A 71,537-nucleotide genomic window follows, 5' to 3' on the forward strand; every position below is an offset into this window, starting at 1 on the left:
TCTTCAACAAGAGACACATGTGGGATGCCAGAACTCTTAAAATAATAAACTCAAACAAAGTGTCAAACGCAAGCAACACAAGGAATGAAATGATTGTAAATTGGGTCCCTCGAGATCATTTGGGCAGGAAAACAATCGGCTGAGGCCGCGAATGAGGGCATCAATTTTGCCCCGATTTACAAGCGAACTTAACGCGAAGCCACAAAATGTAAATCACGAGGAAGTCGAAGGTAGCCTTGCTCAGAGCGCACGGCTTAGTACGTCTGCGTTCGCGTTTAACTTGCCTTTCTTGTAACGAACGACAAGATTGTGCTGTTGGAGTATCATACTCCACCTCAGCAACCGGCCACTCTTAGATGACATATTACTTAACCAAGTTAGTGGGCAGTGGTCGGTTTCGACTACGAACTTGGAACCAGCGACGTAGCAGGCGAGCTTCTGAACTGCCCACACCAGGCAGGCGCATTCTTTTTCAGAAGTGCTGTACGCCTCTTCACGGCAAGTCAACGTACGGCTTAGGTACAAAACTGGCCTTTCATTGCCCTCATCATCCTCTTGGCATAGCACAGCTCCCATGCCCCGATCACTGGCATCACACTGAATTATGAAGCCTTTTGAAAAATCAGGCGCCATTAGTACTGGCTCCTCACTCAAGGCTTGTTTCAGCATTTGAAACGCGTTCTCTTTTTTTTGGTCCCATGTCACTTTCACGGGTTCCGACTTTCGAAGCGCGTCTGTGAGAGGACTGGCAAGCGTCGAGTAGTCTTTTACATAATGCTGGTAATATCCAGCCAAGCCTAAAAAGGCCCTTATCTCGGTCTTAGTGGTTGGCCGGGGGTAGTTTACGACAGCGGCTACTTTGATTTCTGACGGTCTATGCCGGCCGCGCCCCACCACATGCCCTAGGTAAGTCACTTCGGCGCAATCTAGCTGGCATTTAGCAGGTTTGACTGTGAGGCCGGCATCCTTCAGCCTGCTCAGCACGACCCGTAAGTGATCTACATGTTCTTCCCATGTGTTAGAAAAGATGGCGACATCGTCCAGGTACGGGAGCGCGTACTCGGACAGACCATGGAGCACGTGGTCCATTAGATTCGAGAAGCAATATGGCGCGTTTTTGAGTCCGAAACTCAACATGACTGGGCGGAACGTTCCGAATGGGGAAACGAACGCGGCGTAGCGGCTGGCGCGCTCTGTAAGGGGGACTTGCCAATAGCCTCGCACGAGGTCTAGCGTGGATACGTAATTCGACCTTGACACTGTCTCCACCCTTTCCTCAAGGTTTGGTATTGGATAGGTCTGATCCCGGGTTATCGCGTTTAGTCGCCGGTAATCAATACACGGTCTGGGATTTTTTCCCGGTACTTGCACTAGTATCAAGGGCGATGTGTAATCGCTCTCACCCGGTACTATGACTCCCAGGTCGCACATTCGCTTGATCTCACCTGCCATGATTTCTTTCTGCACGGGAGAACAGCGATACGGCTTACTACGGAGCGGTTCTTCACACGTTAGCTCGATATCGTTTTCAATTAGCGTCGTCTTTCCGGGACGATCCGAAAACACTTTTTCGAACTCAGAAACAATCGTTCTCAAGTCTTCCTTCTGGGCTTGGCTTAGACGTGGTTCTAAGTAGTTCGGACGGCGCGAAAACAACAAAGACAAAGGAGACACGAACACAACAGGACGGGCGCCATTGTCGTTGTGTTCGTGTCTCCTTTGTCTTTGCTGTTTTCGCGCCGTCCGAACTACTTTCAAAATATGAACCAACTAGCCCAAATCAAAGTACTACGTGGTTCTAAGTTAACCTGTTCTAACAATGCAGCCGAACCGCATTCCTTCATGTCCGCAGAGGTCAGGATTTCTGCACCTTCCTCGTCCGAACCATTCAAAATCACATTCACGACAGCGTGACGCTGAATGTACGGTTTCATCAGGTTACTATGATATATTTTGTTGGGCCTTCTACCTAGTTTAACTTCGTAGTTGGTATCAGAAAGTTTCGATACCACGTTCGCTGGTCCCTCCCACTGGACCTCAAGCTTATTTTTCTTAGACGGTCGCAGGATCATTACTTGGCTGCCCACTTCGAAAGTACGCTTCATTGCTGACTTGTCGTAGTACTCTTTTGACAATTGTTGCACTGCCTTCATGTGGCTCTCGACAAGATCTTTCGTTTTTCCGATCCTTTGAAGCAGGTTAAGGACGTACGTGACAACGTTTGGGTCTTCCTCCTCGCCTTCGCACGACTCTCGCAGCATTCGCAGCGGTGTTCTTAAGCTTCGGCCGTACACAAGCTCCGCAGGGCTGAAGCCTGTGCTCTCGTGGGGAGCGGATCGTAAAGCGAACATAGCTGCAGGCACGCAGGCTTCCCAATCGCGTTTGCGCTCAAAGCAAAGAGCTCGCAATATTCTTTTGAGCACCGAGTGCATACGCTCTACTGGGTTCGACTGCGGGTGATGGATCGAGCTGTGTACGACCTTGATACCGCACCTTTCGAAAAAGGTAGAGGTTAGGCAGCTGGTAAAGACACTGCCATTGTCACACTGAATTTCCGAGGGAAATCCGACACGAGCGAAAATTGAGAGAAGGGCGTCTACAACCTGACGAGAATTGAGCTCCTTGAGAGGTATCGCTTCAGGAAACTTTGTCGCGACACACAGAGCAGTCAGAATATACCGACAACCGTTCTTGGACTCGGGCAGTGGCCCTACAATGTCAATTACCAACCGGCGGAAGGGTTCGGTTATGATTGGCACCAGTTTCATGGGCGCCTTCCACTTGTCGGTAGACTTGCCTACTCTCTGGCAAGTGTCGCAAGAGCGCACAAAGCCTTCAATGTCCTTCCAGCAATGAGGCCAGTAATACTCTTGGGCGAGCCTAGCTTTGGTCTTTTTCACGCCGAGGTGCCCTGCCCACGCGTTTTCGTGCGCCAGGTTCAATAGCTGACGGCGATACTTTTGTCGGATCAAAAGCTGTTCGTACTTGCGACCACGGGGGTCAGCGTAATTTCGGTACCACAAGCCGGATTTCTAATGAAATGAAAGATTCTTTTTCTTTGTTCCTCCTTTAGTTTTATCCAGCAAAGCTATTATCGAGCTATCTTCCTGCTGTTCCCGAACGAGCGTCGCTCTGTCAACCTGAGTTAGCTCGTGCCAAGTGTCGGAAACTGGGCTCAATGTGGAATTCGCCTCGCTCAGTAGCGTCGCCGTTACCTTCTCGTTGCCACTATCGTTGAAACTGTTTTCAGTTTCGTTAGCAGCGAGTTCTCCGCTTCCCGGAGAGTCCTCGATCTGAGGTTCCACCGACACCGTATCTAGGCTACAATGCTCATCTGCTTCCCTAAGCGGTGTTTCCCTCTCCGGTGCAAGGTCAAGTTTCTGCGAAAGCTTCCGCGCTTGAGATCGCGTAAGGGCCATGCATGCCACGCCGCAAAGAACGATTTGCCTTCATCCCTCAGAAGCTGCTCTGAGCTGTTCGAAAAGAGGTAAGGAAAATGCTCAGGGAGGGCGGCAGACACGGCCGCCTCGGTGTTAAGCTGACCAAAAGGACCCTGAATGATCACTGTAGCGATCGGTAAGCAAGCACATTGCTCCTCGGCTACTTGCCTTATCCACGCGCATTCTCCTGTAAAATCATTCGGAGAAACTAAGGACGGGTGGACAACGTCCATAGTTGCCGCCGAGTCACGAAGGGCTTTGCATCTCTTACCGTTCACACTTATCTCCTGCATATATGGTTCCAACAACCGCATATTCTTGTCTGTCTCCCGAATCGTTGCGAAAGCAACCTTTTGTCTACAGTTTGCCGCGATATGCCCTTCCTTTTTGCAGTGGTAGCATGTCAAAGGCCTCCTTGACTCAAACGCACGTGCGGCATCAGCGCGCTGCTTAGGAGCATCGTCAGATTTCCTTAACTCCTTTTGTTCTTCGCCTACAGCCTCCTTTAAAGCGGACGCATCTTTTCGAAAATCGCGACGCGCGAACGGTTTCCTTCCATCAGGCTTCCTTAGAGAAGCATCCTTTGTTTCCGCCTTTTCGATGCGTAATGCCCTGCTGTGCAAGTTTCGGCGAGTGTAGTATTCCTCAGCCAGCTCTGCTGCCTTGTTGAGCTTAACCTCAGTAAGCCTATCCTGCAGCCAGAGCCTTACATCGTCCTGGATGCAGCGGTAGAATTGCTCCAGCGCAATGCACTCTACCACCTTATCACGATCGTCATAAACTTCCTCGCCCTTGAGCCATTCAACTAGGTCGGCTTTCAGCTTAAACGCGAAGTCGATGTGCGACTCACTGCCTTTTTTTGCGTACCGGAACCTTTGCCGGAATGCCTCAGGTGACAGCTTATATTTCCTCAACAGGGCCTCTTTGACCTCATCGTAACTCTCGAACGCCTCCTTCGACAAACACGTTATCACGTCAGATGCTTCCCCGGGAAGCAGATCTAGCAAATTCTGTGCCCACAGTTCTCGCTCAATGACATTCCTCTCACAGACATGCTCAAATTTCACGAGATACTTTGCCATGTCCTCGCCTATTACGAACGGCGGCAGTTGGTCTCGGATTCTTTGGCCGTTAGCCTGCACTGTCATTGAAGCTACACTAGGCGCCGGCGAGCTTCGCAGCAACTCCAACTCTTTTAATTTTCTAATCTCTCGGCGTTCCTGTCGCTCTGCCTCTTGGAGGCGTTCTTGTCGCTCTCGCTCTTCCCGCTCAAGGCGTTCCTGTCGCTCTGCCTCTCGGAGGCGTTCTTGTCGCTCTCGCTCTTCCCGCTCAAGGCGTTCCTGTCGCTCTCGCTCTGCGTCTTCGCGCTCACGCTGCTTCTGTTTTTCTGCCTCTTTGAGCTCACAGCGTCTTTTGGCCTCCTCGCGCTCACGTTCTGCCCGTTCGCGCTCAAGCTGCTTCTGTTTTTCAGCCTCTTCGTGCTCACGGCGCCTTTTGGCCTCCTCGCGCTCACGGCGTTCTGTGATCTCTTCCCAGGCCTCATTGGCTTCCTCAGCCGTTACATTCTCCTTCCGCATGATCTCAAGAATCGCATGCTTTCGTTTTGCGGGGCCCAAATCAATGCCCAACTCTTCACAAATTTCGATGAGTTCCTTCACTTTGAAGTTCTCCATCGCTCACAATAGCCTCTTGTAGTTTGCCCTTTTCTTAGAATTCCCTTGCCGTTCACTACTATAGCGACTACTAGTATGACACGCGCAAGTAATTCTTTCCAAAACGCCTCGTTTACTCCCTCTGCACCAGCTTTCGTTTCAAAGCGCTCCGACTTGGCTCGAAACAACAAAGCTCTCTCCAGTGCAACACACAGCCCTACTCTAAACTACAATCACGTGTGCTAGAGCAGTCTGGCGAATTGAGGGGAAAACATCAGGCACTCACCGCGCCGAGGTAGCTGACGCCGGTCGATCCCGCAGCTGCCATCCACTGTTGGGACTGGGAGTCCGAGCCAGGAAACGGTCGAGGCGACGGTGAGTAAAAGGACGTTTATGTACAGTATGTACAAGGGCTTTTACATGATACAAGGGTCAAGAGCACCACGGGCAGGCACACAGAAGAAGGGCGGCCCCGGCGGCGAGCGTAGCTCCGGCGTGATGGCTCTTCTGCTGCCCGTCTGCTGCTCGGGTTCAGCGCGGCTCCGTTTTTATAGCCGCTGGTAACGGTTACGGCAGCCAGCCGTTCAAATCCTCCAATCACTGGTCACCGTTCAAATTAGACCAATGGTCGAGAGCCGGCGAGCGTCGGAGGAGTTCGCACCGACGGAGAGGAGGAGAGGAGGAAGGGTCCGTGTCGGCGCCGCGGCGACGGGATGAGTCACGCTGCATGTCGCGACTTGTTCGAGAAAGTCTGGGCCTGCTTTGAGCGCCGGCGGGCGCGCAGCGCTGGTTTAGACAGGCCCGCCAGCGAAATGTGGGCTCCGGCACTACAACGTCGAGTCGTCGTTCTGCTATGTTCTGTACCGTGAAACCCCAGTGGGTCCGGATTCTCCTGATAATGGAAAGTAATCTGAACTTCTGAAGCCAAATTTACGAATGTCGTATAGAGAAATTCGAATAACATCATCAGTTCCCGCTTTTCTTCATGGCTACTGTGGTGGGGCGAAGGCCCCGAAGGAACGGAGACGAGGCTCATTGCTCGAGTGGAAGACAAAAGACTCTTTCTTTGACGAGGACGCCGATAATTGTCATTTTTGGCCACATAACAGTCAAAATCATCATCATCAGCCTGTCTACGCCCACTGCAGGACAAAGGCCTTCATCATGCCTCTCCAATTAACGCTGTCTTGTGACAGCTGCGGCCACCCTATCCTAGCAAACTTATTAATCTCACCCGCCCACCTAACTTTCTGCCGACCCCTGCTACGCTTCTGTACGCCTGGAGTCCACTTCGCTACCCTTAAAGACCAGCGGTTAATCTTGCCTTCGCATTACATGCCCTGCTCAAGCCCATTTCTTCCTCTTGATTTCGACTACGATGTCCTTAACTCGTGTTAAGGACACATCTACACTGATCTACAGAGAGAAGTCACAAAAGAATACACTAAACTGAAACCAAAACCACATATAAAACAACTACCATGTCTCGGCTTTCCCTACCCATTGCCAGTAATGGGCTAGGCTTCGCGCGGTTGCCGCTAAAATAGTGCGTAGCGCTCTTAACAATTGAACGTCGGCATGATTTGCCTTCTGCGCAGCCCAACGTGCCTCGTCTTTCGGCCCACCCTCTGACAGAGTGGGTCGTGGATGGAACTGTTCCGGGGCAAAGTGCTGTTGACGAAGGACGGCACCGGCATCTCGGCCGACGCGGCCCTGCGCAACAAGCGGATCGTCTGCCTCTACTTCTCGGCCCAGTGGTGTCCGCCGTGCTGCTCCTTCACGCCCCTGCTGGCCCAGGCATACCGGGAAGCCAAGCAACTCGGACTCCCTGTCGAGGTACGTGTATGCGCGCCCGAAAGCTTAACTGCGCCGCACGTCTTGGGCTCAGGTTGGTAACTTGGTGACAATCAGAGAAAACGACGCAACTAAAGACGAAGATTAGTAAGGTGTGGGTTTGGGCTAGTTTGTAATCCAATCCGAGGCACAAAATGCGCATAAAACGCAAGGACGAGTATAGCGTTATTGGTAAATCACCAGGCCATATGACAAGCGCAGTTATGGTGGCGGCAGAAGTGGTACTCCAGGGGAACAAGTGCTTGAACGCTTCCTCAGAGTCCCGGTCCAATTCGTCTCAAGCGGTCACGATGCATTTGGGTTAGGTCTACATTGCATGTGAACATATAGGCTGCCCTTTTGTGCCTGGACTTGCCGTTCCTCCCCAGTGAATTGTTGTATTAGCAGCGCCACCTGAAGGGTTAGTTTTTGTATCCCTCGTTCAATCTGCAACGAAAGGCAGCTAGGATTGGAGCACCACATACCGCCAAGTTCCTTTCGGCCTGGTAGGCATTCGATGCAAAATCGGCATGGCTTCCATTCAGCGGGTAGCTATACTGGTGCGGGCAAGGACCCGTGAAGATTGAAGGCCAAGTGAATGATCGCTATTGAAACTAGTTAGCTAGTAGCTTGCGCTGATACCCGCCATGTTGCTGGAGCAAAGAGCAATGCACAAGATTGCGCTTATTATCGAGCCGTGCACCACCGTGGTTAGCAATAGTTCAGTGGTTAGCAAGGCGTTAAGAGCAACACCGGTGTAAAAGACACGTGGCTGCTCGGTGGGAATTGGCGTGGTTTCGACGCGGCAGGCAGCCAACGGTAGACTGTTCTCACCAACGCAGGTCGTGTTCCTCTCGCAGAACCGAACTGCGGAGGAAATGCGGGACGACCTGAAGAACCACCACGCAGAATGGCTTTCGCTTCCCTTCGGCGATAATCTGCAGTTGTGAGTGACGCGCTGCTCAATGTTTTTTAATGTAAAATACATCGTTGGTCATGAAACTCGCCCATTGACTGGAGGAAAGTGACGTCACCAGACCGGAAGTTCCGTCACTTCCGGTAAAGGCATAAACAGTTTCTAATGCTATCGTATTACCAACATAACATGTTAGGTTTTTTTCGCACTCATTATTTGTGACTCCGAATATGCACGGGCTAATTAATTAGTGACTGAAGAATGACCATTTTGGCTTACGGACCCGTCGCGGTGACTCAGTGACTAGAGCTCTCGACTACCGATCCATAGGACCCGTTCGACCCCGGCAGCGTCGTCTGCGTTTCGATGGCGGCGAAACGCAAGAGGCGCCCGTGTGCCGTGCGATGCCAGTGCACGTTCAAGATCCCCAGGCGGTCGAAATTATAAGTTTCGTTATCAGGAAATGAGTGGTGCAGTGACTGTCTCACATATCTCGGTGGACACCTCAACCGTGCCGTGAGAAAAAGAAGGAAGATGGGAGTGAAAGATGTGTCGCAGTTAGAATGCTCCGGAATAATCTTGAAAACAGGGACCCCCCCCCCCCCCCCTTAGTTTTTGTGAGGGCCTGCCCTTAAGAGTCGGACCAGTCATAGCTCTCTGTACCAATAAGATCCTTTTATCATCATCATCGGGGACCCATAACGATTGTTTTTTGCCTGTCTGTGTCTGTTCCTTCTGGCCGGCATGCCAGGAGTTTGTTTTCTATGAGGCTACCCTTATTGTTTTGGATGGCTCGACTGGCTGCTTGTGAGTCTGATACTACCCAGTAACTGTCTCGTCTTCTGTTGACTTCCGAGATTGCTAGGGCTATCGCCACCTCGCCTCTCTGCCCTTATACCTCAATGCATTCACGTACCCGCCGCGGTGGGACAGTGGTTACGGCGCTCGGCTGTTGATCCGAAAGACGCGGGCTCGATCCCGGCCGCGGCGGCTGAATTTCGATGAAGGCGAAATTCCAGAGGCCCGTGTACTGCGCGATGTCAGTGCACGTTAAAGAACCCCAGGTGGTCGAAATTTCCAGAGCCCTTTACTACGGCGTCCCTCATAGCCTGAGTCGCTTTGGGACGTTAAACCCCCATAAACCAAACCAAACCAAACCAAAACATCCACGTACATCACAAACTGGGCCTTTTTTAGATGTTCGTCCAAGATTTTAGCTCTGTGGCATTACTTCAGCCCTCGTGGTTGGCCGGGTCGATACTCCTGAGCAGCGGTCTAACCACGAAGGTGTCTGATTTCTGGAGCGATGTTTGTGGTTTGATCGCTATGGTATTCTATAGGTTGAGAAGTCTGAGTTTAGTGAGGAGAGTGCGGCCCGTCCTGATCCGTTTAAGTCTCCTGATCTGGGAGTCGAGCAGATAGATTTTTTACGTTCTTCGAAAGCCCAGTAGAATCCCAGACCGTCCAAGTACTTCCTCTCTGAGACGCATGGGGTTAATCTTAACACGATGTTATGAAGCACTTGTGGTAATCTTAACGCCAGTCTAGAGGCCTTTCTAATTAGCGCGTTTATTTTTCCGTTCCGTCATGATTGATATCTGTTACGGGTGGTGGTGGTGTGACACTTTTATTAGAAAATCCTTTCTATTGGGCGTTCAATAGGTCCTGAGCCAAGGCGACGAGGACACGTTGCTGCTTCAGATCTAGGGAGGCGAGCCAGATGAGCCACGGTTGTGGGGGGGGGGGGGAGGGGGGGGGGAAGGATAGGCGGGGGACTGGAAGGCTGCGTGGCACTGAGTAAGGCAGTGCTCTATGGCCGCATATGTGTGTGGACAGTTTGGGAACTGAGTTGTGGAAGTGCGCCGGTATAGATGAAGTTTGGCTGGTGTACGTAGAAGATTAAACTGTATTCGGCGAAGAATGCGAGCCACACGGATCGATAAGGATTGGTGTGCTGGCGGTAAATCAGCTAAGTCCAATTTTCGCTGTGTGTAGTATTCGTCGACAGTGTGTTTGTAAGCCCTGACCGCCTGCTCCGTCGGTGGACTCGTCCATGGGATCCCCGGCGCCCGGTGTATAGTATCGCAGGCAAGCTGGTGAGCCAGGTCATTGTTACGGGAGAGGGTAGTTGAGGTGCGGTATGATGGACGCTGTCATTATCCGAATAGCCTCTTTCCTTATCATTATCCGCCTTATTAACGCGGCCGCCACGGTCGGGTTCGAACTCAGTAGGCGAGCGATAGGAAGGAGTTTGTGCATAAAGGTACAAATGTAGCCAGGATATGTGCATCTTATACACGTGTATAAAAACTGTCTCGGGACAGAGTAATGGACGCGAAGTTACTTTGTTCGCAGGACGCTGAAGACTCGCTACAAGGTGGCGGGCATACCAACGCTGGTGGTTCTGAAGGCGGACGGGGCGCTCATCTGCGCCAACGGAAGGCCCGACGTCCAGACCAAAGGCAGCCAGGCCTTCAAGGACTGGCTCACTTGCATATGAACAAACTCGTCAAACAAATGCAACAATTAGCGCGCTTACTTGGGACCAACGCGTTCAACGTGCCCGCGAACATTGCGTAAGGTGTAATGAAATGCGTTGTGTCACCTGTATATCAACAGAGCAGATGTACATGCAATGACGCAACTGGGTGACGCGTTATGTACACCTTGTATTTGGCAAGTATAGTAAACAGCATAAAAACAGCACTTTTTCCTGTACGTCATCCGGGTTTTAACGTACAAAACTCGCGAAGCCTGCATAGTGGTAGAACTTTTCCTAGGTTTCTGCGAAAGCTTACAGTCGCAATCTTTGTACCCAGTACTATCGAATGTGCTTGTGTACGCATTTTTCATATCCATTTGCACAGCTCGACACTGGCTTTTGTATACCTATAATATATTGCCACGCGCCTAACGCGCCGCGCGGCCTCCGCGCTGAGTCGAAGACGACGACGAAGCGGCGGTGGGCTCTCGAGGCGCGCTTGTTCTGTTCGGTGTCCTGGAACCTGGCGCTGTAATTAAAAGAAGGCTCCCAGTCTTGGCTTCTTCCCGACGCCTATCTCCACGGCCCCTCTGGTCGTGACACTGGTGGAGGTGCGGCCGATGCTCCCTACTCCTGAGGACGACTCGACACGCCCGCCTCTTGTGACCACCCCTGTCCATCGTGCCAGCCGGAGGATCCGAGGCTTGTCCCCCGAGGCCCTCCCTTTTGTCGGTGAGCCCTCGAGTACCCCTCCACTCATGGCGACGCCAATACCCGCCCTGCCTCCGACTGTCCCTGCAGCCAGCCCCACCTATCTCACTCTTCAGACCCCACGAACGCCTAAGCCCTTTCGCGGTGACCTGTTTGAAGATGCCGAAGATTGGTTGGCGCACTACGAACGGGTTGCGACCTTCAACTGCTGGGACGCCGCTACAAAGCTGCGTAACGTGTACTTTAGCCTTGAGGACTCTGCGCGCACATGGTTCGAAAACCGTGAGGCTACTTTCTCGACGTGGCAGGACTTTCGACGTCAGCTCCTGAGTACGTACGCCAACAGCGACCGCCGGGAGAGCGCGGAGCGCACCCTGTCCTCTAGAATTCAGCTCCCCAATGAGGGTGTTGCCATGTACGTCGAGGATGTGACGCGTCTTTGTCATCGCGCCGATCCGGCAATGCCTGAAGAAAAAAAGCTGAGGCACCTCATGCGCGGCGTGAAAGACCAGCTCTTTTCCGGCCTCGTGCGGAACCCGCCCAACACCGTCGCGGAGTTTCTGGCCGAGGCCGTCCACATGGAGATATTGCTGCAGCAGAGATCCCAACAGCACGCCCGGCAACTGCGTCCGTCGTCGACACTGGCAACGTTGGACCGATTCGACCATGATCCCAGGACGAATCCGGACTCCCTTCGTGAACTCATCCGTTCAGTGGTCCGCGAGGAGCTGCAGCACCTTCAAGGAACCTTTGCCCCTCGCGTCGATTCCGTCACCAGCGTCATCCGCGAGGAAGTCCGGCAGGCCCTCAGAGCACCAGACGCTGCAGTTCTGCCGGCGCCGCCACCGACTCCATACGATCCCGCGCCGTACCCGACTCCGGTCGAGCCAGTCACGTACGCGGACGTCGTGCGCCTCGCGGCCCCATCTCCTGGGCCTTTGCCTTACACCGCACCATTGGTCGCGGTGCACTCTGCTCAGCCTACTCCTTATGCAACACGGCCGCGCGACAAATGTCCAGCCGAAACACGTGGCGTCTCTTTCGAGCCCTAATCGACCCAACACAAACACGAACCGAAACACAAAAACATTTGCACCGAGCCCTGCACGCTTTTTCTGGCAACACGACTCAACTGGCACAGAAACTTCGGGACCAGTATCTGTGTACAGCCCAAGACCCCCGTGGATCTGCGTACTCTTATGCAGGCAGAGAGAACACGGAGCTGGATCAACCTTTCCAGCTCCATGATCTGCGGGCGGCTCTCGCCAAAATGAAACGGGGCACTGCGCCAGGACGGGATAAGGTCACCGTCAAACTTTTGACGAACCTGCCCGACTTGGCATACCAGTCCCTCCTGGAATACGTTAATGCGATTTGGCGCGGGGACACCCCTCTGCCAATCGAATGGAAAACGGCTTTGGTCACTTTTATTCCTAAAGCTGGCAAACCAATTGACACAGATAACCTCCGCCCCATCTCTCTCGCCTCATGTGTGGGCAAACTAATGGAGACGATGGTGCGGGATCGGTTATCTACATATCTTGAAAACAAACAAGTCTTTGCGAGCACCATGTTCGGATTCCGCCCACACAGATCCGCACAGGATGTCCTCCTGCAACTCAATCGGGAAGTCCTTGACCCCCTCGAATGCCCCCATAATGGCCGGGTAGTACTCGCCTTGGATCTTAAAGGGGCATTTGACAATGTAACACATGAGATCATACTCACTAACCTAAGTCACACCGACTGTGGCCTCAATACATTCCAATACATAAGCCAATTTTTAATAGATCGTCAATCCTACATTCGAATTCAAGATAGAGACCATGGTCCTTACCTACTCGGCACGCGGGGAACCCCTCAAGGCGCGGTACTTTCCCCGCTGCTCTTCAATCTGGCCATGATGCACCCGCCGGCCCAGCTGAGTGGTGTCGCCGGCGTGCAGCACGCCCTGTACGCCGATGACATCACCCTGTGGGCCACGCAGGGCAGCACAGGAGACATTGAAACCAGCCTGCAAACAGCGGCGACGATAGTAGACCGCTACGCCCGCCGCTGCGGTCTTCTATGTTCCCCTCAAAAATCGGAATTTGTGCACCTCCGCCCCTCACAGAAGTGCACAACTAAAATATCTCTCTCTTGAGAGTGGTCCCATACGCGAAAGTGATGAGATACGGGTACTCGGACTCTACATCCACAAACACAGGCGGCCAGACACTACATTGGCCAAACTCCGTAAGGTGGGGGACCAGGTGGGCCGCATGGTCCGCCGGGTTTCCAACAAACGCGGAGGGTTACGAAGTAAGGATGCCTTGCGGCTGGCAAACGCCTTCGTAACCAGTCGAATTCTCTATTCGACTCCTTATCTCCACCTACGGAAACAAGAAGAGGACGCCCTTGAGGTCATCCTTCGCAAAATTGTTAAACGTGCCCTTGACCTCCCCATCACTACTTCAAACAGCCGGCTTATGGCTCTTGGGGTGGTGAATACTTTCCGGGAACTCCGGGAGGCGCACCTTACAAACCAGTACACGCGCTTGTCGCTAACGGAGTCGGGTCGCCGCCTTCTTGCTCGACTCCATATCCAACACACCCCTCCAATGGAAGACAGGTTTCGCATCCCGGAACTGTGCAGACGTGCCCTCCACGTGCGGCCTCTTCCAGCAAACATGTCACATGAAGACCATAATGGTCGGCGCCTGGCACGAGCGGAAGCGCTAGCCCGATATTATGGCAACAAAACAGGTGTATACTACGTGGACGCCTCCGGCCCTCACCACGGGGGATGGTACACGGCCGCGGTAGTTCACAACAGCAACACAGTTAACGGCCTAACTTTCAGAGCCCGCAGTGCAACACAAGCAGAAGAGGTCGCGATTGCTCTCGCGGCCTCACATTCCAATTAAAAATACATAATCACCGACTCGCGAGGGGCCTGTCGGAACGTCGAACAAGGCTGCACTCCCTTCCTAGCCTATCGAATATACCAAAATTGCATACGGGATACGGACCCCGCACACCGTTACCTCATATGGGCCCCTGCTCATCAGGGGTTGGCAGGAAACGAGGCAGCAGACGCAGCCGCCCGCGCGCTCTCTCACCGGGCAGTTTTCTCCTCCCCGTCCGATCAGGAACCCGATTTTAATCCGGTCTATACATTCAAAGATATTACAACATATTATCAAAATTGTCATCGCCTTTACCCTAGCCCATGTAAAGGCCTGAAGAAGGCGGATGAGCGGCTCCTTCTCCGCCTTCTCACCAATACATTGCTGTGCCCGGCAGCGCTAAAACATTTTGACCCCTCCTTTAGCGGCAGCTGCCCACACTGTAGTGCAGTGTCTTCTGACACTTATCACATGGTGTGGGCCTGCCCCTCCAACCCCGCTATTCCCCCTATCCCCAACCCAACCCGGGAGGACTGGGAGGCGACCCTGCTCGGCTGCCACGACTTACAGGCCCAACAAGCCTTAGTCGGGCGCGCCCGGGCGGCGGCAACCGCCACTGGGGTCCCATACTAGGGACCTCCACCTAGTGTTTGTAAGGATCGGTCCCTTACGGGCTGATCCAAACATACCTCCTGCTCATTCGTAATAAATGTTTTCACCACCACCTACTCCTTACTGGGCGGATCGGCGCCAGGCACCGCGGAAGACTGACCTCTTGCGCACCCCGGATCAATGACCGCTCTGCTATCACTGTGGTGAGGCCGGCCATCTCTACCGGCGGTGCCCCTATCGCGAAATGGGACTACGCGGATTTTCTATCGACAGCCCCCGTCCACGGCCTGGAGAGCACCCTCAAGACATCGCCGAGTATGTCACCCGCCAGCGCAGTTCGCCGTCTCCTCCGCGCCGCGAGTCGCGATCGCCTTCTCCACGCCGGTCTTCCCCCTCTGGGCTCCGTTTTGCCTCAGGACAACGCGGTTCCTCGAGCCCTCGTCGGGAAAACTAGCTCCGGCGGCCTTTGGAGGCGAGGCCGCCGAACGCCGATCCGCCGCAAAGCTTGCACCGCCGCAGCAACCGAACAGCACCGATGTCGGATGCCGCAACGCTGCGCAGTTTTCCCCGACGCGCCTTTCGACTCGCCGCGATGCCCTAACCCCAATCGCCGACCCGCTTCCGCCGCCGCACCGACCCAATCGCCCCGACGCCGAACGCCGCATCGCCGAAGAGTTTCCCTCTACCCGCCGCTTGAATCGCCCCGACGACGCAACCCCAGTCGCCGACCAGTTTCCGCCGCCGCACCGACTGAGTCATCCACAACAGCCATCGACGGGCCGCGCTGAACGAAGGGTCTCTTTGGATATCCCTGTTCTCGTCGACACAAAGGAGGTTAGCGCGTTGGTCGATACGGGCGCAGATTACTCTATCCTTAGCGGACGGATTGCGACGGCCCTGAAAAAAGTGACGACACCCTGGGCCGGCCCCGACATACGTACGGCCGGCGGACATCTTGTCGCACCACTCGGTATGTGTGCGGCCCGGGTTACGGTCCGAGGCTGCACATTCGCTGCCACTTTTCTCGTTATGCGCGAATGTTCTCGCGATGTCATCCTTGGCATCGACTTTCTTCGCGAGCACGGTGCTATCATAGACCTCCAGAATCGCTTGGTGACATTTTCGACCGCAATGGCCACAGAAGAACCTGCGCACCCGGGTTCTCGATCCGCCCTGCGAGTTGCCGACGATACCGTTACGGTGCCACTACGTGCCAGCATTCTCGCAAGAGTTACCTGTGACGAGCCACATAGGGGACTGCGGGTTGTCGAGCCTAATGTCTCCCTCGTACTCACTAAGGGAGTTGCGGTGGCACGAGGCCTTGGATCCCTTCATGACGGTTGTACAGAGGTCCTTGTCACCAACTTCTGCAAGGAGCATCGACATCTTTTTCGTGGCACAGCCATCGCTTACGTCGACTATGTTCAGGAAGTGGCCGAATGCTTTGCTTGCGAGGAGGGCACACCTGGAGCTGACACCGAAGCGGTCACCAACGTAGACATCAATCCAGGCCTTCCACCCGCTGAAAAGAGGCAACTCCAGGACCTCTTGCGGGAGTTTGGTGCGTGTTTCACGTCGTCGTCTAAAGTGCGACAAACGTCGATAGTTAAACACCGCATTATCACGCATGGAGGAGCACGACCCATCCATCAGCAGCCCTATCGCGTGTCCCCTCGTCAGCGAGATGCTATCCAAACACAGGTAGAAGAGATGCTCACAGACGGCGTCATCCAACCGTCAAGCAGTCCGTGGTCGTCTCCTGTCGTGCTCGTGAAAAAGAAGGACGGGACACTACGATTCTGTGTCGACTACAGGAATCTGAACAGTGTGACCAAGAAAGACGTGTATCCGCTCCCGCGTATCGACGACTCCCTCGACCGACTTCGTCAAGCCAAGTACTTCTCTTCGGTCGACCTCAGAAGTGGTTATTGGCAGATAGAAGTTGATGAGAGGGACCTTGAGAAAACCGCCTTCATCACACCGGACGGGCTGTATGAATTTCGCGTCCTCCCATTCGGGCTCTGCTGTGCTCCTGCCACGTTCCAAAGAATGATGGACACCGTGCTAACAGGTTTGAAGTGGCAGACCTGCCTTGTTTATCTTGATGATGTCATCATTTTTTCCGCAACGTTCACGGAACATCTGCACCGTCTCAGGACTGTCCTCGAAGCCGTTCGATCCGCCAACCTCTCCCTCAAACCAGAAAAATGCCACTTTGGGTTCACCGAGTTGAAGTTCCTCGGGCACGTCATTAGTGCTGACGGAATCCGAGCTGACCCAGAGAAGCTTGCTGCCGTTGCTGCCTTTCCGGTCCCCGTCCACAAAAAAGCAGTCCGACGCTTTCTGGGCCTGTGCTCCTATTATCGCCGCTTCATTAGAAATTTCGCCCAGCTCGCCAGCCCTCTGACGCTCCTAACCCGTGATGACACGTCATTTTCCTGGGGCAACGAACAGCAGGCTGCCTTCAACGAGTTACGACGCCGACTCCAATCACCGCCCATCTTGGCACATTTCGACGAAGATGCCGACACAGAGGTGCACACGGATGCGAGCAACGTCGGACTTGGCGCTGTTCTAGTTCAGCGGCAAAGCGGTGTCGACAAAGTAATTGCCTACGCCAGCCGCGCACTGTCGCGCGCTGAGTTGAACTACTCTACCACGGAAAAAGAATGTTTAGCGGTAGTCTGGGCCACCGCTAAGTTCCGCCCATACCTGTATGGCAGACCGTTTTGTATCGTCACCGACCACCACTCGCTGTGCTGGCTGAAAAATTTAAAGGACCCTTGCGGCCGCCTCGCACGTTGGGCATTACGCCTGCAGGAATTCGATTTCACCGTCACCTACAAGTCAGGCCGGAAACACACCGACGCTGACAGCTTGTCCCGCGCTCCCGTCGAACCTCCCCCACAAGACACCACCGACGATGATAGCTTCCTTGGAGCGGTCAACACGTCTGAGCTCGTTTCCAGACAGCGTGCCGACGCCGAGCTGCGTCTGCTCATCGATCATCTCGAAGGTGGGTGCCCTGAAATACCACGATACCTCGCTCGTGGACTGTCGTCGTTCTGCCTGCGGAGAGGAGTGCTTTATAAAAAGAACTCTGCCTCAAATCCGACAACTTACCTGCTCGTCATACCGTCTTATCTACGGGATGAAGTCCTCCTTGCCTGCCATGATGAACCAACTTCCGGCCACCTTGGAGTTACACGCACCTTGTCCCGAATCCGGCAGAACTATTACTGGCCCAACCTTACTTCAAGTGTAAAGCATTATGTCCGGACATGCCGGCAATGCCAGCGCCGGAAAAAACCCGCGCTCAAGCCTCCTGGACTGCTTCAGTTCATCGAGCCGCCACAAGTACCATTCGACAAAGTTGGCATGGACCTTCTGGGGCCATTTCCTCTCTCGTCGACCGGCCACAAGTGGATCGTAGTCGCCACAGACTACTTGACCCGCTACGCTGAAACGAAGGCCCTGGCGCGAGGTACTGCCGCCGAAGTTTCCCACTTCTTTATGCACGACATCGTGCTTAGACACGGCGCCCCATCGGCCATCATTACTGACCGAGGCAAGGCGTTTTCAGCCCGACTCCTACGTGACATCTTAGCGCTTAGCCATACTGCTCATCGACCAACAACAGCGTATCATCCCCAAACCAATGGTCTAACAGAACGGCTCAACAAAACATTGGCGGACATGATCTCGATGTACGTCGACGTTGAACACAAAACCTGGGATGAGGTCTTGCCTTACGTCACCTTCGCATATAATACTGCGACGCAGGAAACCACCCAGTTCACCCCGTTCCGTCTCGTGTATGGCAGAGAGGTACGCATGATGCTAGACGCCATGCTGCCGTACGGCGACGCAGAGCTCCCCCCTGAAGCAGGCCACTTCGTGGAACAAGCAGAGCAGGCCCGTCAGCTGGCCCGCTTGCACATCAAGGACCAGCAATCCGCCGATGCCCGACACTATAACCTTCGGCACAGGGACGTGCACTACGAACCGGGAGACCACGTGTGGGTGTGGACACCAGTGCGCCGGAAGGGATTGTGCGAAAAGCTTATAAATAGGTATTTTGGCCCGTACAGAGTCCTGCGCCGCCTGAACGGCGTCAACTACGAAGTTGTCCCCCATGGAACTGTGATCGTCGGCCCTCAGCGTCAACGGCCTGAAATTGTGCATGTAGTGCGCTTAAAGCCGTACTTTTCGCGTGACTGAGCGCTGTGTTCACGCTGTGTTTCTTACCTTTTTCCCCTTACCCCACGTGTGACCTTGACTCTCGCCGCATCTCATCTAGCGCACATTGTGTAGTTCACCTCACCCATATTCTTCTTGTTTTTGCTCCTCCTCCTCTCACTGTACATACCCCATTCCACATCGAGACGATGTTTGCTTTCGCGGGGGGGAATAATGCCACGCGCCTAACGCGCCGCGCGGCCTCCGCGCTGAGTCGAAGACGACGACGAAGCGGCGGTGGGCTCTCGAGGCGCGCTTGTTCTGTTCGGTGTCCTGGAACCTGGCGCTGTAATTAAAAGAAGGCTCCCAGTCTTGGCTTCTTCCCGACGCCTATCTCCACGGCCCCTCTGGTCGTGACAATATTTTAGATGTTTTGCGATAAAATGTCTGCGTGTCGGTCTTTTATCTCTATGTACATAGCTGATAAATGTGTTTAAAATGTGCCCATAATGTTGAATAAACAAACGTTGCCGCATAAATTCAGCAGTCTGAAACTTCGTCACAGCGCATTTTTAATGTTCGGAAGGCGTACGAGGCTAGCAGACGTTAAAAATAAAAAAAAGTCTTGGGTTCAACGTGGCTTGATCCTAGTTACAGCTCTATTAAGCATGGCCTCCATTGTCTGAAACCAAATTTCATGGTCAAAGGTCAAGACCAGGTACCAAGTGGTCAGTCATGTGATCACGTGGTCATACTACCGTAGCTTGGGCCATACCACCATGCAGTCAAGTTCGGTTTGACCTTGTGACGCATTGAAGGTCGTTGTTTTATCCGCATTGAAATCGGAAGCTGCACCCCAAGGAGCAGAGTTCCCACTCTAAAACGCAGTGTGTGTGTGTGGTTCCTTGTGCGTGTTTGCTACACTAATTTATCCACCTTCTTAGAGCGAAGACAGCGTAGATGAAACAAAAAAAAATGACGCGCGATGATCAAACATCTAATGCGACAATTCTGGTGGGTGATGTTGCCTAAGCTGATGCTTCGGCCACCCGGGCCGGCTGTTTCGCAGAGACAGTAGCACTGCATCCGCTGCAATAAATTACTACAACGGCTTATCAACTAACACGAACAATTCAGTGAACAGCTACCCCCGCTGCTACGTTCCGGCAGATGTTTGGCTTTGCGAGCACGGCGTTCACCCGCTAGCACACGTTTAGCAGGCGGCGGCTCCGTATACGGACCGGCCACGGCCAAGGTAGCTAGCTGGTACGGATGCTTCTCTCTTACTCTTGCGATCATCATCATCATCAGCCTGACTACGCCCACAGCAGGGCGAAGGTCTCTCCAATTAACCCTGTTCTTTGCAAGCTGCGGCCACTGTGTCCCCGCAAACTACTTCATCTCATCCGCCCACCTAACTCTGCCGCCCCCTGCTACGCTTGCCTTCCATTGGAATCAACTCCGTTGCCCTTAAAGGGCAACTGCACCACTTTGAGAATTTCGCAATGTTCAAGAATTCAAATCTGTATGGGCTGTAGGCAAATCATACCAACTTTTGTTGCACTAGTATTTCAAAACGATGACGCAATCAATTTTGCGCTTCTCCAGAAAGCACTACAGGAATGCGGGGAAATTCAGTGGGGTGTCACGGAAGGTATGATTTCAAATTACTGCTGCCGTCAGCCAAACCCTGCCGTGCCTCGTTGGATGCTGCCAAACAACGTTCGGCGGACTGTGCCTTCGATTGCGTCGGTTTTTGCTTCAAAGCAGGCGTTTGTGCGTTGTAAATGTAGTGATACCTTCGATGGCGTCATCATGCCCCCCCCCCCTTTCCCCTCCCCCATTTGGCGTTGTGCGCTGCGGAGAAGCTTTAAGGCTGTCGCTGTTTGAATCGTCGATGACGAAACCACTTCAAATGCTACCCCCAAAAGGACTTCGCATGCTTTACCTGCAAGTTTCGCACATTCGACCCTCTTAATCTCGTCGATTTCCAAAACCTCTGTAGTTGCCCTTTAAGGACCAGCGGTTATCTCGCCTACGTGGACGACCCCCACGAGCACACCGAATCTCGGCTCCTTACTGCTGCTGAGACAATTTGTCTCGCATCTGCCATGGCGAAGGAGCTTCACGCCACCCACCGCGCAACCTCTGCTCTGAACCGCAAAGACGAAGCAGCCACGTACTCGTGAGGAGTGTATCGTCCTTGAGTGGGACAAGAATGAACAGCCAGGTTGCCAAAAAACAGTGAACCCCCTCATTTATTGTTCGGTGTTATTTATACCCGAAGGTGGAAGGCGGTTAGTGCACGCAGAGGGCGAGGAAAACACGTGGCACTGCACAGTACTGTAATGATCGGAGGCCCAGCCAGCGGAGAATGGCGAGCCAGTCAGGCGCCGTCAGGTAAACGGCCGAAAGCGCTGCTGTTCGGAGGAGACGAAAGAGACACTGCCTGGGGCGGCTTCTGGCGACGGTGTTGGCGTGGACAAAGGCTCTAATCCCCTTCGCCGGCGATGCTGAATGCGGCTCTGGTGCCGGACTGCGCTCCTGGGGACTGGCAGCGGAAACAGGCGAGCCAATCGGGCGCCATCAGGCCACTTTGGCCGAAGCGCTGCTGCTCGGGGAAGACAAAAGAGACACTGCTTGGGGCAGCTACTGGCAACGGCGTCGGCGTACACAAAGGCGTCTAATCCCCTTCGCCGGGGAGGCTGAGTGCGGCGCTTCTCCCGGACTGCCGTGGACCGACGGACGAGACCCAGTGGAGACAACGGCGGGGCGACGGCGCCGCCAACTCAGTGCCCGCGTGCGCCCTGAGGAGCCGACAAAGCGGAGAGGCGACACGGCTGATTTGTCCCTCCCACCGAACTGAAGAGGTCACCGGTGAGCGGTCAGCGCTCGCGTCCCCATCAATCAAGGTCATCACACAGCAGCAACGACCTTTGGGCCTGGTCGGCCCGCGGAAAACCAACAGTTCGCGACTGAGACGCCAAGTTCCTCCTTGCCTGTGTGTGTGTGTGTCTGTGCGGTGTGCGCGGCCACGTGAGGAGGGCGGAGCCTAGGAAGACGCTGGCGGCCCATTGGACGCTCAACCAGACATCAGATTCCCTAGCCGGGTGCCTGGGGAATGTGAACTGCATTTAAGTAGCAATCTGTGGGGTGCCAGGGATCCTCCCTCATTTTCTGACTTTGGTCTCCTTGCTACTGTACATGATGTAAAATAAACCTTCAAGCTTGCTATTCCTCCCGAAGGCTTCTCTCCGTAGTCAGCTTGCTTCGCCCTAATGCGGTGAAGACCCTGGTCCCGATCCCCGAGCACATCAGTACCCAGATAACTTGCAGACCACGATCTGGTATGATACATCCTCCGGCTCAACTGTTCAGCACCAAACTCGACATCGTTGGCTTGTCTGCCGGAATCGCTGGTAGTAACGCAGACGCTCCGGTGGCCGCATTTGTTGTGTCGTCCTTCGCGGTGGTTGGACCGATGGCCGCTGAGTTATTTAAGCCGGATTGCCCGTTGCCAATGCCTCTTTATGCTGCAACGAGAGCGTCGGTGTTGTCGGTGTAGGCGCAGTGACTGTTGTCTCCAGCCCTTGTGACGAACTGATATTACACCGTTCCCTCGTTGCCAAAAGGTGCCGCCGGTTGCGCCGAAGAGCAGCACCGTTTTCTGTGCGCACATAAAAGGCTCGTGGCCGGACCGGTCCAATCACGTTTTCTTTCCGTGCCCAGGACTTTCCATTCAAACGCACCAAGTCGTTGCTGAGGCGAGGTACAGCGCACTCCTTGCGACTTATCCGGCTGCGTGTCTTCACCTGTATCACCGGCATGGGATTGAAGTCCGGCACTGGTGTGCGCAGCCGCCTCCCTTGCAGCAGCTCGCCTGGAGACCGGCCATCTTCGGTGGGACTGGCCCTGTAATTCAACACGTCCATCCAGAAACACTCATTTGCCGCTTTCGATTTCATCAGAATCCGCTTCACGATTTGCACACCCTTTTCTGCAAGCCCGTTAGGTTGGGAATATTCCTGGCTAAATTTAACATGCTTGCAATCATAAAGCCGTGCAAAAAGAAAAAACTCGTCAATGCTGAACTGTGGGAAAAATTAACATGCAGAAAACGAAAGTAATGTTCAACAGTCTAGCAAGAGAGCAGCAGTTCGCAATGGGTGGCGTGGTGCTAGAAGTAGTAAGGGATTATGCCTATGTAGGGCAGGTAGTGACAGCTGCTCTGGATCATGAGAGGGAAATAATTAGAAAAATAAGAATAGGGCGGAGAGCATATGGCAGGTTCTCTCAGATCATGGATGGCAGTTTACCCATATCCCCCAAGAGAAAAGTTTACAACCGCTGTATCTTACCGGTATTCACCTATGGGCCAGAAACGGGGACGCTAACAAAGAGGGTTCAGCTTAAGCTAAGGACAACGCAGCGAGCTAATAAAGGAAAATGATTGGTGTAACGTTAAGAGATCGGAAGCGGGCGGAGTGGATGAGGGAACAAACGCGGGTTAATGACATCCTATATGAAATCAAGAGGAAGAAGTGGGCTTGGGCAAGGCATGTAATGCGAAGGGAAGATAACCGCTGGTAGCTAATATATCTGTGGCATTCGGTTTGCAGCCTTCGGGCTGCGGCCGTGTATCTGTATTTTTCAGCCAGCGTCCGTTCCGGCGGACGCGGTTGTTGCGACGCGCGTCTTTGCTCTGTCCTCTAATCTTTCAACTCTCTTCTATCTGCACGTGGCAGCGGTGGTGGCTCGGCTTGAGCCAGTTGGCAGGCCCGTGCACTTTCCTTTTCATCCTTCTCTCAGTCGCAACCAACTAACCAACCCTAAGGGTAACTGAGTGGATACCAAGAGAAGGCAAGCATAGCAGGGGGCGGCAGAAAGTTAGGTGGGCGGATAAGATCAAGAAGGTGCCGGGGATACGGTGGCCGCAACTGGCGAAGGGCAGGGTTAATTGGAGAGGCCTTTGCCCTGCAGTGGGCGTAGTCAGGCTGATGATGAATCTCTCGATCACCGAACTGGCTGTCATGTCGGGCAGCAACTTAACACTTCTAACTTTGAAATCACGGTAGCGCAGTCTTCCTCGCTTTCTTCTCGTGTGAACACGAAGTTGTTGAAAACGTCCAAGCCTTCCTCACCCGCAACGCTGAGCAGCAGGACCGTCTTTGACGCCTCTGATCTTGGTTTGTCATCGCATGCCATGGCTCGAAGAAAAAATTCGTACTTCCGACGAAATAGCTTCCAATTCCGTCCTCCGTCCGTTGTCAAACGCAGGGGTTCCGACTGCCTTACTTGCTCCATTGCATCCCACTTCTGGCGCCATGTATCGTCCTTGAGTGGAACGACAAAAGTGAACAGCCAGGTTGTCAAGAAACAGTGAACGCCCTGATCTATTGATCGGAGTTATTTATACCCGAAGGTGGAAAGGGGTCAGTGCACGCAGATGGCATGGGAAAAGCACGTGGCAATGCATAGCACCCAGATGATTTGCAGGCCACGATTTACGATCTGATATGATACAAGGAGTGCTCCAGCTGGTGCTATGACGGTAAGCTAAATTAAGTCCATAGCGGGTAATCTCAATGTAACGGCTTTTCGTGTAATGTGATCTTTCTGACGGTGTCAGTCCGACTATATCAAGTCGACGAGGGGTGCGTCACCGCCGGAAGCGGTCTTGCTGGAGCCAGGGTGAAAAAAAAAATGCCCGTGGACCTATTTACCTATTACATTTACCTATTATTATTAACCAATTTACATGGTTAGCAATGCGATAGCATTAAAAGCTTGTGGCGTGTTTACTGAAAGTGACGTAACTTCTGGCTGGGGATGTCACTTCTGTCCAGTGGAAATGTTCCCGTCTTGTGAAGTCAGTTTCCTCCAGCCAATAGGAATGCTGCTGTAGAAGCAGCACTGGTCTCGCGCAGCACCGGTGGCAGCGGCCGTCCATGAAGACAACACCTAGCAGCATCCTGCCTGGGCTCCCTCCTCGCGCTGGACCCTCGCGTATGTTCCTGCTGGCTCAAGGCAGCGCATTGAACCGCGACACTACTGCCACTAAATCAGTCCATGTTTTCCTCATCACGGCCTCATACTTGTTGACGCGACTCTCCCCTATGGTGACGTCAGTTCCTTCCAGCCAATTGGAATGCTGCCGTCTGGTGAAGTCGGTTCCCTCCAGCCAATGGGAATGCTCCCGTCTGGTGACGCCACTTCCCTCCAGCCAATGGAAACGCTATGGTCTTGTGAAGTCACTTCTCTGCAGCCAGTGAGAATCTTCATCATCATCAACCTTAATACGTCTACTGCAGGGCAAAGGCCTCTCCAATGTCAGTGGAAATGCTCCCGTCTTGTCACGTCGGTTCCCTGTAGCCAATGGAATTGCTCCCTTCTGACGACTTCACTTACCTCCAGCCAATGGGCATGATCCCGTCTTGTGACGTCACCTCCTTCCAGCCAATAGCAATGTTCCGGTCAGGTGATTTCAGTTCGATCTCAAAATAGGAGAATTTTTTTACCAGCGAAGCATTTTAAAACTCGCGGGCGATCATACGATGTGACGCTGAAAATGGGCGTTCGCAGTATTGTTTGTACATTTCATTTTTACATTGCCGCCTTCACATTGCGTCTTTGAACTTGACTTCGCCTCCGTTTTCGTTCCGCTTCTGCGTGAGCTTCTGGTGGGTGAAGGTTTTTCTGACCGCTCACCCACCGGCGGATGTTGGTGAGCTCCATTTACTTTTAACGCTAACGGTCCTGTTTTGTAGAAAATCCGGCTTCGTCGTTGGTGTCCTCGTCGGCACCACTTTTTCGCCCAGGCCCACGCCGTTGGGTGGGTGGGTGGCGCTTCTGGAAGGTGGCGATTTCTCACCCCGAGGCTTCAGCCCACCACCGTTTCGCAGGGAATGTCGCAAAGCAGTGGCGTCCCTTCCGGCCGAAGAGTTCTTCATAAACGTCTTCATGGACAACATACATACAGTATTTCTCAAAAATATGCAGCCCATCACCGCGAAGCGGCTGCTTGAGCAGATGGTGGCGCCCGTCTCCCACGCGCACTTGGCACCTAGGTATGGAGCGTGAGGGTGAAAGACTTCCGCGCTCTTGGGCGGGCGAGGAAGTCTGAGTCGCGCTGGCTGGACGACAGTAAGTGCGGCGTTCGCGTTATTACTTCGTTCGCAGCGCCTGTGCGGGGGCGCTTGCATTGGTGCACAGTGGAGACTGACCTTCGGGCCGCGCTTCCAAGCGGGCGCGCGCGGTGCGAGTGGCGAATCTGTTCCGGGCGCTCAAAGATAAGCCGTGGCTTCGACCTCGTGCTAGTGCCGACTATGCCTGAAGAAACTACGAAGATCGAGAATATTCCACGCGTGCTTCGCCAGCGAAAAAAACGAACCAGGGTTCAAGCCCACTTAGCAAATGTCAGCCGTCCATGCGCTGCACTCGATTTCTTTCAGGCTCCTTTTCTGTGGTTTGCGTCAGTTGTCGTGAACTTTTCATATCTTAGCTTCCCGCAGTAATCCTTTCCAACTTACTCTGGTGCATGCCCATGTGCACTGCACGCAATACAATCAGTTACTGCCGGCAGCCCGCTGAAACCAATGAGTGCGAAACTCCTTATTTTCACATATCGAATAAACAGTGCCCACACTCCGTTAACGTAGTTGGGAACTCTCGTGCCATTTTTGCCGCGAAGATGAATGAGAACCTTGGAAGGAAAAGCGTGGGCGTAAGGCACAAGCGGAGACTGGTTGCCACGGGAACCGCCTGGAAGGCAGTTACTCCGGAAGAAGGGGGAGAAGGATGGTTACCGTAGAAGGAGAGAGGGTAGTGTGGCGAGAGGGGATGAATGTAGCACGGTCCTGCTGCTAAATCAACACCCTCTTGTCAAAATTCTTCAGAGGGTGTTGGCTAAACGCGCCGCCTGAGGAGAAGGTCACTGGTGACGCCGAGCGCCTATATAGCGGCGGACTGGACAGGACCGCTAGTCGAACAGGGAGTATGCGTAATAAACATAAAAGAGCGCTCTGGAGCAATACAGATATATGAAGTCACTCTCGTATTCTCTACCTCAACATATCGTAAAATATACCATCGTGCGAGTTTTCTTCTCCGTCTCTCTCCTAATGTAGTTTTTGCATTTGGAGGCTGCTTACTTAGAATCTCGGGGCGCGTAATTCACGCTAATGAGATATTTGCGAATACAGGACCTATCTGCCCAACGAACGTTGTGGAAAGCGGGAATGCGCTCAGAGTGCGCACGCAGTATTGTCGCCTCTGCATGCAGAACAGCGCCGATAACAAGAGACGATGATTATAAGTTTACAGCTTCGTGACTATTGCGCAGAATACGGTATACAGCCGCGTTTGGGCCGTGCGTGTAAATGCTGTTCCCCCCAAAATGGCACCCGGGCAACTGAAAGAAAGCAGGCATACAGCGCTGACATTGTGTATGATTTTCCTCGTCAAGCACATTCCGCATGGAGCAACAAACAACGCACTCTTCATAATATGATGAAGATGCCATATTTCCTGAGTTCCTTCATCAGCGAGCGGAAAACAGGGCCAGATGAGAGCCTCCTCTCACCTACGGCCGTGGGTCCCACGAGCGAAGCACCGATTCGAACCGTCAGCCAAACCGTGATTATGGTCCAACGACAAATCCCACCACTATACGCATATGCCTTCGCTTTAATTCTAAGTGAGAACAACTTGAGGTGACGCGACCTTCGGCAATAAAGGGATCTACCAGTCTGGTAAATTTTTTGGAAGCAGTTCTGGCTGGACGTCGCACATAATCCATAATTTCAATGGGCTCTCTCCGTAAAGGGTCCCCCAGACCCACGCTGAATCGTTTTAAAACAAGGGTGGCCGCACAAACAGTATACACATGCATAATCTCGCCTACACTGTAATCGCTAAAAATGAGTAGAAAAATTACGCTTTCTTGCAAGAACAGCACCCCGTCAAAATCCCGAAAAAAAAAGTGCGGCCTCCACGCACGTGTCTACACACGCTTTACTCAAGGTTTGGTGCTGCTGGCAGTAATGTTCTTTCTCTTTTTTTTTTTTTTTTTGGGGGGGGGGGGGGTTAACATATTCAAATGCTCTGCCGCAATTCATTTCCGCAAGAAGAGCGGAAAAATATATGCGCATAGCTGGCCCCTAACCTTCGTTGCACTGTTTAAGGAAAGTGATCTTCACTCTAGAAAATAGTAGTTCGACCGCTAGAGGTCTGCCAAAGGACGAAATGGATATTTTTCAACCTTCCTGCCACTGTTCTCGTGATAGTATGGTAACGCTACGGAATCCCCAGTCAAGCGGACTAGCAGTTTCGGCGACAGCCAAGCATGCTCTGTTGCCGTCTTTCCAATCGCGACAGAAAGGTTACGTGGCACTGGTATGCTCCCGTCTGCTAAAAAGCAAAGCAGTCGAGCGCGACTGAACGTGAGCTTCAAACCGAGATAAAACAGTGCAGTCTTAAAACTAAAAAACACGAAAACAAAAGAGTCGCTGCGGCCTCAGCTGCAGCACGCGCTATCAACTCTGCTATCAGGCCTCCCGCTTGTTCCCGCCCGGCGGACGAGAATTAGCGAGAGTAGGCCTAAGCCTACCTGGCCGAGACAAGGCGGCGGTTCGCCGTTACAGCGGTGTTCGGATGTCATTTCGTTAATTACTTGTGACGTAGTTCGAAACTGGCATTAATTATTGGACTAATGCGCCCTTTATGCATCTCGTCGTAATGTGACCCCAGCCCCTGTTTGTCATTTCTGTCAAGTTATGGCTTGAAAAATTCTGAAGCTTCAGCTACCACCGGCGCCTGACAACGTCGTGTTCGTGTGAGCTGTTCGCCTGACCGTCGCCATTCACGGTGGATATTCTGTTCTGCGGCGGAAGAAAGAACTCTTGCCAACGTGCCAGTGCCGGCTTGTCTTCGAAGTGCGGTGTTGTTGGCGTGATATCTTCAATGTGTGAACACGATCGGTTTGCGTGAACTAAGCCTTCCCCAAAGCTTCAACCTCAGCAGCAAGAGTGGTAAGTGCGATGGCATCTGGTCAGTTCTGTAATTGGCATTGCTGAATACGCGAGTCTTGCAACAATCGAGAATTTTATTAGCGTAGAAAGTGCTTTTAGTGCTCACGCGAAGAACCCGTAACGACCTATATTTACTCCGTGAGATTTGTTGCCCAAATCGCAGAAGCACTGGTGAAAGAAAGTGACAGATACAGTCATATACCGCTGAGGGTGGTCGCGTGGCTGTGGCCGATGTAGAAGTGAAACTCAGGCCTTGACGCGATCACGGCTCGCCTCTTCTAGAAAGCACGGATGGAAGTAAGCGCCGTAGTTCTTCACTCAGCGAGTACTGCAGGTTTTCAATTTAGAAGCACTGTTCTTGCCGGTGTTAACACCGGGAAGGTTAAGGATGTTTCAAGCGAATGAGTGGCGCGACGCCGCGAAAACTTTCGTACTTCTCGGAACATCGTCACATTGGCCCCTGTAGCTGTCGCGGCCGCTCGAAACACGTTTTTCTGCTTCGGGGACAGAAATCGCAAGCGTTTTCGCTTGCATGCATGTGAAACAGGCTTTAACTGTGTGAAGAAGTCATTTTGTTATCCGGTACTGAGGAAGAAAAGATTGTGTTTTCGAAAGCCATTTTCATCCACATCGAAGAAGCCTTCAATTTTAAGTTCAACCACCGGCGCTCGCTTGAGTCGCATCTGCATGCGTTCTGTTACTCACTCTTGCATATCGCTCGCAATAGCGCGCATATGTTGAGAAGCAGGGTCTTTGTTTCGCCGAGACTTGAGCGTACTGATGTTACTGCTGACTACCTGCCTAAATCTGATGTTTCATTCTAAGTGCACGCCACTGAGCACGCATCGCAATTATCATCCAATAATTAGTATGCGCACGCAGAGAGCCTTCGCGACGTTGTCCCAGTTAAGTCCTTGTCGTGAAATTTCCAAGAGTTTGGCGATTGCACACATGACCGTATCCTATGTCGCGCAAGGTGGCATTGAATCGTCGCGTTAGAAAAGATTTTTGGACTCGTAATTTTTTTTTATTCCTTTTGAGTTCGGTCGCCTCAAGAAGCAGAACTGCATTCATGCATGTTATCGTAGATGCGATGGACTGCCAACGCTGTTGGGAATCATAAGATTACAGAGAAGCTTAGTGGCGTTTATCTTCACCCTCGGCATTCCTATTCATCGCTGCCAACGTGCGGCCTTTGCGTTGTCATTCTGCCACGCCTTTCATGCACCCGCCAGAAGAAACCAGGAGGCTGGCAAGGTATCGCAGTTCTTCGCAGGTGATTACGCTTTTTTCGGGACTGTTCGCGAAGGTGTAGAGCCTTTGTCAAAAATGCACACCCCAACGGGTTTGCTTCCTTGCCACGCAGTATGGATCGCTCGTGCAATCCAAATCTTTCTTGGGCAAGGAGGAATCTCGCCTTCGTCTACCCGAATTTCTGGTTTTCCTGGAATGCCAGGGTGTCCACTACTCGGCTTAGAAGCGCACCTTTCCTGCTGGATATTCATCGGCGTCGGCTGTACAGTATAACGAAACATGAGGGTTCGCTGTCGTTTAGGCCAAACTGCTCCAAATTTTTTCTGCTTTCATGTTCACTTAAGCTCTTCAGTAAAAATGGCGCTGCAGGATAGTGCGGACCGTGGGGTGATGGTCCAGCGTCTAGCTAAGCTCCCGCGTATTGGTCAGTCTTCCTGCGATATTGAACCGCGTTAGAGTACTTTAGATTAGGCCTCGAGCAATCATCTTCAGACTGTGTACAACATTGTGTTCGGCGCGTGCATTCGGCGTCGCGACCATGCAGTGGCATGCGCTTGGTTGGTTCGCTTTTCGGGAAAGGAAATGGCGCAGTGCTTTTCTCACATCTCGGTGGACACCCGAACCGTGCCGTAAGGTATGCGGGTCGTATGCAGTCCAAGTGAACGGACTTAAGGATGTTTCAGGCCGCTCTGAATGGGCCACAAGCAGCTCCGGCGGATACTGCCGCTCGCTTGCGCCGAGGATAGAGGGCGAGAAATCGATGCCGCTCGCCCTCGGGTGGTCAGCGGTAACCAGTGAACACCAGTGTTGTCGGTAACGCGTTACAAGTAACGGCGTTACCGGTAACGCGTTACAAGTAACGGCGTTACCGGTAACGCGTTACTTTTTTCGGTAACTTAGTAACGTACTCGTTGCCATTTCGGACCTGTAACGGGCAACGTACTTACGTTAACATTTTTCGGTAACGTGACGTGTCACGTTAGGAGAGTTTCAAATTGGGCTAGTTGGTGGTTGTTATTCTCGTGCATTGTTGCGCTTACGAAGGAACTGGGACACAATCAGGGACGACACAGAACAGATGTGCGCAAACTATCAACTGCAAGTTTATTTCTGAGTGCATGTATATATAGGCATTGTCAAGACAAAAACAAAAACAAAAACAAATCCGTGATCACATCGTCATGGCAAGATATCTTTTAACGTCCTGTCCAGCAGTAAAAAACATGCATTATCTTTCTGACTTAGCTGTTTGTTTTTATTTTTCCAAAAGTTCTTTTTCCTGATTTGAGAGCTCGATAGAAGGCGCGCTTACACATGGCCCTTCTTTTCCTGGTTGTATGCAGTATGCTTCCCAAAGTTCCCTGATTAGCTTCTCTCTTGAACCGAGCAGTATTGCTGTCTGCTTAAAGTGAGGTGTGCAATTTTTGCATCTGGCGCAATGCGCTGCCAGATTTCCCGGTGAGTTGACAAGACTGCAGTTCTCTGAGCCTCTCATTGAGGCACCTACTGGTCTGGCCAACGTACGTTTGCCCGCATGATAGCGGTATCTTATACACAACACCTTCGCGGCATTCCACGAACTTTGTCTCATGTTTGACGCCACATGACACCTCTTTCTCGGCATTGTCTTCGTCGTTTACTTTCGCGCACATTGCTTTCAATTTTCGTGTCACGTTACTAGTTACTTTTTATTTCAATTGTTCCCCTCCGCCTCTTTTTCAAAAAAAAAAACGCCGAAAATGATGGTGCAAATAAACAAAATCTACCGGTGCTCTCGACGACCCTTGTTGCGGCTCGCATGCATGCCAGAAAACACCTGCCCTTGACGACGCAATCAACTAAAAAAGAAAGCACGAACACGCAGTCACCCACTTGTATTCACCCCCAAACCACCCACACACACAACTCTCTAAAGAGTGGACGCATGCCAAGCCACCAATGAACCATTTGGAGAAATCTTTAAGTGAGTTTCTGCGTAAGCTTGTTTTTCAACCAAAATGTATCGTTCCCAGGCGACACTCTCGCATTCTTGGTGGAAGCAGTTCCCTCTTGTGAGCAAACTCATGAATGTCGCCAGTTCACTTCAAGTTGGCCCCAAGAGAGCCATAGAAAGAGTACAATGATACAGCACAGAAAAGGGGATTGCAGTCAACCATTTGTTTCTATCTGCAACTGCGGCTAAGTTTTGCGAGCGAAGCTGACCTTGAACACCTTGACGCAAACACTCAGCATTTTTGCAATAATTATGCAGGTTCAAGTAAAAAAAAAATTGTTTATGTGCGCAAATATATTTTTCTGAACTATGACATTTAAGCATTTCGTTATTGCTACACAATTTCCGCGTAATTTCGTAAGCAGAAGCACACCAGAATTACTGTAAATTTGTTCAGTTCAGCTATGTTTTCTTTGTGAAGTTGGAATTATATGAAGTATGAGCTTTATAAAATTGTTATCTTGAGTTCTTACAGCGAGGAACCACTGATTAAAATTTATGGCCATGGAGTAACGGCAAAGTAACGTGCGATCCTTTTTTCGGTAACGGTAACGGAAATGCGTTACCTTTTTCTGTAGGTAACGTAGGGCGGTAACGCGTTCTTTTTTTGTTAGTGTAACGAGTAACGCATTTAGTTACTTTTTTTCGGTAACGCCTACAACACTGGTGAACACCTAGTGCGGCGTTCGCTTTGCCCGCTGCGTCCATGTCTTGCGGCCGCCGCGCTACGGCGCTTTGCGCGAGTGAACACAGTGGCCAGGGCGATGCTGCCCGGCGCTGTAATGATTTCTAGCGACCGTGAACATCCACGTAGCCGCTGCAGCACAGATCATCGGAGCGCTATTTCATTACCTTCTCATTTTTGCATTCCGGGCTCATTCACATGGCTCGTCTACTTTTATACACTTTTTTGTTTTTCAAAAGAACGGAAAGGAAAAATTTAACGTCCATTACCTCGCTAACAGGGACGCGTTCATCACCTCGCATCTCGTGGCCGTGGCCTTTACGCGATTCCGACTTAGCGGTTAATGTTAAGGGTGATAACTTTCACGTTACCGTGGACCCTAATGAGGACAGTATCCACTTGTGCCTCGACAGTGTGTACATTGAAGTTGGCACTAAAGGCATGAGACAGCATTGTCGACGTCATCAAAAGAGGCCGATGCTGTGGCGCCATATGCTCTGTGTCGCTCCGCTCACGCGTAACATGGACATGACTTCACATAAAGGCAGACTACAAGCCCGGGTTCGCACGCTTGAGAGGCAATATGGATCTAAACAGGGCGTCTACTACGCAGACATCACAGGGCCGTCGGCCGCGGGATTCTGCACGGCTGTCGTAGTCCCCCGGGGAGTGAATGTCGATGGCCTATCGTTTAGGGCCCCGAATTCAACGCGAGCGGAGGAAATAGCAATAGCTCTCGCTGCCACCGATCCAAAATCGAGAACGGTTAGCACAGACATTCGCCGGGCCTGTGAACGCTACCTTGCAGTGGACATATCACCTCTTGCCTCCCAAATTGTAAGACGGGCTCTCGCCGATCCAACTTGTTCAAATGTAATCTGGGCTCCTGGCCACCAGGGTCTACGAGGCATTGAGGCCGCTGATGCGGCCGCCAGAGCGATCACACACCGGGCTCCTCATTCTAGCTCTCCTGGCTGAGTAGCTCATAAACCGCTTCTGCGGTCCCGCGAAATCTTAATTCATTACTGCGACAGCCACCGTCTCTACCCAACACCTGCCAAGGGGCTGAGCAAAGCGGAGGAGCGAACTCCACGGCACCTGCAGTGCAGACAGGAACTCTTCTCTGTTCTGCCATCGCCAAACACTTTGATCCGTACATAGATGGGCGCTGCCCGCACTGTGGGGAGATATACGATAGCTTTGACATGGTGTGGCCATGTGCTCAGAATCCTCACCTTCCCCCACACCCACCTGAGAGGCATGGGAGACTGCCCTGCGTTTAAACGTGTCAAACTGCTCAGAGTGGAAAGCCTAACACACTACGCTATGGCGTCGTACACTTTTTTGCTAAGGATCCGTCGGATAAGGTGTGTGAGATCTCGGCAGTCTTTTATAACAAAAGCTTAACGGTGCCGGAGCCTCGAGAGGAGTAGCAGGCGGTTAGTAACGGCGTGCCTAGACAACGGATATGCGTCTGGAAACAGGTGGTCGCAGCGCCGAGCTCCGCGCTTGGCCGCGGAGTAGCGCCGCAGGATCGCGTCTTATTGCATCTAGGCGTGTACTAGTTACTGTGGTTGACCATGATGACGTCATAGTATAGTAATGACAATACATTGGAGTAAACAATGTCCACATGTAATGCATCATTGTAAAGATGAAGTTTTGCCTAATTAACATTAATTATACAATTTAATTGCAACAATTAATGAGTTGATATGTTTCTATAGCAGTGGATAACTACAAGTGCTAAACACGATGTGACCTTCTGCTTGACTTTGAAAAATTTAGCAAAATGTAAGAATAACAATAGGTGAATGGATGACGTCATATACCCTATAACAGAGTGCAAGTCACGTGACCTAGCATAACGCCACTCTGCGCGTTGAAAAGGTGCCTACCGGGACTGATCTCGCCGCAGACGGCGCTGACGTGGAAGGGAACGAAGACGCAGCCTCTTCGACGAGCTCCCGTGCTGGTAGTTGTCCGGAACGTTCTCAGCGTTACTGACGCCAAGCCGCTTCTAGTTACTCGATACACTAGAGCTTTCACTCTCTAACTAGGTTGAGCAGTAGTTAAACCACAGCTAATTTACTTTTTTCACTCCCACCTTCCCCTACGGCGTGGTTGAGGTGTCCATCGAGGCGTGAGACAATGACCGCGGCTTTCACTTCCTGATAACCAGTGATTAGCCTGGAGCTGCATAGGCATGATGCCACTCGCGGTCACTGAATTTCCGTTCGCAGCGCAGTAGTCCTGGCTTCAACTGTCTTGCGTTCTCATCCCGTGAAGTTCATTGCTCGAGTATCGTTTCATAAGAAGTAGTTCGAAGAAGTGCGTTTGGGCGCTGCATCAACCGCACCGTATGGTTTGTTTTCCGTGACCCCAGGTGGTCGAAATTTCCGGAGCCCTCCACTACGGCGTCTCTCATAGCCTTAGTCGCTTTGGGACGTTAAACCCCATGAACCGTTGTTGTTAATGTTTCGTGCTCCTTCAGTCATGTGGCTCACGCACTGTGCGGTACGAATAGGAAAACTTTTTTGAAATTGTACATGGTTGCAGTTTGTATTGTCGTAATCGTGTATTAGGAGTCCGAGTATTCTACACGCTGTCACCTTTGGTACCTGTCTGCCGAGTAGGGTGAGTTGTAACAGGGCGGTGGTTTGAATCCGGTTACGTGGAAGTGATCCACTATGGTGTGTATGCTTTCCTGGAGGGTCGTTTCAACGTCCCCTGGACATCCGGATTCGTTCCACAAGGTAACGGCGTAGAATGTGGGATGACGGTTTCAGATCGTGGATAGAGCTCTCAGGCATATATTAATGAGGGTTGGAGATATAATGGATCCTTGAGGTGGTCCACGGGTAATCTTGACTGGGGAGGAGAGAGAGACGGCGCTGCCTTGAAAAGGGCTACCCTACCTTTGAGAAAACTGCGTATGTAATTGTACATGTTGGGGCCGCATCGTGTGTCTTGAACGGACTTGAGTATGAGATCATGTGTAACATTATCGAGGGTCTTTTTTATGTCTGTTGCGAAAAGTGCCTGTGTCTGTGCTGTCTTTGGCTGCAGAAGCGTGCTTTGTGGTATGAGAAATACGTCCTGCGTGCCAGCATTATAGCGGTATGAGCTTGTGCGGAAAATGTTTCGTGTTTCCTAGGTGTTCTCCTTGCCTCTTTTGCGACTGAGAAATGTACGCCATGTTTTCACAGCTAAAGTTTTTATTTGGGAGAAGGCGTTCAAACATGCTCTGGCGTGTTTCGTTGCGTTCGTTGGCTGAGTCAAGTTTCTTTGCAGTGTCAGTCAGGCGGTGAAGTCTGTTCAGTCTTTTCAAAGCACGTTAACGGGATCTCTGTTTTGTTCATATCAGATTCTAGCATTGACAGTATGTGTTGGATATGTTGTTGATATTGTGGAGCTGCGTAAATGGTAGTAGTAGTGTGTGGTTGTAACATCGAAGAAGGAGTGCTTGGCTTACCAGTCGGCGTAGCTGTGTCAGTTTTTCTAGATGCTAGGCTGCGCACAGGGCCTTTACTCGAGGCACATCGTTGCAGGATGTCAGCAGCATTTGCCGATGCCATTGGCTACGACAGTGGTGCGTTAGGCTGCTTGTCCTGTGCTTCTGAGACTGCGGCGTCTTCGCTGTTTGCGATGGCTATTCTAGATGGTAATCGGGTGGCGTTGCGTTGCTGGGTGTGCTGCAATAAAGTGGAGTCTGGTGCTGGTTGCGCATTTTGATGCGTTGTATATAGATTCATTCAGTCTGCTTATGGTTTTTATGGATCGTTGGCTCTATGATCTCCGGGGCAGTGCAGGCAGAGGAGAAAGTACTGGGTCTTCAGAGTGGCCGAGTTAGATAAGTGAGGCGTCACGAGAAAGAATATCGTTCAGGCGTGCTACCGGCATCATCATCATCATCATCAGCCTGACTACGCCCACTTCAGGACAAATGCCTCTGCTATGTCTCTACAGTTAACCCTGTCCTTTGCCAGCTACGGCCACCGTATCCCCGCTAACTTATTTATCTGATCCGCCCACTAACTTACTGCGTCCACTGCTACGCTTGCCGTCTCTTAGAATCCGCTCCGTTACCTTTAGGGACCAGCGATTATCTTTCATTTGCGTAACATGCCCTGCCCAAGCCCATTTCTTCCTCTCGATTTCGACTAGAATGTTATTAACCCGCATTTATCCCCTCACCCTCTCTGCCCACTTCCGGCCTCTTAACGTTACACTATAATTATTCTTTCCGTAGCTCACTGCGTTGTCATTAACTTGAACTGAACCCTTTTCGCTAGCCTCCGCGTTTCTGCCCCGTAGGTGAGTGCCGGTAAGATACAAGTGTTGTATACTTTTCTTTTGAGGGATATTTGTAAACTGCCATTCATGACCACAGAGAACCTGCCATATGCGCTCTGTCCCATTCTTATTCTTCTAGTTATTTCCCTCTCACGATCCCGATCTGCGGTCACTACCTGCCCTAAGTAGACGTATTCCCTTACTACTTCCAGCACCTCGCCACCAATTTCAAACCGCTGTTCCCTTGCTAGAGTGTTGAACATTCCTTTGGCTTTCTCGTTGTAATTTTTAGACCCAATTCGGGATACCGGCATGGATGTGGAAAAAAACAGAGGTGCCCAAATCTATATCTTCCCAATCGGAAGTTGAGGATAGCTTTGAATAGTTCGTACAAAGCAGGTTTTGAGACAGAAATGAGCTAGGCGAGCCTGAAGGCAGTCAGGAAGATGCGCCAACGGCAGAGGACAATCATCCAGCTTATATAATCGACATAAGCTAACATAATCAAGTTAATAAGGGAGTAATTACTCATTGACGTCCACCCGAGCGCAGCCGTACGGCTACAAAGGAAAGCTATACAGCTTTCTCAGGAACTTCGTAGTTAAAGAAAAATTCGTCCTGGTCCGGGGTACGAACCCAGGACCACCGCTACACCGGAGCAGTCGCTCTACCAATTGAGCTAACCAGGACGGCAAGCTTGGACCTCAATGAGTAATTACTCCCTTATTACAAATCTACTCCACCTTGGGGGATTCTCCGAAACATTTGGTCATAATCAAGTTAAATTTGAATAACTTCGTTCTGTTTCATTACCCTCACAAATTACTTCCTCGGTATTTTATGCTGCCGCTTCCAATCGCTTTTACGAGTGAAAGTTCCCATCTAGTTGTTCATCTTGCCTCATTCATACATTATTTTGTTTGTTTGTTGTTCTTTAACGTGCACGGGGCTTTAGCATCTCGCTCCCATCACCGCAACGCCACCTTGAGTCTCAAGGTGATGGTGCTTGGTGCCACCACGGACCCTTAGCCCCCTTATACGGAAGCTGTCATCCGCACCGTGGCGATAGTTTTTAAGGTGTATGTTAGAAACCATGAACGGCGGCGGTTGGAGCCATGGTCAAGTTCCGGCCGACGGGCTCCCCGTCTGTTTACGAGTCAGGGGCTCCGGGACCTTTCTGTAAATAAGAATGGGCAACACAGGCGACATTTCAGGAACCGTCAGCATACCTATATCGCATGAGTTCCTCTTCCTCCAAAAAGCCTGATGAATTCCTGAAAAGCAACTGCACCGTAGAAGGCTCCACTAGAAATCGACCGCACTGTGACTACTTTCCTCGTTTCCTGATATTTTTTAATTATTTATTGCAAGTACCTACAGCGCCCATGAGGCATTATGGGGGGATATTACTACATACAATAACACATGCACAGAAGATATTGGGAAACATGTCAGCAAGGATAACACAGCATACTAAGAGAAGACTAAAGGAGTTCACAAGTAGTATGAATGGTAACACATCGGCAAAGCGCTGGTAAACGCATGAGACCTGGAAGAAATACATCAGGTTATCATTTCAACAGCACTTTGGAAACCAGGTGAACAAACCACATCAATCGGAAGCTTATTCCAGTCCAGAATTGGGGTAGGAAAAACGAATACTTAAATACATTAATGCGGCATTGATAACTCTTCATCTTTTTCGTGTTGTCTAGTCTCTCTGAAATGTAATACGGCTGCTTTAGATAAGTGTTTTTATCAATACCGGTGCAATCATTGTAAATGCGGTTATTCTCACTCCCTAGTAGATAACGACAAAGTTCCTGCAGTGTCTGTTTTTGTTATTGCTAGAACCCTTGAGAGAATGATAGGAAAAATTTACAAAGCAAAAACACTTTCATCCGATGACCTTCTGGTTGAAGTTTCGCAGGAACTTCTCTCAGGATGGCAGGAACTCTGACATCCTCTCAAGCAAAAGCTTGACCATCTGGTGACAGTCACCCCTCAAACGGAATCTAAACACTGTACAAGGTGGTATATCAGAATGCGGTCTGATCTCCTGAAATGCTTCAAGGTGCGATTGCCCTTCGCCGCATCACTATGAGGCGAAACGAGGAAGAGGCATCCGATATCGCCTTAACGGTGCCGTCTACCAGATACTGTGCAATCGGAATCATCCACTGTAAAATCTGTCCCTATATCCCAAACCCGAGGAGATTTTTCAACTACGAAGAGTACGGACACGGATCCAAAACATGCCGTGGAAATCTCATCAATGCGAAGAGCGGTGCCCATGAGCGCCTGACTGATAACTGCAGTGCCGGTCAAGCAGAATGTCCCAACTGTCACAGGACACACGCTGCGCATTCACGAACACGTCAGGCGTTCCAGAAAGAGAAAAAAAAAGTAATCCAGATAAAGGTTACAGAAAAGAACGTTTTCTGAAGCCCGGACGAAGCTCTAGCTTCTCTCCGGAAGATCCTACGCTGACGCAGCGTGCAGAGGCGGGCGCCGTCTGGGCACGCAATACACCATCGCCAACATTCCCTGTCCCAGAGGTCAACTTTTCACAGAGCTCTGAGAAAATACAGGCACGCGAGAGAGAGTCTCTCCCTCTTGACGAATCCACATCTGCTTCCGCGTCTCCAGTGGAGGTAATACCAGGCTTCTCAGCGTCGGAGACGCTGAAGGAGTCCCCCAAATAGAGGCGGATTTTCCAAGACCGTCTCAAACCGAAGACATCTGTCAATTTAGCAGGATAATAAATGCGGCTATATGTGAATAACTCCGGCTAGTTTTCGCGTCCTCGCTTACAACTATGGCTGTCGAAAGCATTATGCACTGGAACTGCCGACGGCTACAAAGAAGCTGGTTGGCATCGAAATACTCGCGCAGTATCAACCAAACATAGTTTGCCTACGGTAAACTCAACGAAACTTTCTGGAGAAATATGTAGTGTACCGGAAGGACTGGCAAGGAAGTACCTCCTCATCAGGTGTCGTTGCTGTTGTTTTTCAGAATTCAATTGCCTCTCAGATTTAGAGGCAGTGGCAATACGAGCACTAACATGTAGTAGAGTAATAACCGTATGTTGCCTATACATACCACCACATCATCAACTTTCCATTGACTAACTTGAAAAACTCATTTACCAGCTTCCGGAGCCGTTCCTGTTGGTCGGCGATATTCACGCACACCACCCATTGTGGGGAGGTATTAGAACCGATTCTCGAGTTGCGCTAGTCAAAAATTCATATTGTTATCTGGGTCATGCATATTCTATAGAAGAGAACCAACATGCTTTAATGCAGCACACAGCTAACGCGCTGCGATGGACCTTGCTATTGGCAGCTACTGTGAGGGCTGTTGTAGATAATCTCTATAGAAGTGACTTCTTTCCCATATCTCTAAAATGCACATAAAATATAAACCCGAAGGTAAATAATCCTAGTAAGTTTAAAGAACGGATTGCAGATCGAAAGATGCTCCATTGTCATCTTCATCAATTTCATAACTAGGTATAGATGAATTTCAATTCTTGGTCGCACTGCGTATTATAGGCGCTGCACAGAAATCCATCTCAAAGACACCAGTTGAAATACAAAGCAAACGTAGAGCAGGGCAGGATGCACACTGCAGAAGAGCTCGTGAGAACGAAAATAATTCGTTGTAAAAGTTTCGCTATAATTCTACTTTAAGCGAGCTAAAGCAAATGCAAGCGTACTCGATGTATCCAAGCGGGAAAGTTAGCAGTCGTTTCTCTCCTGTGTAAATTCTTACGCAGATACGCATAAAGTGTACTGTACACTAAAAGCACTTCGAGGGCATAGTGCACGTACATTACCTCTTGTTATCACTGCTGGCGGTACATTTCGGCACCAAGCAGATGCACTAGGCAAACACTTCTAGCTCAGTGCATTATGCAGAAAAAATCAGGGGGCACTTTGGCTCACTAAAGTGCTGCAAGGCAAAAGCGTTTCCTGGCCACTGTTTGTTTTTATTTACTTTTTTATTTTTCATATCTTGTTTTTTATTTATTTTTTGCTCCTATTCTTAATTTTATTGTTTTTTATTTTTATTTTCACATCTTATTTTTAGTTTTTATTTTCCTTTCCTTGACTTTACGCCTTTTATTTTATTTATAAAGCCCATGCATTCACTAGATGCGCCTTTATTAATGCTGGAACCTTGAGCCTATTAAGCAGTGACGCCGAAAGGCGGACGAATCTGCCGACGCGTCTGTCGACATTCCTGCCGACGCGTCTGTCGACACGGCTGCCGACGCGTCTGCTAACAACAGTATGGGGCATTAAAGGCTTTCGCCTTAATAGCCGAGCGTTCGTTATATCTGTCGCAGTTATACGTGTAAATCAAACGTGTGTTGAATCGGTAAAAATGAAAGTGCTCGTAGGTTGGACAAGTCCAGGGCCCGTATTACGGAACTTTGTCAAAAACCTGTCAAAAGTTATTGACAGTGACGTCAAAATGACGAAACGATGTGACGTCGACGCCTGACGCAAAATTGACGCAACGAGGAATCAGCCAATTACAGCAGAGCGGCGCCCCGGAAGCGTTTGCCTGCACGACGAGGGACCGTCTGCTAAATTTTTGCTATAAGAGTAAAGAAATGCGCAGCGATAAAAATAATTATTATTTTATTTTGCCAAAAAATGATGTTTAAAGCTAAAAAATATTAAGAAAAACAAGAAGCGCAAGAAGTTAGGCTATTAAATTTCCTGGTGGGCAACTTTTGCTGCCGCGGGGGTGCGCAGACGGCGGTAAAACGTCAACAAGCCGCTTTTCGCGTGAACAGCTGTTCCACGCCTTGATACTGTTTTCTTACGTGGCGACGAAAGTCAAGGTACTGTGCGGTTGTTCTAAGTGCGGAAAAATCGACGAAGCCAACTTGTTAAGGTCTGTGTTGTTCGGCTCTTACGATCGATGACAAAAGTGTCAAAGCGTGAAGCGTTGTATGTGATGTGTGGTCGTCTGTTTATTTTTCCTCGACCGGTAAACAGAAGACGGCCACGAAGTGCGATTTGCAGGTGAAAATAAAGTTCTTTGCCAGCATAAGCATGTTTTATTTGTATGTAGCTGTGGCACAGAGGTGTCGTCGGCTGCCGAAGCTTGCATGAAAGCCGCCGGTCGCAAATAACCGCTGTGCACACAGCACCCGCCGCTGCACCGACAGCGCATTCGCACGCAAACCTCCAAACTCATCGGCGAGTTCGTCGCATAGCCACACCGCAGTCTGCCTCTCCAGTCGAAAAAGGCGTCGGAACAGCTCGTCCGGCAAGTCAAACGCGTCTTCGTGCGCCCTCCTTCGCCGTTGCTCGCGTCGCCGCAGCCGCCTCAGCCACATACGACGTCGCTGCTGCCGCCGCCATTTTCTGTCAAAAACGGAACGGTCCAATTTTGACCGCCTCGAAGCCGTCAAAAAGAATCGTCAAAATGCGCCTGCATAATTAGGTGTGCAACGTCACCACTTCTGTCATGTCCGTGACGTAAACGACAGCCACCCATGACGCAAGAAAGCAACATGGCCGCCGGCCACGGCCGACCAATAGGAGCGCGGCTACGGCGGGGCTTTTTGACGAGTTTTTGACGCGTTTTTGACAAGTTTTTGATTTGACAGTTCCGTAATACCGCCCCAGATCTTGCAGAGATCGTCCTTCGATTAATATTTTCGCTTCCTACGCTGAGAAGCAGATTTTAAGGATTGCTAATTAACAAAAAGAAAGCAAAGTTAGCATTTAAGAGGATTTTTGGGAAGGGGTACGCAAGGAAAAATAAAGTGTAGGGAGTTTCGCGAAAATCAGTGTCGAAGAAGTCAATCTCACGCACGATGCTTCATAAACGGCAAGAAATACGTGTACCACGGTAATAAAAGCCAGGTCGCACCGGTCATGTGAAAGTCAGCATAATGAAGCGGTGATTTCTTTTCTCAAAATTAATTTCCGATGCATTAAAAAAAAAGGTTTATGAAATTGGTGTATTCGTTGATATGGTTAGGCCGTCCGTTAATCTGGTCACGGGATAATGGTTAGGTAGTGAAGTTGCTGATTAAGTATAGTCAGATCGCTTTCAATGTTACAGAAAGCATAGAAACTTGTATGGCAGAGGTGCGTTCAAGATGTGTTGTGGGTTACATGAAATAATGCTTTCTTGTCACTCTTGTGAAGCTGCACTCTTTTTTTTTGTTTCCTGTAGCCCCACTATAATGCCTTTGGTGCTATGGGTTTCTGGAAAAAAAAACCCTAGATGCCCTACAGGTGCGTCAACGTAGACGTGCTGGACCAAAACTGCTGAAGCGAGCATAACGCATTAAAAGGACTTACCGAGCGCTAAAACTTGTATTGGGAAATTGAAAGCAAGTTCCGGCATTGGCGTCGTGGCATTCGTTGGTCGCTCCGTTCGCACAGAGAACAACCGTGGATGTTTAAATCGCGACGAAAAGGAATATAAATAGGCACCCTACGTCACGTAGAAAGCACAAACAACGTATACTAGTGCACGGAGTCAGAAACTAGCCAGCTGATGTCCACGGACGTAATGCAAAATATGCTACGTTTTATGCGCAACAGGCGCTCTGTTATTGGTAAGCGCAACATGCGTTGATGAGGAATTCTATGAATGGCATCTTCTATTAATTTCCTGAACATGGTCGTCTTAGTAAATTACAAACGCTACTGAAGTTTCTTTCTCAGTCTCCAGCCAGCAGTAGGAAGTTCTTTTCTCATTTTTCAATTTCTGTTGTTTGCAGTCTATTAACCAATGAGTTTTATTTCATCATCAGGTGTCAGTGTGGTGCTACGTTCGGAGACATTCTCGCAGAAAAAGACGTTGCCTGCTACAAAGAGTAACTGAAAGTACAAAGCGTCACTACGAGCTATGCGTGCTTAACAAAGCACCCTCCGTTACAGCTGTACTGTCTGAATCGGGAAATAGTGGAACTTGAATACTTACAGTTGACGTATTACTGCCCTGCAGCCTTGGGCAGCGGGAAATGCTTTGGTATACTAATCAAGACAACGACAATATGCAGCGCATACTTCTATTTATTTGTGCACATGCCAAGAGGGAAACACTATTACACGAATGCAGGCACTGTTGCTTCTTCCGTTGCTGGGTTCATAGGGTCTTCCAGCAGCTGCTCGAGGGCTTGCATACCAAAAAGAATGGACTGCCAGATTGCGCGCAAAGAGGGAAACTATAAACATTTGAAAAAGTCCTAATTTGTAAAGAAAAAACTTTATTCCGTTATTCCAAACCCCAAACCTAACTCTGACACTGAAATGAAAGTATAGGTTGCAGCAAGACAAAGCACGTTTCATTTATTGCCCCTTCAGTCCTTCGAACACTTTGCCTCAGACAGGATCCCCGTCAGAAAATCGACAAAAGAGAAGAAAAGCAGCTCGGAATGTTGCAACGGTAGCTGTGTGCACCGCGCTGGAAACTGCGGTTTCACCCTGCTGAAAAAAATCTATGATGCAATAACCTCATAGAGGCTTCCTCATAAAATATTACACAATTCGTATAATATTCTGTGACATCTTTTTGATGATTGCACGACTTTACAGAAATGTATAACATTTGTATGATAATTTTCTATGATTTGTATGATAATTATGATATTTGTGTGACGAACTCTATGAGCTTATTGCATCGTACAACTTTTTTCAGCAGGGCAAATCATCAGTGGCCAACGCTTCCATAACTGGAGAAATGCTGGACACCAATCAAAGTTTGTGTTTAGATGTGGTGACAGGCCAACCATTGGCCATTCTAAGGAAGGCCAAGCATGGGCAACAATTGGAAATGCCTTGACCATCATAAGGCCTTCACTCTAACACCACGTTAAATCCAAGCAGTTTCTTTGATTGTAGGCCAATCATCTTGGTCAATTAGTATTTTAGCTTTTTCCTAGAACCATTTTTTTCACTAACTGCAGCTGCTTCTAGATCCCTGGACCCTTCTGTGAGATTTATTAACTGTACACATTAATTTTGGTGCCACCACTTGCCAAACAGCTCAAATATATACAATCCCTTCTAGAAGATCTCAGTCTCAAAAAACACCAATATCACCACATGACCGGATGGTGTGAAATGCAGCAGTAAGCAGCTGACAGCATTGCTGCAAAAAGACTTCTGTAAAGAAAGGTGCAAAGTACTATTTGAGCCAAGCACCTAAAGAATTACACATATTTGTAAATTTGCCAAAGGCTACACGCATGTCTTTTTTTTTTTTGCTTCGCATTTACAGCACATTTTAATTATGGTGAGGCACCGTAAATTCAAGGACTGTTAGATCACTTAGTTAAATCACTTAATTTCACAAAAGCCACGATGACGGTAACGCTACCAAGGCATTCAAAAATCTTACCCGAGTATAAACACTGCTAATGAGTTATCTCGGAAATGTCGTTCAAATGCAATATAAATATTATTTTACGGAAAATACCGCTTCTCTTGCTTGACAAACCGAAAAAGTAGCCGTAAACTCGCGTGTCAGCATACAAGCCGAGAGTATCTGTCAGAAGTGCTGGTAACAATTTTTTTACTTATTTTACAGGCCTAAGATACAGGACTTAGGCAGGAGTGGACAATACAAATCAACAAATTCAGAAACAGCAAACAATTAGATACAGGACGTTGAATGATAAATCAGAACAAAGACACAAGATACTGTTTACAACATGAATGCATTTTGATGGGGGGAGGCACAAGGGCGCAGAGGAATCACGAAACCGTTGTACAGTTGACCGTATCGGCGGATAACAATTCCAATCGCAAATAGTGCGCAAGGAAAGGAATTTTTAAATGCGTTAGTCCTGCACGAAAAATCTAGGACTCTTTTGGTGTGATAGAGCGCGTAGAGCGGCGGCGCAGGCTGCCGAGATTTCGGCTTCTACCCGACGCGCTGCCACAGCTAGCTCGTTCAAGTCGCCGCAGTGACTTCTTCCGCAAATACAGAGCAAACGTGGGGTGGCTCTGTCGGACAATCCTTTCCACTCGCTCCGCATTCGAAGCTCCGGGATCGGCGTAGACGTATTGCTCCTGCATCGCCCTGACGTTCTGGACCAGTTCCAACTCCCTCTGCATCCGCAGCATCCGCACACGAGCGGACCGGATCGCGGATGGTCCGGGCGCGTCAGCGCTGTCCGCGTGCCACGTAACGTGAACGTCCCTGCTCTGAGCGACCTTGAGCCGGCGGCGTGCACTTTTCTGGGCCCGGACCGCGGACCGAATGAAAAAGGCCAGAGCCTTTTTCAGTCCGAGGGCTTGTCGGCGGACCGGGATTGTTTTTGCTTCTAGGTGCGCTCGTCTGGCTAGCTATCCTGAATGAAGTCGGCTTTGCTCCGTGCTGGCGCCTTTCGTTTTGGCGCGCTTTTCGCCGCATTTGCAGCTCGAGTGCAGCATTGTGTGTCCTCCTTTTCGTATTTCTCTCACTGCGTCGTACTGTGTATTTGAGCGTGTGCGTAAATACCCGCTTAGCTTTGTTGTTTCTGCTTATTTGAGTGAATATGGAGAGAAGGAGCTCTGTGAGCCAGTATCTGGTAAAACTGCTCTGGACTAAGCCGCAGCAAGCGTTTGTACTCTCCGGGTCGCATTCAAGTAGGTCCTCGTACAGCAGGTCCTGCATGGCCAAACACTGTTTTTCCAACCTTGACTTTGTCCAACATAACCGTTTCAGACGCGAAAGCTTCCTTCTCGCCCTCAGACGCTTTAATGGCGACAACCAGTGCGGCGAGACGACGTTTTCGTTCGGCGTTCATGTTTAAACTCTCGGCAGCTGAGTTTTCGAAGCCACGCTAACAGCGCAAGCCCGCTGTGGGCGAGAGTATGCGCGGATTGTCCGCTGCGTTCGTGTGAATGCCCGACGTTCAGACCGACTCCCGGATGCACGTGTCACGATAACCGCGCTGACGCGCGCGTACCATCCGCGATTCGGTCCGCACGTCTGGACCCACCTTCATGGAGATACGATCACGTGGTGGGTACACCAGTAATGGCAAGGCTTTGGGTTCGGTTCAGCTACGGTTTCGGGTGAAAATTCGGGTTCTGTTCCTGTTTCGGGTTCAGGTTCGGTTCCGGTTCGACACTATGCTTTAGACAGTCAAAGTGCCCCTGAATTATTTGCTGTCCTTTTCGCCAAAGGTAGCTTCATATTCGCTACTGAGAGCATAATTAGCATTCGACTCGAAGAATTTTTTCTACTGCTAATTGCAACGAAAAATTTAGCGGCAACAACGCGGCACATAAGAGAGCGCGAAGAGTGAGAGAACATCTGGCGAGCGCGGCGCCTTGGCTTTCATGCTCATTCATGGCAAAATCACCGAGGTCCTTATCTGTGGGAATGAATGAACACCGTCCTGACGTACTTCCATCTCTTGGGGACACAGCTGGAACACCTTGGTTACTCTACTGTTGACTCCGTAAATGCATCTCTCAGTCAGACCGCTATCTCATATGCGGATCTGTCCCGCAAATAATGTCACAACTTCGGCTTCAGTGCCCATGGCGATTCTAGAGCACGTCAGAATTAAGCGCTCACCGTCAAAAACGTGACCGCTTTCCACAAACCAGCGCGAATTTCATCGCAAGCCAGGAACAGCAATACATTTTCAAAGCGACCAGTTATATGCATGGACACATCCACAGACCACGTACGGACCTTTGCAAATACATCATCTTGCCCAGTGTAGCAATATATTTATGATGACGATGATCACGTCCACGTTCACACCCCTTTTCAACGGGCTGTCACGTTGTTGTGAGCCGCCAGACATCACAGTGCCCCCTTACGCTGAGTTTGCTCGCGAATAGAGGGCAGCGCGAGATGAGCGAAGAGGACAGCAGTTCCTAGAATTTTCCTTCCCTCGGTGTGTTGTCGCACTCGGCACATCACTCACGTGACCTTTTCTCCCGTGCTCCGGTCCGTCGTGTGGACACTGACGTTCTAGAAGACCGTGGTTACCGCTCCAAACAGTGCACATCTCGGAGATACGGTCACGTGGTGGGTACACCAATAATGGAAAGGCTTCATCGCTCTTAGGCGTTTTTCAATGCCAAATTAAAATTATATATTTTTGTTTCCTCCGATATGGCACTGCTCCACTCTTACATCATGGTACTTTTTTTTCGAATATAATCTCATGACACGTGTTTCAGTCAGTAATTAATATACTGTCTCTTTAATGAGCACAGACCTCGATGTTTCATAAATGCTGCACTTACCTCCCAGTATCCAGCGACCTAGTACCAAGCACCCATTGCCAGTAACCCTGCGTTATTCCCAACACTGCTTCGTTATCAGATATGGCAGCTGGTGACTGAGTTCCAGTTCCTCTGGGAATGGGTATTCTAGCCAATATCGACGAGCAGTGCCAGAAAGGAGACAAATGCAAAACAAACCTGTTCATTTTGGCGAAAATGGTGGAGCGAGAGCTGACACGCTGCATGAGACACATTCACTCAAGGCGCAACGCTGACACAGTGCAAATGGTGAGAATTTTGTAGCCCTCCAATCTCCGAGATTAGACATGAAGGCATGCTGATGTCCTGCTGCATCCCAGTCTCCATGGGTCACACATGAAGTATTGCTGATGTCCTGCTCCATAAGGTCGGTGGTCATGTCTTCATGCAGATGATGTTAAACTAGTCGCGAAACCTATGCCGGGTTTTCTATCAGTGACCTCACCACATTGCATACCTTGAGAGCCATCCCTAAGCTCATACCCATGACATTTGTTAGGTAGTCCTCAGTAAACATAAACAAACCTTCCCTGTCAGTTAGCTGTGCAGTGAATTCTTCGACGCATCCTGTGCAGCTTGGAATTTCCGCGATGTAGGGAATAGCCTCCGGAACCGTCCAGCCACGGGGCTTTCAGACCAGCAACGCCAGATGCTCCAGCAGGTTTTCCACTTTCTCTTCGTCAACCATGTTCCACTGAGGATCATAGTCAGCAGTCGTGTTGTCCGGGATCCAGGCAGCAGGCGGGGTAGGGGTCCTGAAGCCAGTGTACTCCTGCGTAGAGTAAATATGCCGACTCTAGATCGAGAGCTCCACATTCTTGGAACTGCTGTCGCAGCCTTTATGGCAACACATCTTAGCCAAATTATAGTGGCAATGTATTCTAGACACAATGAACAAATATTACTATGCAGACCAAATACAGCGCGTACTCAGTAGTGTTCCCCAAATTATAGTACCAGTATAATGTAAGCACTTTGAACAAATTTTACTGCACACAAAATGCTGAGCGTACTCAGCAGCGTCCTGCCCCACCGCGGTGGCTCAGTGGTTACGGCGCTCAGCTGCTGGCCCGAATGACGCGGGTTCGATCCCGGCCGCGGCGGCTGAATTTCGATGGAGGCGAAATTCTAGAGGCCTGTGTGCTGTGCGATGTCAGTGCACGCTAAAGAACCCCAGGTGGTCGCAATTTCCGGAGCCCTTCACTACGGCATCCCCCATAGCCTGAGTCGCTTTGGGACGTTGAACCCCATAAAACCAAATCATAAACCAATCAGCAGCGTCCTGCTCCGTTGATGTGATCACGTTATCTAACTATTTCCGTGATAGCAGGACTGCGACGCTTTTAAGTCCTCAAATAGGTAAAAAATATTCTCCTTAATAATACTTAACTGGGAACGCGGGCAGAAAATTTTTTACTGGGGAGGAGCGGAGAATTAATTTTTACGTAGGCATGGTGCCTGCGTGACTGTTTTTGCCGCTGCCCGTCGCGTACCCTTGACGCCGTCACTGATTTTCAACGCTTGTTGAGCCTCGTTTTGAGCAAGCATCGCAGGAGTTAACTAAGACGACTTCCCCTCAGCGCTTTGATACCCTTCTTCCTGGAGCACAGCCAGTAATTTTTTCTAGGGCTATCTGTTGTTTTTTTTTCAATACATAATGACATGACCATCGACCCGCAAGCGCTAGATTGATTTGTGATTTTGTGACTTGATTTTTTTTTTCCTTTCAAGAACGCTTGCAACATCGAATGGCGATTCACTCCCGCCACCTGCATAGAGGCGATTACAAACCCCGCCAGCCCAGGAGAAATAAGCCGGGTGCCGCTTCCAAACCTGTCTTCCAGCTTAAAATAAATAGAATTTGCACATGGCATGCTTACACGGAGAAAAATTTGGGATTTACCTTTCTCAGCTCGAGCAGAATACGCCAACGCTTTTTCAAGGTGGTGATCCTGCTAAAAACAATCGCCGCGAGAGGCGTCAATCGTCGAAAGCACGTTGTGGGCATTTAAAGCACTGCATCCAACGCAAAACTGTCGCAAAAGTAGGCCCTCACAGCATACATGTATATTTAGCCGGGGTATGTTGCGTATTTAGCTAATGGAACATATGTGATCGTGCACGGTGGCCAAAGAGTTGCGAAGTCATCTGACACATGGTCGTCCTATTTAGTTTCATTAGCATGGTATGCAAAAAATATGCTATCAAGGAAGTAGGCTGCTAGCCAAGTTTGATGGACATTGAGAGGATTCCGAGACGTGTCCAATGATAAATGATCGGCCACTGCAGTGTCCCCTGCGGGAGAGGAATCAACGCTGGTTCACGGGGCTTTCGCTTGTGCCCCACTAATGGATGAAATAGCATGCACTTCTTTCCATCTGTTCTTCCGAAGCGTACAACTAGTCGAATATTCTTGAGAAATTGGAAGGCCCAGCATCAGGTTTGAAGTGCTCTCGTTTCAATGATGTTTTCCGAGGGTCCTCAACAGTGTGAAACTTGTCCTGCAGCCGACGTTGACGAAATGGTCCGAGCAAAGAAAGTCGTTTTCGGGAAGTGTCTTATGTCGATCGAGATAGCTGTGCCGCACTGACCCATGTCCTCTAGAGATTGCTATCCTTTCGAAAGGGTATCACAGCTCGTCAGCGCCACACACGATGTGTTACACGGTGGAGGCACACTCTAATTAACTTTTGCAACAATTTTTATCCGAGCAAATACCCCCTGCGTCCTGTTTCGCCGGTCACAAAACTACATATTGCAATGCAGCAGATTGAAGTGGCCAGGTACCATATAGTACACCAGGTGACTGTGCTATCCGTGCTTCCGCTACTTGAAGGACGCATCGATGCAGCTGCAGCAGGGGCGCGCCGTAGGTGACACCGGGCTAACCGCGTGCTGTGAAAAAGTGTGACGTCATGGCTGCCAAGAGGCTGCTGTGTCAAGCCCCCCTAATGAACGTGCGCAGGTCACGACTGTACGCAAAAGCGGCGTTGGATGACTGAAGGTGCTGGACGCGTTCTCCAAGTGCGGCTTCGGACGGCACAGAGCTCACCGTCGCCGAGGACAGGCACACGGTGAGCAGCTCACTCATTTCAGCCCGCGCGAGAATGCCGCACCCACAGCTATACGGTCTGTAGACGAAGCACGAGCACGTACAGTCGGACGAGTAAAAGCAGGACAGCGTAGAGTGAAATTTTAGTGCGAAACACCGACTAAAAAATTTGGCTGTGGCTTAGCTAAGGTTAAGCCTGGATATCTCAAAGCGAAAAGCTCTCGCTGCTTTTCAGCCAACTCCCAAGCTACCACTTCTGGATCGGTGTTGATGATGATGACGATGTCCTCAGGCTTAATGGCACATACCCATGGCGGGGGATTGGCCAGGGTGTTTCTGCGCCGTCCGACTGTTGCTTTTTCTTCTCCTTCTATGGCGAGTGTCTGCGCCTGTTCTATGGGGAAGCGCGCCTTATGTACCCCTCCTTACAAATGCGCACTGCGCACGGATGTGGCGAAAGGTCAAACGCTAAACAGAGCGTATTTCTCTTTGACCAAAAATGCCCTACATGAGGCACACACCCTGCCCACGGTTTCACTCAACTTTGTACCAAAATCTATGTCCAACCATAATTGACCAAGCCAAACACGATGGCGACCTCCAAATTTGAATTGAGGCATTTCCAAAGTATGACCCGGGCCACACCCGAAATTTGACCTTAGCCTATTGGGACCAAAGAATACTTGGTATAGGCAAAAACTAGAGCTTTCGCACTAGTAGGTTTAACCAAGTTAAAACCCTGACATCTTTTCTTGGATGCGTTTAGTATGCGCTCCCCGTACTGTCACACTTGTGTTGTAACCATATGTTTATGAACTTTCACAAGGCAACCATTTTTGGTGTATTAATGATGGACCAATCAAGCTCTTCAGTGTGATTTTTGCAATGGAATGACTAATTTTCACAAAACTACCTGGGGCAGAGAGACGACGACAGAACGAGCGTTTTCTCTCAAGTGCTACTTATAGTATACAAGCCACGAAGCTATCCAAACTTGCATTACTGGAAAGACGCGCCGACGCAGCTGCAGTAGGGGCTCGCCGTTGCTCGCACCGCGCTAACCATGTGCTCTGGAAAAGTGTGACATCAGGGCTGCTGTTTGAAGCCCCCGTAACGAATTTGCACAGGACACGACTGTTTACGAGCGCGGCGTTGGATGCCTGGAGGTGCTGGACGTGTTCTCCACGTAGCTCCAAGTGCAGCTTCGGATGGCAGAGCTTACCGAAGACAAGCACACGGTGAGCACATCATTCATTTCAGGCCGCGCAAGAATGCAGCACAGTTTACTGAATGGTCTGTAGACGAAGCACAAACTCTGACAGTGGGGCGAGTAGCAACAGGACTGCGGAAAGCGCAGTTTTTTTATATGTCTATAGTATGTGCTCCTCATGCATACAGCGACAGCGGTGTTGCAGCCGTGATATTTATGAAGTATCACAAGGAAACCTGTTTTTGGTATACTGAGAGAGCAATCATGCTTGTGTGTGATTCTTGAAGTGAAGCGATAACCTTGACAGGAAGGCCTGAAGCAGAGAGACGACAAACAGAACGAGCGATTACTTTCAACCGTTTTATTTTTTTGGCGGGAAAAGCTTTTCTAGGAATGGCGGAGGGTGGGCACACACAGTTATGCCTGTGCTGTCTTGGTGAGCTTGACGGATAGGCTGCTCACATAGTCATCCGTCAGTGCATGTCAGTAGGACACGCACGAAGGTATACGTCGTCCAGAAAGCGTAACCCCCCCCCCCAAGAGGCCATTCACAACCAACAGGCTCATCTCCACCGTGACGTACACCATATACCACTCACCAAGGAGTCGAACAATACATTCAGACAGAAGAATTCCACACCAAACGCAGTTACGCAGGAACAAGCAACCTGTACATTAAAGGGGTCATTTATGATCTCCCAACAAATCGTGGCGTTCTAGCCACGACCGTTGTTATGCATACTTAAAAAAAGAAGCAGGGCTCTACATGGGCATTTTAGCTAAAAATTGCAATTTGAAGTTGACTCTAAGCCCCTCCCCCGAAAGCGCCGCCGTCTGGTGGAAAACCGATGCAAAATCACCTTGACACATTACAGTTAAGCCGCCGAGATCGGCAGTAGACAGAAAAGGGAAGGACACGGACCTCTGTTGCCTTTGTCCCCCTGCCGTCACTCCCCCCCCCTTTACCCTCAGCACTCCTATCCCGAACAGCGAGCCACCCACTCCCCTACGCTCGTTACGAGGAGTGCGCAGTTCACTCGTTCAGTTGAGAGAAAGCACGTGAGCGTTGGTTCACGGCGTCATGAATCGCAAGTGCGTTAGTCTTACCTGACTACCACACGGTACAGCACAAGTTTTAAAAATTCAATTACAAATTACTCGTTGCACCAAATGACCTCATTCCCAGTTGTTCCGAGAGTCATAGCGAACAAAATGAGTCTGAAAAACGCAGTCATAACCCATTTAAATGTTATTCGGTGACAGCACCCACACATCACACAGCCATCCTCACTCCTTAAACCTTACCAGTTATCAACAGTACACCGACACAAACCTAAACACACCCGCAAGAATCGGCACGTGTTACATGCGGGCCCTCGGTGACCTTGCTTACATATGCAAGCCCGCACGTCTTGGTTAAGCCACAGGGTGTCTTAGCAGATTATCTCGGCAGCAACCTCCCCATCTTTATCACTACCCATACATTCAAAACCAAAATATTTCTTCCCCACTCTTCTCTTCCGTGATATGTCAGTGCACATTAAAGAACCCCAGGTGGTCGAAATTTCCGGAGCCCTTCACTACGGCGTCCCTCATAGCCTGAGTCGCTTTGGCACGTTAAACTCCAATAACCCAAAGCACTCAACTCCTCTGAGAGCGAGACAAACTTGGCTCTCATCTTGCGCCAGAACCAGCTCCCTGGGCGAGTAGGATTGAGCAAGCTTTACACACCCCCAGCAAACGAGTCAAGAAGATTATTCAATTTGATCTACAAAAGACACAAAGTGAACAAGGAAGGGGAAGGGGGCTTCTGTTCACCTGGGCCATACGAAGTCTTCTTGCCGAAACGCTGGCAAGCACCCTGAGGCTTTCCTCTTCCTTGTTCTCTTTGTGATTGCGAGAACCGTCTCGCTACCTTGATCTACAAAAAGGGCACTGACATCAACCGAACTCTACAAGACATATGCACTGCGAAAACAATTCTATCGATTGGGACGGAATCACTTGTCCTGGGCCCTCTCGGCCTAATCCGAACCTCGACACGGACAACACCCTTGATGAAGTCGAACGATCACTGATTACCATACGCCGCCCAACAGCCCCGGACCAGACCACATGACACACAAGATCCTCCGCAACCTTGACGACACCTCACTTTAGGAACTGATGGAGCGCTGCCCTCCACCTGGAAACATGCACACATCACTTTTATTCCCAAACCCAGCAAGGCAGTCATCCTCCGAAACCTTTGCCCTGTCTCCCTCATCAGTTGCGTGAAAAAACTGTTTGAACATGTTTTCCAGCCAGCACTATACCATCCGTCCCCATCCAGGTCAGGTATGTTGGTGAGTTGTTTAGCCAGGAACTGCACCTTGTGGAGTGTTCTGGATTGGGAGGGTTAATAAAGGTGACACTCCACAAGGTGCAGTTCTCTGCTCCCTCCTACTGAAAATAGCGTTAGCCCACTATCATACCTGACCTCCGCGCGGCACTATACACCTACGACACCACTTCATGGACGACAAAAGGCTCCATAGGAGAGGCATAAAATACTTTACAATATACAATTTATATTGTCACGTTGTAGTGACGGCAGTCCAGCGGTCAGGAATACACCAACAAGACTTGGAAACGAAGCTCTTTATTTGGGCTGACTTGCGCCCTCAAAAGAACTGAATCACTCGGAGGCGGCGTAAGCAACAAATGTGCTCGTCAATCGTCGAACTATGAATGTCCGCCGCTCGCGGCATCGCTCAATTTAAAGCCGGCAAGGAAACTTCCAGATAACAGGTCAAGATCATCTACGGTAATCTGGAAAAACCTAGATGCAGCCTTTCAAGGCTGCGAACAATCGAGGTTAGTCTGGTCGCTTCTCGCGCCACGAACAAAAGTGATAACGACCCTTTCCTGCTGCCTTGAGCGTGAACGAACAAACACTGCAATGATACGTGGCATTACCCCCCTTCCAAAGAAGCATCGTCTCGATGCTTTAAAATGAAAATAAACAGGGACAATAAAAACTTCCAGTCCTTTAGCGTTCATAATATGGCTTCAGGCGTACGACATGTACGACTTCCGGGCGTGTGCGGCGTCGCTGAGATGCTGTCGTGCCGTCGGGGATGACTTCGTAGTCGAGGTCGCCGATGCGACGGAGAACCTTGTACGGGCCAAAGTAGCGTCGCAGCAACTTTTCACTCAATCCACGGCGGCGAACTGGCGTCCATATCCAAACACGATCACCTGGCTTGTAATGCGTGCCTCGTCGGCGCAGATTGTAGCGTCGGGCGTCGGTGTGCTGCTGGTCTTGAATGCGAAGCCGCGCAAGTCTTCGGGCTTCCTCGGCGCGATGAAGGTAGGCGGCGACGTCGAGGTTGTCTTCGTCGGAAACGTGCGGGAGCATTGCGTCGAGTGTTGTCGTGGGCTTCCTGCCGTATACCAGCTGGAATGGGGTAAACCTGGTTGTCTCCTGGACGGCAGTATTATAAGCGAAGATCACGTAGGGCAGAATGGAGTCCCACGTCTTGTGTTCGGCGTCGATGTACATGGAGAGCATGTCTGCGATGGTCTTGTTCAGACGCTCTGTGAGTCCGTTGGTTTGTGGATGATAGGCAGTGGTCCTCCGATGGCTTGTCTGGCTGTAGTTTAAAATGGCTTGCGTCAGCTCCACTGTAAACGCCGTTCCTCTGTCTGTGATGAGCACTTCCGGGGCGCCGTGTCGCAGGAGAATTTGTTCGACAAAAAATTTTGCGACTTCTGTTGCGGTACCACTAGGCAACGCTTTTGCTTCTGCGTAGCGGGTCATGTAGTCGGTGGCCACGATGATCCACTTGTTTCCTGATGAAGAGGTCGGAAAGGAGCCGAGGAGGTCCATCCCTATTTGCTGAAAGGGCTTAGTTGGCGGTGGTATGGGGTTCAGGAGTCCGGCTGGTCTAGTCGGAGGCGTTTTGCGTCGCTGACACTCACGGCACGTTTTCACGTAATGGGAAACGTCGGTAGCTAGCCGTGGCCAATAGTACTTCTCCTGGATGCGGTGCAACGTGCGAGCAATCCCGATCGAGATGTCCTGCAGTCGGCTCATCATGGCATGCCTGCATAATTTCTTGCCTGAGATTTTTGGGCACGACAAGAAGATGCGCTGTCCTGTTCGGCGCGAAGTTCTTCTTTAGGAGGACATTATTGTGAAGGACGAAGGACGACAGTTGCCGCTTGAACCCTCGGGGAGGCGATGCGGTCTTGCCTTTCAGATAATCAACTAGGCTTTGCAAGTCAGGATCCGAGTGCTGCTGCTGCGCGAAACTGCTGGCGCTTACCGGTCCTAAGAAAGCGTCGTCGTCTTCCTCTTCGGGTGCTGCGTCGACAGGAGCTCGTGACAAGCAGTCTGCATCGGAATGCTTGCGGCCAGATTTGTAGACTACAGTTATGTCGAATTCTTGAAGACGCAGGCTCCAACGAGCAAGGCGGCCGGAGGGATCTTTCAAATTGGCCAGCCAGCACAGAGCATGGTGATCGCTCACAACCTTGAATGGTCGTCCGTATAGGTAGGGGCGAAATTTCGACGTGGCCCAAATAATGGCGAGACATTCTTTCTCGGTCGTCGAATAGTTGGCTTCGGCTTTCGACAGTGAACGGCTAGCGTACGCGATAACTTTTTCCTCTCTACCATTTCTCTGAACGAGCACCGCTCCTCAGCCCACACTGCTTGCATCTGTATGGATTTCGGTTTCGGCGTTTTCATCAAAGTGCCCGAGCACAGGAGGGGACTGTAAGCGGCGTTTTAGCTCTTTGAAAGCTTCCTCTTGCGGCATTTCCCATTTAAAAGGCACGTCCCCCTTGGTAAGCTGGGTCAAAGGTTCAGCGATGCGCGAAAAATTCTTGACGAATCGCCGGTAATAAGCGCACAATCCAAGGAATCTGCGTATAGCCTTCTTGTCATTAGGCTGTGGAAACTCTGCGATCGCAGCCGTCTTCTGGGGGTCTGGGCGAACTCCATCCTTGCTTACGACGTGACCAAGGAACAGCAGCTCCTCGTAGGCGAAGTGGCACTTCTCTGGTTTCAGTGTCAGGCCTGAAGACTTGATCGTTTCCAGCACTATCCGAAGCCTTCTGAGGTGGTCTTCAAAGCTTGAGGAGAAGACAACAACGTCATCTAAGTAGACTAGGCAAATCTGCCACTTCAAGCCTGCGAGCACCGTATCCATTACTCGCTGGAACGTCGCTGGTGCAGAGCAGAGGCCGAATGGCATCACCTTGAACTCGAAGAGTCCGTCTGGCGTGATGAACGCAGTCTTCTCGCGATCTCTATCGTCGACTTCAATTTGCCAGTAGCCGCTCTTCAGGTCCATCGATGAGAAGTACTTAGCGTTGCATAGCCGATCCAGTGTGTCGTCGATGCGGGGGAGGGGGTAGACATCCTTCTTCGTAATGCTGTTCAGGCGGCGGTAATCGACGCAGAAGCGAAGGGTGCCGTCTTTCTTTTTCACTAGGACGACCGGTGCTGCCCAGGGGCTCCTCGATGGCTGGATGACGTCGTCACGAAGCATTTCCTCAACTTGCTTGCGGATAGCTTGGCGTTCTAGCGGCGATACGCGGTAGGGGCTCTGTCGCAGTGGTCGTGCGTGTTCGTCTGTGACAATGCGGTGCTTGGCAAGCCGGGTTCGTCGCACATTCGATGCTGATGAGAAGCAATCGGTGTACCCTTGAAGAAGACTGCGTATTTGGTCTTTTCTGCTCCGGGGTAATTCCGGGTTGATGTCGAACGTGGGTTGATGGCCTTGGTCAGATAGTTCTGCGGGTTGGTCGGGTAGGGCAAATACGTCTCTGATGTCTGCCAGCTCGTCGAGGAAAGCGATCGTCGTACCTTTGTTTAGATGCCGGTATTCTTCGGTGAAGTTGGTTAGCAACACCTGGGCTTGGCCATTTCGGATTTCGGCGACTCCCCTCGCGACGCCCAATCCTCTATCCAGGAGTAACTGGGTGTTCCCCTCGATAACGCCTTCGGCATTTTCGATGTCTCCAGTACCTATGCCGACGAGAACACTTGATCGGGGCGGCACGCTCATTGCTTCATCGAGGACGTTTAAGGCAACGTGATGAGTCGCGCTCGTCGCAGCAGGTATGGCTTTTTCCGTGGAAAGCTTGATCGACTTAGATCGAAGGTCGATGATCGCCCGATGTTCGTTCAGGAAGTCCATTCCCAAAATCACATCTCTCGAGCATTGCTGTAGGATCAGGAAGGTTGTCGCATAGGTTCTCCCATTTACAGTAACTCTCGCGGTGCAGCGTCCTGACGGCGTAATCAGGTTGCCACCTGCGGTGCGGATCAAAGGGCCATCCCAGGTTGTTGTTACCTTCCTGAGTCGGACAGCGAGTGGGCCACTCATGACAGAGTAGTCAGCTCCCGTGTCCACCAAGGCAGTAACCGCGTGACCGTCGACCGTAACTTCAAGGTCACTTGTTCGCGTTCTGGTATTGTACGTTGTCTTCGGTGTCCGATCTCGGCTTCGTCTAGAAGTGAGGCTGCGGTGGGCGTACTGCGACGTTACTTCACTGCGCAGCGGTAAAAGCTTCAAGTCTGGCCGCGTCGTCGTCGGTGTCGTCGTCGTCGGTGTTGTCGTCGTCGGTGTTGTCGTCGTCGGTGTTGTCGTCGTAGTTGCGGCATGGTCTTGAGTACTCGTCGATGGAGGATCTTTGTCATTGCGCTTAGAAGCAACCTCACCTCCAGAGGCTGCTTTATTTAGTTTAACCTTCGGGGGCTGGGGGAGCGTCCACGCACGGCGTAACCTCGGCTAGGAGAAACAAAGCGCGGGGACGATGGCGACGGGGAACGTGATAGGCGGCTCGGCGATGAGTATTCTTCCCGACGTAAAAACTCCTCGATTTCGGCTGGTCGCTGGCCGGGTCGGGGTCGTGGAGCGTCGTAAGAGAACCCTCGGATGCCCAGTCTTCTGTATGGGCAGTGCCGGAGGACGTGACCGGCTTCGCCGCAGTGGAAGCATAGTGGGCGGCGCTGGTCGGGAGTTCTCCACTCGTCGCATTTCCTCGGCTGTGTGCGACGCTCGTAGGACGGGCGGGTTGGGGCGAGAGGGCGGCGGTCCAGCGCAGCAGGCTGAGGGCGATAGGGGCTTGGGTCCCGTCGTCGAGGTACAGGACGACGCACAGCTGCGGCGTAAGTCATGGCTGGGGGCTCCATAGGCTGCGTGGTGGTCGGCGTCACACCCAAGGCCTGTTGAACTTCGTCCCGGATAACGTCAGTAAGTGATGTACCGTATTTTCTGGTGTATAACACGCGGCTTTTTTTCAAAAATCTTGCTGGTGCGTCCTATACAAGGGTGCGTCTTATATGCGAATTTTTCATCTTTTTTTTGTGAGTTCATCGATTACTCCGGTTCATGGTCAAGCTTTTTTCACCTAAAAAATATCACTACCAATAACGCGGTTGTAACACGGTTAATACTTCAATACCGGGACCGCCGTGCGCGACATTATAGGTGATCTTTATCATGAAACGGCGGGGATGACGACTTCCGGGATCACAAACGCGCGGCTGTTTCGGAGGCCCCAAGCAAAAGTAATGAGAAGCGCCAAAAGATGGTGACAATCGCGCTTCTCGCCATTGTCAAGACAAGCCGGCGTTCTTTTTTAGTCACCCTTTGCAACTTTTCTTGCTCCGTGTACGTAGTGCATGTTTCAGCCGAGTTGCTTCCAGAAATGGGTGAACCTTTTGATAGCGCATCTGAAGATGAAGGCTTCGAAGGTTTCAAGTAGAAATAAAATGTTGTTATGGACATATGGGGAGCTGTATCGTTTTTTCTTTCTTTTTTGCTAAAACGTGGACGGGTATGGCGTGAGTGTTGCCTTTTTCGATCACTCAGCGTTGCTTATGAATTGCTCACAGGTACGGTGCATTTCGCGATAGTCGCGCAAGCGTGTTTAATTAAGCCTCACTAGCCTAACTGGTAAACTGGGGTGCGTCTTATACACGGGTGCGTCTTATACACGGGTGCGTCTTATATACGAACTTTTTGAGCGACAGCTTGCATATATGGCAGGTGCGTCTTATACAAGGGTGCGTCTTATACACCGGAAAATACGGTAACCTGCGGCTGCGTTCCATTTGGCAGCAATCGTCGGAGCTCTTCTCGTACAACTTGGCGTATAACCTCCCGCAGGTTATCGGTGTTAGCGGCGTCCAGGCAGTTTGCTGAAAAAACGCGCTGCTGGCGCTCATATTGGCGGGCTCGGGCGTCAAGAGTTTTTTCCATCATGGAGGCCTCTTCTATGAATTCCGCCACGGTTTTCGGTGGGTTCCGTACGAGGCCGGCAAACAGTTGTTCTTTAACTCCTCGCATAAGCAGCTTGACCTTTTCTTCTTCCTTCATGTTCGAGTCGGCACGCCGGAAGAGACGCTTCATCTCCTCAGTGTACACTGCAACGGTCTCGTTTGGGTGTTGTAGGCGAGACTGCAGCAGCTGCTGGGCTCTCTCCTTTCGCACGACGTTTGTGAAGGTCTTCAGAAGCTGCTCTTTGAAGGTTTCCCAATTCGCGAGGCTGGCTTCCTCATTCTCAAACCAGACTCTTGCTGGTCCCTCCAGGGCAAAGAAGACGTACCTAAATTTCATGGCATCGTCCCAGTTGTTGAAGATAGCCACACGGTCGAACTGCTCCAGCCATTCTTCGGGGTCGGCGCCAGGCGAAGCGTCGAAGGTTGGTGGCACCCGGGGCTGCTGAAGAATGATTGGAGTCATCGTCTGGGGCAAGCTCATGGTAGACGTTGCTGCTGGCTTTCGCTTCCGTGTAGGGTCCGGCAGAATCCCGAACTCAGGTTCGTCCCCTTGCAGGCGTCGGCTAGCGCGGTGGACTGGACTCAGGTCCTGCGGTTGATGACTCAGAGGGCTGGCGTCACGGCTTGTAGGGGGTGTCCGGAACATGGAAGGCTACCCCGCACCTCCACCAGATGTCACGTTGTAGTGACGGCAGTCCAGCCGTTAGGAATACACCAACAAGACTTGGAAACGAAGCTCTTTATTTGGGCTGACTTGCGCCCTCAAAAGAACTGAATCACTCGGAGGCGGCGTAAGCAACAAATGTGCTCGTCAATCGTCGAACTATGAATGTCCGCCGCTCGCGGCATCGCTCAATTTAAAGCCGGCAAGGAAACTTCCAGATAACAGGTCAAGATCATCTACGGTAATCTGGAAAAACCTAGATGCAGCCTTTCAAGGCTGCGAACAATCGAGATTAGTCTGGTCGCTTCTCGCGCCACGAACAAAAGTGATAACGACCCTTTCCTGCTGCCTTGAGCGTGAACGAACAAACACTGCAATGATACGTGGCAATATTATCACTTCGAAACTGACCTTTATGGGCCTTAAGTGTTTTCCATTCAAATGATCACTCCACGTGATCAGACAACTTCCTCGGGTTCTACGCATACACTGCGACACATCCCTGGCCAACAGACTCGGAATCCTTGGCCTCTATATATACAAGACACTTTAGGTGCCACCCTCATATAGAACTCCTAGACAAGGAAACCGAAATTAACGGCAGGCTTAATTCGCAGATTTGCTATATGCAATCACGGCCTGTCGAAGAGGGGAACCCTTAACATGACAGACGCCCGAATCACCAGCCGATTGAGTTATCACCTTTCCTACCACTTTCTCATCAAAACACAACAAGATAAAGCTGATGTCCTTATCATAAATGCGACCGCCTGAGCACTCCGCCTGCAACTGTCAGTTTTGTACGTTCCTTATTAGATTATGGGTTCACTGTACGGTTGGGCGGGTCTGTCATTCCGTAAAAATTGGATCGAGTACAAAACTGAGGCCTAGCGCTCTCATGTGGCGCATACAGAACAACTCCCATAGTCAACCTCTGTGCAGAAATAAATGAAACCTCCCTTGAATACAGAAGAATCGCTACCAAAACATATATACTATCCAGTTGTGGCGAAATGTCGTCGTTGTTGAATATTATTTACCCACAAACCGCAAGCTACCTGGCCACTGGTACTGCGATTCGAAGAGATATGCCATAATCTCAATATACAGGACACATTACCTGACAAATAGATTCACAACAGCGCTACGGAACGAGGACAGAAGGAACACGAAAAACACAGGACGGGCGCTGTCCTGACATTTGTGCAGCTGCAGGAAAAATAGTAAACGAGAATCTCACGAACAGTATTATTTACACAGGCCCCCTAATGGTACTGACATCTCTTCACTCTAGAAGTGCAATCACTTCGTCACTGGGTGACACCATTCACAACATAGCAAAAGACAAAATTATGCTGGGTCCCCAGTCATGTCAGAATGAAAGGCAACGACAGAGCAGATTTGTGCGCTGCTGAAGCTTGTGGGAAGACAAAATAAACAATGTATACCATTTAAGGATTGCACGAATTTAGTACAACGTAAATTTATTTATTTATTTATTTATTATACCTCAAATGCCCCAGTTGGGGTATTACATGAGGGGTGGGCTTATTACAGGCGTTATGTTATTCTTTCGATGAATGACTTGAAGCGGTCTGGATGGATGTGGCGAACTGCTTCGGCAGGAAGGTGATTCCAGTCCTTTGCTGTCTGAACGAAAAAAGCGTTCAGATGCGCAGTGGTATGTGCTGATGGCGGGTAGACTGCTTTGCCGTGGTTAAGGCGGTGAGAGAAAAAAATTAAGAAAAAAAAGGCATTCGCCTTGGAAAAATGAAGTAAATAGCAAACTGCGCTTGGTAAAGATAGCTTTAGGGAGAATGGAAGTCATGTGTGCAGCAGGAACGTTTCAAGCAAGTGGTTCTCTGTCATCTCCGAATAGGCCACACACACCTTACGGACCAATTCCTGCTAACAAAACAAGACAACAAGGATAGCTGCTGAGGTGTCCAACCCCCTTTAAAGGTTTTAATATTAGCCATTTCTAAAAATTCTTTCCTATGTGATCACTAGGTCGCACTAACGTTTTAGGCCCCCTTCACTTTTCTATAAAATTCAGCGGAAAAATTTTCGTAACACCGTATGCTTGGCGCATGATGGCCTTAGTTGCCTGTGCGCCATAAAACACTACACACACACCAACCGCCCGATGCATCCCGAGGTCTGATGGCAACATCAGACAAACCGTTGCATCTCCCCCTCCGTCCCAAAGCAGAAGAAGCCCCAGCTTGTTCATCCTCAACACGTACAGCGCGCCAAAAAGCAGCGGAGCCCCCCCCCCCCCCCCCCCCCCCGTTCGCCCCCTCCGCTTGCGGTTATTACAAAAGTGCTAAACAACCGCGCGAAGAACTCGAGGAGATTTTAACGCAAGAAACGTAAGCTGGGGTTACAAGCAAAAGTGCAGAAAAGAATTGCAACACTGGACATTACTGCAAAATGAGGCCCTAACCCGTTAACGATACACAACAGCGCGCAGCTAAACACCAACCCGATCCCACGATCACCAAAAACATCGCACAGTGTTTGTGAACCAACACGCAGACCTCCCTAGGCAGCGACGACTACAACATTCAAACAACTTCCGCACTGAAGTCAATCTCTCCCTCTGTAAAAAGGACACTGAAAATCAGAGACTGGGATAAATTCAGGAATCTCCGGAAGAAATCCACTGCTGAGATAGAGAACCTTGCAAACTGGGTGAATGCACTCACACGGGACGTCGGAAGTGCCACATCCCGAGTAATCGGGAAACGAAAATCGTGGACAGCAGCAGACTTGTCCACATGTGGGAAACACACTCCAGTATGCAAAAAAGATGGCTGAAAAACAAACACGGCCTCTTAAACTAAGGATAGCAGCCTTAGGAAAAAGATTGAAGCACACGCAGTACATCTAACCCGTCAACAGTGGGACCAGATTTGCAACTGCATGGAAGCAAATCTGGATTTGCTTCCATGCGGTTGCAAATCTGGGACTGAAAAACATGTGGAAGCTTCTACGTTGCCTCTTAGAAGCATAAAACACTAAAGACTCCCAACAACGTAACGTAAATCGCAGCGCCAAGAAATTAAATGTGGAAGACAGCGCTTTGATCCAAAACTTAAAAGACGGGTATCTCACAACCACAGCTAGAAGCCTACCCCTCAAATACTCAAGCCCTCTGAACCCCGTATTTGACGAAGACATATCAAAGGGAAGTGACAGTAGGTATGCACAAGCTGCGCACCATGTCGGCGCCGGGCGCGGATAAAATCACCAACAAAACATTACTGAACCTGGACGAAAATTTGGTTCAAGCCGTAACCAAGCTTTTCGATGAACACTGGAGAGGGGCACCCCCTCCCGGAATGGACCTACGCTAAGGTCACCTTTATTCTAAAACCAGGTAAACCAGTTCAATTGGCAAGCCTCCGTTCCATGTCGGTCACCTCGTGCCTAGGAAAACTGTACGAACACGCTATCCTCGGCCGTTTCCAAACCCACATGCAAAAACACGGCCTCTTCCCCCATGCGAGGCTGGGATTTAGAAGCAAACTGTACACGACGCAGGACGTGATGCTTCAAATCTCAGAAGTAGGGGTGTGCGAATATCAAATTTTTCGAATACGAATCGAATACGAATAATCAAGGACAGACACAATTAACCACTACAAAACATTTATTTGAGCACCCAAGAACATCACAGTTCAACTATCAGTGATGAAATGAGCACGAAAGGTGCGTGTGGCTGCACAAAAAGTATCAGTCTCGAGCACTGTTCTTAGAAGAGTGAAAATATCAGAGAAGGTGGCTAGGACACATAAAAGGATGAACATAAAAGGTTGTCGGCTGCTCTACTTGGTCAGGCAGAAGTAGTTTCCTTCTAGCTGAAACAACTTCTCCAGCTACAGAAAATGCCCTCTCAATTGGCACTGAATTGGCTCGTATTGAGAGGTATTTCGTGCACTGCTCTGACTATACCAGCTTCGCAGGTATAGCCACAAAAAAGTTCACCAGTGCAGTCAGCTACTGCATGGCCCAACTGTAGTGCCTAGAACCCAACGTTACGCATTGCTCTGGGCGCCGCCATGTTGTTATGTCTCTGTCGATAGGACTTGCGGACCGAAATGAACGCCGGTGCTCGCAGTAGAATATTCGGCTAGATACGAATATTCGCGTCGTGTCGAATAATCGAAACAACACGAATATGTGGATTTCGAATCGAACACGATTAATAAAAAAATAATATTTGAATTATATTCGAAAATTTCGAATATTCGGACACCCCTACTCAGAAGAAATTCTACACCTGAGACACGGCAGACGCACGAAACCAAACTAAACGCACTATCTTACTGAGGTGTAGGGGCTAGAACACACGCGTATTTAACCGCCTTTATGAGTAACAGGAGGGCGGAGATATGGTTTGGGTCCACACAATCCCCCTCGTTAGCTCTAGAAAGCAGGGGCACATCTCAAGGCTGAGTTTTATCTCCACTACTCTTCGACACCACTCCCATACCCATGGGCCGAAAATTAGAGCGGATCCCACTCCTACGCAGACGACCACGGCAAAATGCCGGCGAAATGGAGGAAAGCCTCCAAGCGGAAGCGGTACGGACTGCGTGGCCTGTATAGGCCTTGCACACTCGCTGACCGAATCCTGCTGCTCCACCCGACTGCGGGCCGTCACAAAAAGGGAAAACCCTCTATACAAGTGACGGTCGACGGCCTCCCAGTATCGGAGGTACAGAAACTCCGCATCTGGGAACGTTTGTCCAAACACACGGTCATGACACATCAAAGCATCAGGCTAATCAAAAAATTACCAAACAAGCATTCGTGATTAGCAGAATGGTATACTCACTGCCCTATATTCCACCTCACAAAGATAGAAGAGGAAAGAGTTGTGGGTTTCTAAGTGGACACAGGCCACCACCCACCGCGGGTTCGAGCTTCGCGCGAGCCAAGAGCCCCGATCAGCCGTCACCACACACACACTGGGACACCGATGCGGCGCACTCAACCTCCGCTGGGAGGAGAGCGATTCGCCGCAAAGAAATAGGCCTCCAAGTTCACAAAGGAGACGTTTATTCACGTCTTCCTTCAGCAGGTACACAAACACTCAATAGTCACCCCGTCCCGGGGGCGCGCGAGGAGCAAGGCTTCGCTGCGCGCACGAAGCGACTCGAGTAATGCGCGCCGCTAGCACGCCGCTGCAGGAGAATGTCCCCGCGGCAGTGCTGTGATCTCCCTCTCGTGTCGACCGTTGGGCCGGTTGCGAGAGAGAGTGGGCAATCAACGCAAGGTACGCCTGTCTGAGGTCGCTGGACCCCGCTGGACAGGCTCGAGCCGCTGCAGGTCAGAGGACACGTGCGGGCGAGCTCGAGTAAGCACTGGTCCGAGCGGCAAAGGCCGGCAGGGACAAACAGTAACGTACGCACCTTTCGCTGTCTCGGAGGGATCTCTCTCTCGGCCCCGCTCGGACGGTCGCGCGGCGCGCGGCCGCCCAAAGCGGTTCCCGAATTCCCGCCAAAAGGCGCCAATGGCAAAGGCCCTTGGCGAGCCGGGACGGAGCTGGGGCTAAATGACAGTGATTAGTCACCCAGCCGCCTCTCCACCGCCTGAGGCGGGAGCAAGGGAAAGAGGAGAAACAACGCGGGAGGCCGGCACAGCCGCGCAAAGGCGACGGCGGAAAGCCAGGATTCCCACATCGTAAACGTGCTAATAAGACAGGGAGAGACGATCTCGCCTATGCTATTAACCGCATGTTTACAGGAGGTATTCCGGGGCCCGGAATGTGAACAGATGGGATAAGATTTAGCGGAGAATACCTTAGTAATCTGCGATTCGCTGATGATATTGCCTTGCTAAGTCGATCAGGGTATGAACTGCAAAGTATGATCAATGAGTTATACTCAACCGTCTAGGAAGAAAATATGGCTGTTTAGGGCAGGTAGTGACAGCTGATCATGATCATGAGAGGGAACTAACTAGAAGAATAAGAATGAGGTGAAGCGCATATGGCAGTTTACCAATACCCCTCAAGAGAGAAGTCTACAACCAATGTATCTTACCGGTACTCACCTATGGGGCAGAAGCGTGGAGGGTAACAAAGAGGATTCAGCTTAAAGACAACGCAGCGAGCTATGCAAAGAAAAATAATAGGCGTGACGTTAACAAATCGGAAGCGGGCGAGGGAACAAACGCGGGTTAATGACATTCTAGTCGAAATCAAGAGGCAGAAATGGGCATGTAATGCGAAGGCAAGATAACCGCTGGCCCTGATGGGTAACGGAGTGGATTCTAAGAGAAGGCAAGCTCAGCAGGGGGTTGAGATCAAGAAATGTGTAGTAATACGGTGGCCGCAGCTGGGAAAGGACAGGGTAAATTGGAGAGACATGGGAGCGGCCTTTGTCCTGCAGTGGGCGTAGTCAGGCTGATGCTGATGACAAATCGGGCCTAAATCCGCCTCAAGGGACTTCAACCAACAGGCTCCTCCGCATGTGGGTCCGTAACACTCTACAAGAACTGTCTGAAGCCCGTTGTACTGCTGGCTATCCTCCACAAACACAGGCAGATACATCCCAAGCCCCCCTCCCCTCTGGACAACACCCTCAGCAAATCACGGAAAACCTAATCGTCCACCCAACCAACAACCGGGAAAGAGCTGATTTCAATTCATTTTTTGCTTGAAAGTAAAGTTGTTACTAACACCATATTACAAATGCTTTTCCCGCCTGAAGAATAAGTAATGGAAACCGAGTGCTCGTTCTGTCAAAGGTAACGTTTACATTTCGAAAATGCTATAGCAACTGGCCCGAATAATCGGGTGAGTGTAAGTGTCAGCTCCGAACTGAATTCTCGAAAACTGCACAAGTGTGCTTTCGGTGAAGAGTGAGTGTTATGAAAAGTACGAGAGACTGATGTTATATTCCGAGGGTTGCCTTGCGTGAGCAATTCGAAGTCGAAGGCAGGATGAACGTTATAATTGTAATAAAAAAAGAAAAAGAAATGAGTACAGTTTTTGCATTGACTGCTGCGCAGATATACAGGCCGGAATGTATTGCGAAACCTCCCCCGGTCTGGTTCCGGTCCTAGGCCCGAGCTAAATGATGCAAGTGCTCTCAGCAGGTGTGTGGACGACCGTACGCAGAAAATGTTTCAGAAGGCTAGGCCATTAGGGTGTGTCCCCGAAGACAGTACCGGATTTGTTAAAAATAGAAGTAATGAGTTAGAACACTTTTTTTTCGGCTTAGAATTGTCAGCTGAGTATTACATCAGAGTACAGCTAACACATTCTAAATAGCAGGCTGATTAACAAATACTCATTAGCTGTCTTTTTAACTATTACTAGTAGGCTGCTTAGTTATTGAGACCCCTGTAGCCTATCGTAATTTCTACATCAGTTTTTATAATTTCGAAAATACGCTTACCCTCGACGGTGTGCGCCAACAAATCTTGGCTATTTCGACGAGTTACGTGGCTACATCGAGGCAAAATGCACGCTCTTTCAAGAAGCTTGGACGCACAGCAAACTCCCTAGTGCATGTAAGACGTCGAAACAGACAACGTTTGTTGTGCCACAGCGCTGAGGGTAGCCGTTATTATTGTAAAAACTTTGGATGCTACTGTGGGCTGCAGGCCTCTTAAAGGTGCAGTGAAGCGAAATCTGAACTCGTCTTTTTGCCGCGGGAACTCAATCTACACGTTTCTCGCATACTGAGAAACTGCGATTTATTGCCCTGTGTGGTCGATTTCCCTAACTAAATCAAATTAACGTCCGGCTCCCACCTTTTTTTTTTTTGAATTCTCCCCGTACGGTGGGCGGAGTCGACCAACGCGCCACCCAGTGCCGTGGCGGCTTGCCGCTGTGCCATCGGCGGAGTAATACGTATGCTTCGTCTCACAAGATGTTTGCAGCACTACGGAAGGCAGAGCACTCTCGTCCAATCAGGGCTGCAGGAACACAAAAAATAGTCCCTCGAATATTTGAGCAGTGTAGGACTATTAATCAAACAATTAATGAGCACAGCAATTGAAAGCATAATGTGGACTAAGCCGCCGCGGTGGCTCAGTGGTTATGGTGCTCGGCTGCTGGCCCGAAAGACGTGGGTTCGATCCCGGCCGCGGCGGCTGAATTTCTTTGGAGGAGAAATTCGAGGCCCGTGTACTGTGCTATGTCAGTGCACGTTAAAGAACCCCAGGTGGTCGAAATTTCCGGAGCCCTCCACTACGGCATCTCTCATAGCCTTAGTCACTTTGGGACGTTAAACCCCATAAACCAAACCAAACCATAATGTGGACTGGTAGATTTAGGTGGTATAGAGTGCTTCAATCACTGGTGAAATTAACAAAGCCCGTACGAACACAGCTCTGTGGAGGCTTGCTGCGAGGTAGTGATGCATCGCCATTTTCCAACATGGCGCCGGCCGAGTCGGTTGTGTCGGCAGTGTGCCCTACACCGACAGTGCGCTGTTTTTCTAAGCAGACCATCGCAGTTGGCTTCTTGAAGTGCTTCGTGTCGAGAACGGGGGCAGTTCAAGTACGAATGCGCTCACCAAGAGGAGGGTAAAACTCCCTCAGGTGAGCGAGCGAGCGCTTTACCAGTGGACAACGCAGACGTTGAAGGCGGGCCGAATGTTGTCCCTGAAGAAGCCGGCTGCGTTACAGCGATGGACAACGCGCCATATCATTCTGTGAAGCAGGATAAAGTGCGGCGGATGAGTAGCCTCAAAAAAAGACATAGACCTGGAAAACGGGTCGCGTGGAGTAGCGACATGGTGAAGGCCGAGCTCATGAAGCTTGGCAACAACGTGAACACAGGTGGGGACCGATACCGTGTGGACTGCAGCGCCGAAGCTGCTGGCCGTCTCGATGTGCGCCTGCCACCCTACCACTGCCAATCGAACCCGATAGAGTTTGTTTGGAGCGATGTCAAGGGCTTCGTCGCCAGTCAAAACAAGACGCTTAAGCTCTAAGACGTGGAGCCTCTGGTTTGGCAAGGCATCATGCAAGTGACTACTGAGAAATGGAAGGATTAAGTGCAGCATGCTATTAGTGAGGAAGATGGGATGAGGAAACTGGACCATGTCATTGACGATGCTGTTGACCAAGGACCATCTGTTGTTGTCAACCTGGACGACGACACAAACCAGCAGAGTTGAGTGGAGTTGTGATGAGCCCCATTAATGTGCTAACGTACGCGCGAAAGTCGGAGTACCCTCGCAGCGTCTCTCATGAGATATTGCAGACACCGTAGCAGACGGCTCCGGATTAATTTTGACCGCTTGTGCGTTGACTTTAACGCAGCGCATGGGGTTTTGCATTTCGCCAACATCGACATTCGGCTGCCCCGGCCTGCATTTGACCCTTGCATTTGCTTAATAGTGTAGTGGCCATGCTGGGATAAATAAATTCATTTAAACATAGCAGGAACATTGAAAATAACTGTGACGTGACAACAGAGGAAATGATACAAACAGGTGGCGACCGAAAAAAAAGAAAAAGTGGGGCCAGTGCGTCTGGAACGGGCGTCTGCCTGTACAAAAATAAACAGACATCAAGCGCCCCCTGCTAGATGTAGAAAGAAGCTAATTAGCAGTACGCCTTCTTTTATATGGAACGAGCCACCTGACGTCCAGCCAGGTGGATCGAGCAACAGGCGCGTAGGAACACACTAATGTAGTGCGCGCCATCCTGATTGGACGAGAGAGCTCTACCTTTCGTAGTGCTGCAAACATGTAGTGAGACGGAGTATAGTAGCAAATAGTCCGCGCGTATTTTGCGACTATATTATCTGCGAATGAAACTATTTATTCGCGGAAACCAAAAAGACAAAATAAAGCGAAAGCAAAGCTTCCACGGGACTGGCTGAAGGCACTCCACGCATTGGTCGACTACGCCCACCGTACGGGGAACAAGTAAAAAAATAATGGCGGGAGCCGGACGTTAATTCGTTTGAATTAGAGAAATCAGCCACACAAGGCAATAAGTCGCAGCTTCTAACAATGCTCGGAACGTGTTCAGATTTTTCTTCACTGCACCTTTAATAATCAAGGTTCGTAACAGTAACAGTTTAGAAGATAGCTATTGAATATTGGTTTATCGTCTTGCTAGATAGCACG

The 71,537-nt window shown here is 50.5% G+C and overlaps 1 protein-coding gene, 1 long non-coding RNA gene and 2 pseudogenes across 3 annotated transcripts; 2 read left to right on the forward strand and 2 right to left on the reverse strand.

Moving 5' to 3' along the window:
• Positions 1–3,032: 3,032 nt before the first annotated feature.
• On the reverse strand, positions 3,033–5,158 carry LOC149331099 (uncharacterized; annotated as a pseudogene).
• A 1,427-nt stretch (positions 5,159–6,585) lies between these two features.
• Positions 6,586–11,008, forward strand: LOC149331100 (nucleoredoxin-like protein 2). Of its 2 annotated transcripts, none has more exons than XM_089555392.1 (3): positions 6,586–6,928; positions 7,768–7,871; positions 10,197–10,454. In XM_089555392.1, exons 1-3 carry the CDS (start codon positions 6,740–6,742, stop codon positions 10,339–10,341), a joined length of 438 nt encoding a protein of 145 aa, XP_089411518.1. In that variant the 5' UTR covers positions 6,586–6,739; the 3' UTR covers positions 10,342–10,454. The 2 variants fall into 2 exon arrangements, with proteins under 2 accessions (XP_089411518.1, XP_089411519.1); XM_089555393.1 differs by having other exon boundaries at positions 6,597–6,928; positions 7,786–7,871; positions 10,197–11,008.
• An 11,079-nt stretch (positions 11,009–22,087) lies between these two features.
• On the reverse strand, positions 22,088–25,138 carry LOC149331101 (uncharacterized; annotated as a pseudogene).
• A 3,390-nt stretch (positions 25,139–28,528) lies between these two features.
• Positions 28,529–52,518, forward strand: LOC149331102 (uncharacterized). Its single transcript, XR_016285031.1, has 3 exons — positions 28,529–28,741; positions 51,193–51,301; positions 52,407–52,518. It is a non-coding gene; the product is annotated as an uncharacterized LOC149331102 (long non-coding RNA).
• Positions 52,519–71,537: the final 19,019 nt, after the last annotated feature.

The sequence above is a fragment of the Amblyomma mixtum genome, chromosome 8, assembly GCF_055824585.1.
Source record: "Amblyomma mixtum isolate Tamu chromosome 8, ASM5582458v1, whole genome shotgun sequence".
Taxonomy (NCBI): Eukaryota; Metazoa; Arthropoda; class Arachnida; order Ixodida; family Ixodidae; genus Amblyomma; species Amblyomma mixtum.

Coding starts and splice junctions, on each gene's coding strand:
- LOC149331100 (XM_089555392.1), top strand. CDS start 6,740: ATGGAACTGTTCCGGGGCAAAGTGCTGTTGACGAAGGACGGCACCGGC. Junction 6,929..7,767: donor AACTCGGACTCCCTGTCGAG/GTACGTGTATGC, acceptor TCACCAACGCAG/GTCGTGTTCCTCTCGCAGAA. Junction 7,872..10,196: donor TTCGGCGATAATCTGCAGTT/GTGAGTGACGCG, acceptor CTTTGTTCGCAG/GACGCTGAAGACTCGCTACA.